Source organism: Impatiens glandulifera, chromosome 4 (genome assembly GCF_907164915.1).
Source record: "Impatiens glandulifera chromosome 4, dImpGla2.1, whole genome shotgun sequence".
Taxonomy (NCBI): Eukaryota; Viridiplantae; Streptophyta; class Magnoliopsida; order Ericales; family Balsaminaceae; genus Impatiens; species Impatiens glandulifera.
This window is the reverse complement of record NC_061865.1, coordinates 42,912,296-42,984,384: the sequence shown is the minus strand read 5'-3', so window position 1 is coordinate 42,984,384 and position 72,089 is coordinate 42,912,296. Positions and strand designations below refer to the sequence as shown.

General features: G+C 30.8%; 3 protein-coding genes and 1 pseudogene across 6 annotated transcripts; all 4 read right to left on the bottom strand.

Moving 5' to 3' along the window:
* Positions 1-3,286: 3,286 nt before the first annotated feature.
* LOC124935164 lies at positions 3,287-12,663 on the bottom strand (annotated as a pseudogene).
* Positions 12,664-27,073: 14,410 nt separating this feature from the next.
* Positions 27,074-30,007, bottom strand: LOC124936472 (aluminum-activated malate transporter 4-like). Its single transcript, XM_047476973.1, has 6 exons — positions 29,564-30,007; positions 29,339-29,476; positions 28,995-29,258; positions 28,731-28,867; positions 28,493-28,639; positions 27,074-27,926 (listed from the first exon to the last, which is right to left on the bottom strand). Exons 1-6 carry the CDS (start codon positions 29,940-29,942, stop codon positions 27,324-27,326), a joined length of 1,668 nt encoding a protein of 555 aa, XP_047332929.1. The 5' UTR covers positions 29,943-30,007; the 3' UTR covers positions 27,074-27,323.
* A 12,130-nt stretch (positions 30,008-42,137) lies between these two features.
* LOC124936628 (60S ribosomal protein L13-1-like) lies at positions 42,138-43,948 on the bottom strand. The gene is made up of 5 exons (XM_047477142.1): positions 43,812-43,948; positions 43,305-43,430; positions 43,067-43,200; positions 42,779-42,937; positions 42,138-42,575 (listed from the first exon to the last, which is right to left on the bottom strand). The coding sequence occupies exons 2-5, from the start codon at positions 43,411-43,413 to the stop codon at positions 42,354-42,356; spliced, it is 624 nt and encodes a 207-aa protein (XP_047333098.1). The 5' UTR covers positions 43,414-43,430; positions 43,812-43,948; the 3' UTR covers positions 42,138-42,353.
* Positions 43,949-60,120: 16,172 nt separating this feature from the next.
* Positions 60,121-67,031, bottom strand: LOC124933588 (methyl-CpG-binding domain-containing protein 8-like). 4 transcript variants are annotated; one of them, XM_047474011.1, is made up of 5 exons: positions 65,745-67,031; positions 61,880-62,284; positions 60,467-61,048; positions 60,355-60,381; positions 60,121-60,213 (listed from the first exon to the last, which is right to left on the bottom strand). In XM_047474011.1, exon 1 carries the CDS (start codon positions 66,981-66,983, stop codon positions 65,847-65,849), a length of 1,137 nt encoding a protein of 378 aa, XP_047329967.1. In that variant the 5' UTR covers positions 66,984-67,031; the 3' UTR covers positions 60,121-60,213; positions 60,355-60,381; positions 60,467-61,048; positions 61,880-62,284; positions 65,745-65,846. The 4 variants fall into 4 exon arrangements, with proteins under 4 accessions (XP_047329967.1, XP_047329964.1, XP_047329965.1 ...); XM_047474008.1 differs by having other exon boundaries at positions 60,467-61,041; XM_047474009.1 differs by having other exon boundaries at positions 60,467-60,991.
* Positions 67,032-72,089: the final 5,058 nt, after the last annotated feature.

The window sequence follows — 72,089 nt, the reverse complement described above, 5'->3', positions numbered from 1 at the left end:
AAAAACTTAAATATTTGTGACAATTTTGCAGATCAAATGGTAAAAGACTCTTACGTCAATAAATTTTCTTAATTACAGTTTTTTTAGATATCATTATATAAAAAACAGCATAATGCAAGTTTGCAACATCTATTTCCAAGCGAGGAAGAACATACAACAATTTACTAAACAATTTGAGTGGATGACTTTATATAAATAATATTAACATTTTTTATGAATATAATCATAAAAAAATTATAATAATTTATGAGGATGACCAACTTCTCATAAATGGTAGACTTTCGTGAAGACATATGTAGTCAATGCGAGAAAATATATACAACCATTATGCCTATTATAACATTATGCATTTCAAAAATGTTGATAGTTAATGAATTTATATTATTTTTTATTCTTAATAATCAAATCTTTTTATTACTATTATCACAAAAGTTAACACAAAAGGTAACTACTTTCACGTCGAAACTCCTAAAATAGAATTAAGGATAACAAAATACACTTTTTCCATTATTATTTTTTAAATAATTTATACACACTTTATGACTTCACGACGAATTATCCTAGAAGTAATTGTGAAGATGATTTGTCCAAACTAAAAGTTGAGTCATCTAATAAAATTTTGTCATTTTAACTTATAATTAAATTATTCTTTATTCGTTTTAAAATTTGTTTGACATTATGCACATATTTATTTTTATTATGCTAAATTATAATATCTTTTGGTCAACAAATAATGTTTTTGACATTATCTAAAATTGATTATAATACTCATTATATCCTAATAATGATTATATTATTTTTTAAATAATTTATGCATATTTTTTAAATCTTCATACACCGGTTAGTGAAGAATCCAGGCAAATATTTACACATTTTATGATTTCAGACGAATTACCCTAAAGTGTAATTGTGAAGATGAATTATCCAAATTAAACTTTAAGTCATCTAATAAAATATTGTCATTTGAACTTATGTATTAAATTATTTTTTATTCGTTTTAAATTCTTTTTTACATTATGCACTTATTTATTTTTAATATGCTAAATTATAATATCTTTTAGGTCAACAAATAATTGTTTTAACATTTTATATCTAAATAGATCATAATACTCATTATCCCCTATTAATGATCATAATACTCATTATTTCCTAATTTGTAGATATATGTTTATTTTAATTGTGAGAATATTTATTTTAATATGTTTTCTAAAATTTATGATTATTTTTAGTTAAAATTTTTGTTTATGTTTACACATCAATTCAACTTTATTAAAAGTATTAAAAGTGTTACGTGAAATATATTGGTGGTTAAATATAAATTTAATAAGTTGGTTTGAGTAAGATTACTTGACGAGAAATTGATTAAATTTATGAATAAATGTGAAATGAGATGTTTGATTAATAAAAAAAAGTTAAAATTTGGAGTATAATGTTTGATAAAATAATAGTATTAATATAGAAGGGAACTAATATTAATATTTTTAAAATTAAAAATTATTTATATTATTTTTCTTTCAAATATATTAACTTATTTTTTTTTTGTATTTTAATATTCATATTTTAAAATTATTAATTATATATATATATATATCCATAAATATAATAAATATGTAATATATATTATTAAATAATAAAATTAAAAAAATATATTTTGACATATTTTATATTTTTAATAAAATTGTTATTTTAATTTATAGTTGTCTTGTATAATTTTACTAAAGTATTATACTATAAAATTGTTTTTATTAAAATAAAATAATAATTAATGTAATTATTAATATAAAATTTATAATATTATATATATATATTAATATTATTAAACAAACAAAATTAAATAAAAAATAAAAAATCTTAAAAGAATTAAAAAAAAGCAAAAATAACTTAAGAAAATAAAAAAAAATAATAAAAATTATATATGTTTGAAAATATATTTAACTAATCATGTTAAGTTTTAAAATGATAAAGAAAATTTGAGACTTATTTAATATTCATGACAAGTTGGAGACGGTACATTTCTTCTTACAAGAGATGACATTACTGTGGTGGAGGAGGCAAGAAGGAGATATTGAATGAGGGACCTTGAGGATGGAAACATGGGAAGACTTCAAGACCGTTCAAACATCAATTCTTCCCAAAGAATGTCGAGTACGAGGCTAGGAAAAGGTTGAGTCAAAACTTGTGCACAAATGGACCATCAAAAAGTATGTGAAGGAGTTCTAGAAGTTGATGCTCGAGTTACCTAGTCTAACTCTATATTCAACATGTGTTTTTTTAGTATTTTATTTTCTAATAAGTAAATCAACACTGAGTAAATATCATATCAAAGTAGAATTTTATATAATTTAATTGGTAATATTATCCAAAACTTAATATTGAAAAAATTATATTTCAAACTTATATAAACTGAATTTTATATTTTTAGATATTTGATAAATTTAAAACATATATATTAACATTAAATTTTAAATTAAAACTAATTTTTGTAAAAATAAACCAATTTAATAATTAATTAAATTTGAATAATATTAGTTCTCTTCAAAAACATTTATATATAAATAATATTTTGTTTATATTTTATCTGTGAATTTTCAAAAACAAAAAGTTAAGTAATGAACATGAAATGAAGACAGATTTAGAAAATATAACTTTTACACTTTTATGAGAAATAAATATATGGAGATATACAACAATAACAAATATAGTAATAACATATATTTATTTATGGGAAAATAAATGAATTTCAAGCGATACATATGATTCTCTACCTAGCATAGTCTATGATACATTTTGGGCTTTAGTAACATGCCATAAAATTATAGCTTTGTACAAGCCATTCATAGATATTGATTTTGTCTCCTAAATTTACTCTTAATTATTATATAATTGGTCTTATCTCTCATAATTAAGTTTATATTTTTTTTATCTTTAATCATATTATATATATCAAAATTTTGAATATTTGGAGAATAATAATTATGTTTATATTTAAAAATATGTATTTTTATTCTTACAAAAATAATTACTTAACTAAACTAATTATGTTAGCTCAAATGTTAAAAGTCGGGTTAATACCTATATCACATTAAAAAGGTCCTTAAATTAAAAAGGTCTTAAATGGAAGTATATTATGATTTGAAAATTATGTTAATATTCTAATTATTTTTTAAAATGTGAACGATAAATTTTAAGGTATAGGTAATATTTTAAAGGTATTTTAATTGTTTTTTTTATAACTATTTATGAATAAAATAACTTTATAAAATTTATTTTTTATTTATGTCTTATTTATCTTTATTTTATAACTAAAAATGCAACATGCATGTATCTTACCTAGTTATAATAAAAACATATTAATTATTCCACGCTTCCTCATGTAAAAACATTCATCCTAATTTAATAATTTCCATTGAATTTATCAAGAAAAACTAAAAAAAAAAAATACTCTCACTAATAGTAGATCACTATTTTGACTAGAAATAATTTAAGGTTAAATTATTATTTAAAATTCAGTTTGAGTAGTTTATATCAAAATGGGCCTTAACTTTAAATTTGATATATAAAATTGATCCTAACAATTTAGCTATTTGACATTTTTTACAAATAGAAAAAGTCGGTCATGTCATTATGTTGTATCATTTTCATTTTTTTTTATTAATTTGTTACGTTTTATATAAATGGATTCTTCATAAAACTAGCACGGATAAAATATATTAAAATATTATTTATTTATAAATATTTAAAATAAAAATAATATTATTTCGTAGTATAATTAATTTAAAATTAATTTAATTTGTAAAAAATTAAGTTAATAATCTAAACTTAATGTTAAAATATATTTTATTTCCCTCGACACCACCCAGGTAACACTGCAATGACTATCATTTTGTCACTCATTTTTTTCATATATCTTTTTTTATCCCCGTGGGAAATCACTCCTAATCTTTGTCGACCTCCAATTGATGACACATCTTTATTTTAGTTAACCATCAATCTTAATTTCGACGTCACTTGACAAACCACTCACCTGACCTCTATCTCGTGACCTCACAATTTTAAATGCTCGTCAAAGCCACCACTAATTCCGACCATCCACACTCGACAAACCCACCCACCACCCGACCTCGCATCTCAAGACTTTCACACTTTCAATTCGCGCCAAACCACACCTAATTCTGACCTTCATCTCGTGACATCACATTTTCAAATGCTCGTCAAAACCAACAACTATTCTGGATCTCACACTCGACAAACCACCCATCACCCAACCTCCATCTTGTGACCTCCCACACTTTCAAATGTTCATCAAACCTTCACTAATTCCGCCCTCACAACTCACAAACCACCCACCCAACCGAACCTCCATCTCGTAACCTTACACTTATCAACTACTCGTCAAAACCAACAACTAATTCCGACCCACACTCAACAAACCACACCCCACCAGACCTCCATCTGATGACCTTATACACGTTTAAATGCTCTGTCAAACCAACAAATAATTCTGATCTCAAACTCAACAAAACCACTTACCACCCAACCTCCATCTTGTGATCTCACACTTTCAAATGCTCGTCAAAACAACTACTAATTCTAACCTCACACTCAATAAACCACGTCATCACCCGACCTTTCATCTCATAACCTCACACTCATCAAATGCTCTCCAAACCAACTACTAAATTTGAGCCTCACACTCAACAAACGCACCCACCACCACCGACTTCCAGTCTCGTGACCTCACATTTTCAAATGCTCGTCAAACCAACCACTAATTCCGACCTCAACTCGACAAACCACCCACCACTCGACCTCCATCTCTTGAACTCACAATTTTAAATGCTCGCCAAACCAACCACTAATTCTGACCTCACACTCGACAAATCACCCACAACCTGACCTGCATCTCGTGACCTCACACTTTCAAATGCTCGCCAAACCAACAACTAATTCTGACCTTACACATTCAAATGCTCGTCAAACCAACAACTAATTCCGACCTCACACTCGACAAATCACCCACCACCCGACCTCTATCTCGACAAACCACCCATCACCCGACCTCCATCTCGTGACCTCACATTTTTAAATGCTCGTCAAACCAACAACTAATTCTGATCTCACACTCAACAAATCACCCACCACTCGACCTTCACTTGTGATCTCACACTTTCAAATGCTCATCAAACCAACTACTAATTCTAACCTCACACTCAACAAACCACCCACCACGACCTCCATCTCATGACCTCACACTTTCAAATGCTCTCCAACCAACGTATTAATTTTACCTCACACTCGCAAAACCACCCCTACCCGACTTTCATCTCGTGACCTCACATTTTCAATGCTTGTCAAACCAACCACTAATTCTGACCTCAACTCGACAAACCACCCACCACTCGACCTCCATTTCATGACCTTCTCACTTTCAAATGTTTGCCAAACCAACCACTAATTCTGACCTCACAAGTCGATAAATCACCCACCCACCCGACCTACATCTTGTGACCTCACACTGTCAAATGTTCGCCAAACCAACAACTAATTATGACCTCACACTTTTCAAATGCTCGTCAAACCTACAACTAATTCCGACTCACACTCGACAAACCACCCACCACCCGACCTCCATTTAGTGACCTCACACTTTTAAATGTTCGCCAAACCAACCAATAATCTAACCTCACACGCGCCAAAGCACCAACCAACCGATTTCCTCTCGTGACATCACACTTTCAAATGATCGTCAAACCAACCACTAGTTCTGACCTCACACTTTTCAGATAACCTCGTATCTTTGTTTAAAAGTTACATCACCATATATTATAGTCATAATGCATTCTTGAAAATCTAAATTTACATGTTTTGAAATTTGAACTCTAGTCTCAAACATAAAATGTGAACACTTTAATTGTTAGACCACTTGAGATTATTGAAATAATTTTATTATTTTTGTATGTATATATATATTTTGTAATGAGTTAGTTTTTATATTAATTAAAAAATTATTTATGCTAATAAAGAAATATATATATATATATATATATATAATATATATATATATATAATATATATGAGAGATAAATGTATAATAAAAGATAAATTGTATTTATATAAAATTAATGATGAAAATTAATATAATATATATAAGGTAATTAAATTTAATATATATATATAATATATTATATAATTATTAATAAAAAGATATATATTTTATGATTAGTGAGAATATATATATATATAATTAATTATGGAGAAAATAATTACAAATAAAAATATAAGATAAATTATATTTATAATTTTTAAAATTTAAAATTTAATTATAAAAAAGAAGACAAAGAGGACGAGAGAAAATACTGCATTATTATGGGTGTTGGTTTGACTTTAAGCATCATTTTATTTATATATATATATATATAGTTTTGGAGATATTTTTTTTTTTACGATTTAATATTATTTATAGATTTACCTTATTTAAATTATCGAAAACTAAAATGATGTGTGATGTGAAAAACAAATAAAAAATTTTGAAAAAATATAAATTATTATTTATTTTTACAGAACTTCGGAACTATTAGGTTTTTTTATTTTTTTTACAGTTTATCAATTTATATATATTTACTTTTTTAAATTAAGTAATTTCGAAATATAGGCATAACAAATTATTGAATACTTTTGGATGTTTTAAATAATATACAATGATTGAAAAGAAATTAAGAAAATAAAAACTAAGGAGAATTGCTATATTTCTTATAAATGTGGTAAATTAAATTTTTGAAAAATTATGTAATTAAAAGATGGACCTACGTTTGTTTGTTAGCCCTATTTAATAAAAACAACAAAAGTTTAAGACTCAAATAAAAATTGCTGTCAATAAAATTTAATTTAATCAAATTAACTCTTAAAATAAAAAAATAATAATAATATCATTCTTACATTTGATACTATGTTTTTTTTTAGAAAGAAAGTTAAAATTTTGCAATTAATTTAGATTGGAGTTAGAAACCGAATTGGCCAAACTTGTCCAACTGAATGATAAACAATTTTAATGTTAATCAAAACTATAAATTACAGAAATAAACCATTATAAAAAGGCTGTTTTTAAATGAACAATGATACATTGATGCAGAAGCTGAATGACATTTTATTAGCAAGAAACAAAACTAAAGGTAGAGAGAAAAGGAATAAGAAAACAGAAATGTATATATGGACTACATCTACATACTATAGAGTTTGGACTGAAAATTATTGTATGAATGAATCAATTATTGTAATCAAACTCTAAATTAGACTCCTTCCAAGAAAGAAGAATGAAGATTTTGAAAAGGATCAAGAGAAAAGAAGCAATAGATAGAGTTCAATGTATAATTTATTCCTCCAACTGCCATTAAACCAATTATAATGAATCCCCTCTGATTGATCTGCATCATCTACTGTAAGCCACCCAAACTAAAGCATTTGCCTCCACAATAAAACAAAACAATGTTAAGGAAGATCAACGAATCACAAAGAGCACAATTAAGGAAATCAAGATGATAGATTTCCCTTTTTTCATGCAGATGGCTCATTAAACTTCGCCTTTTGACTTAGCTCTTCAAACGCATATCACCAAGTATTTGAAGTCTCGCCAACGAATTCTATCAACAATGATATAAAAGTCGCTAATGACAACGCGCTTGCACTTTCATACGTCCTCACTTCTCTAACATTAAGTATAGTTTCCTCCGTGAATCGTATAAACGCGAAGGCCAATGCATCTGCTTGTTCAACATATCCTCCGAAAAATCCATTTGAAGAGAAGATTGGTGGTTACTTATGCTGGCTTAGTTGTGAGGTCGATTGAAGATTGAGTGCTAATTGACTAAGGGAATGGATTACGGGCTGTTTATTTTCGTTATGGACATGGGGATCTTTGATCGTATTCTTTGGACCCTTTAGCACCTTCCCAAGTTGTAGCATTGACAAGAAGGTACGATTTTTCATCTACAATCATTTGGAAGCTCCTCCGCGGCTTTGTACTTGGTTAAGAATATCTCCAGCAGGGCTTAGTTTTTCCATCTTCTCCACTTTAACTCCCAAAGGTTCATGGCAACACTTTCGCCCCTCAATACCAACTTTCCTCCGCATCTGATTTAGAAAGATCCTCCTTAATCTTGGGTCGACTGCAAAACATTAATTTTTTTTAGTGAAATTCATGTTTATGGAGATTGTGATGAAAACTATCCCCTAAGAATGAAATCGGAATAATATCAACCGTAAGGAAGCAAAACAATATCGTAAATGTAAAAAAATAATGAAATAACGACACAAAAATGGTTCAGACCAACAATGTTCGACTTGGAATACAAAACAATAGCAATAAATGTAATAAATAACGACACAAAAATCTTACCTCTTACGTCCTATTTTCGAAGAAGAATCGAATTCAATAAGTTATACCTAGGGATTACAAACTTTAACTCTTTCTGTTTGTTCTAGAATTTAGTCTCACATTCTCTTCTCGTTTATAAATATATACATATATATATTAGAAGTTCATAATTAGGATAAAAATAATGTGATATATTTGACATCTCCACTATGATATGATCTCATGGGCAATTTAGTTGATATTTCCATAGCAATACAATTTGATTAACATATTCACCATTACGTGATTTCATGCCTTATTTTAATCCAACAAATAATCGCACATATATCATGGTCCCTTTAGTATCCTAGCATTGAAGCGCACCAAATTGAGCCTCAACCCTAGGCCCAATTCCACAAAGACAAAGCAAGAATCCTAATATAGTAGTTGTGTTCTTCATACTAGTTAGGTTGTTTGAGGAAGTGTTTTCTTAAAAAGTGGATATGAGATCATCAATATTTATTTTAGTATTGTCAATTAAGACTTTTGAATTGTTGGTGAAAATTTTATGTGGTTTTTAATTTACAAAAGAGATATTATAAACAATATGATTGTATAAGGGTATTTTAGTTGGTGAGATAAATAATTTAATTATGTTGTTGAGATAAATGATTTAACTGATGAAGATTGAGATTACTAGTTATTCCGGTTATCAAAGCCCAATCTCGCAAGTGTTTAAAGAAATATCATGCTTTCATGAGAAAATTAATCATTAAGTTAGGTTTTTGTTAGTGAAAAGAGAGGTTTCTATTTAAAAGATATAATTAGAGACAGAAACAGAAAAGTTAGGAAGAGAAGCTAAAGTTGAAGAAAAAAACTTACCAAATTAATATAATTTGGAATAATTAAGCACCAAACAGCCTCATCAACAAAATTAGTGAAGACCAAAATCAATGTCTAAAATACCTGAATTTCTGAAAGAATGCATCCATGCATAGCCATGATCATTAACGCACAATGTCTCAATGCGCCACTAACTTTTACATATGAGTCCCAAGGATAATTGAACAGTTTAATAACGCCCATGAGGAAGTTCCCACACAGCAAAGCTCAACTGAACAACCAGGCAACGATGATTAAATTTTTTTATTCATTTTAGCACCAAGAGGCTGTTTATTAGAGTGAACAGTAGAAAAACACATACCAGATCATCCTCTATAGTTGTAGATTGAACAGCAGATCTATACCCACTATACATAAGATCATCAGAAGCCTGGTAGGTAAGAATTTTCGAAGGAATTCTTGTGTACTCCATACAATCTAAATACCCATTGACACAACCTACAAGAAGATGCGACTGAATTAGGATTGGTTCGATCTTGGGTCATTGAAATAAATAATATTTTAGTATTTTGATTGATTTGAGATTAAATTGATATAAACTAGAAAGAAATAATTGTACCTTCTAATAAATATAATCAATTAATAGTTATATTGCTTTTTCTATATATGGTTGGCCTAATGGTCGTCACATCATCTTTGATTAGTCTCGTTTTCTTTTGTTGAAATTCAGTCTCCTCCACTCTCGTATGATTTTTCATATGTGATTCTTCATCAGTCTACACTTGCATCTCAAACTCCTCCACCTCCCCCTCCCGTCCATACACCCTCTTCTCTTTGACCGGTCACTCGAATCAACGAGGGTTGTTTCGGCCCAAACATATTTTTAACCTTCTTTCTGTTGGGTCTAAATATCATTTACCAATGTAGCCTAGTGTAAGAGTCGGCTTAGGAGACCAAAATGTCACGGGTTCGATTCCATCTGGAAGCACTTTCAGTTTAAGCGGGGACCATGGTTGTGGGGTGTCATTCTAGTTCTCCTTTAATTCCAAAAAAAATCTCATTTACCACGTAACCTTGTAGCTGCTCTACATGATCCAAACTCAAAGTTAGCCATGCATGAGAGTTTAATGATTTTATTGCTAATAAGACATGTGAGTTGGTTCCTCGTCCAGTGATGTTAATATATTCGTTCTTTATGGGTCTTTACTCATAAAGACCGTGCTGATGTTTCTTTTTAAAGGCAAAACTTGTCTTGTAGGTGATGGAAAAATCAACAGGTTGAGTTGATTACGGGGAGACTTGCAGTCTTGTTGTCAAACCGGTCACTATTCGGTTGGTCCTTAGTCTTGCCCTATCGAAGAAATGATCAATTCAACAACTTGATGTAATAAGATGTTCTCCATTGCATTCTTGATGATATTGTATACATGCATCAACCCATTGGGTTTAGAGATTCCTCATTTTCCTCATCATGTATGTCGTTTAAAAAAATCATTGTATAGTTTGAAACAGACTCCTCGAGTTTGGAATAAACGCTTTACAGATTTTGTGTCCACACTTGGTTTTCCCGTTTCAGATCAGTCATTGTTTGTGTTTCGATAGGGTGAGCACATGGAATATGTGTTATTGTAGGTTGATGATATAATATTGATGGAATTCTCTAACTCTCTCCGCTGATTCTTCATCTCCAGCTTTAGTACGGAATTTGCTATGAAGGATCTGGATCATTTGCATTATATTTTGGGCATTTCGGTAAGGCCTCATGCAAATGGTATTTTCTCTCTCAACAAAAGTATGCGTTTGAGATTATAAACCATGCGAGTATGTCATCTTGTAAGCCTTCGACTACGCTGGTTCATACCACACCGAAATTTGGGCTTCAGTCTCTTCTCCAATGTCAGATTCTTTTCTCCAATGTCAGATTCTTCTTTGTACCGTAGCCTGGTTGGTGTTATGTAATGTTTGAAATTTTCTCGTTTTGATATCACGTATGCGGTTCAACAGGTTTGTCTTAATGCATGATCCCCGGAATACACATGGCAACTCTAAAGAGAATTATTTGATATATTTAGGGAACTTTTGATTTTGACATTTATTTGTCTCCATCATCTGTTAGTTCTCTTTTGGCTCACTGATGTTGACTGTGGTAAGTGCCCAGACACAAGGTTTTAGCTACTTGTCTTTTTGAGAGATAATCTAATTTCTTAGTCGGCTAAGCGTCAATCCACTTTGTCCCGTTCTAGTGTCGAAGCTCAGTAATCCTTTAATAATTATATTAGATTTTCTATATATGATTGGCCTAATTAATATATTATCTTTAGATTAGTGGCTAGATTAGTGACTAGATTAATGAATCTTAATATTATAATATTATATATATAGTTTATATCTTGAAATGAATAAACAACAAATTGGATTCATTTACCTTCCAAAGAATTGGCAACACCAGTAAAGTTTTTGACGACAAGTTTGTGCAAATCCTCCCCAGACCAAATTGGGTAAATGCATATATTAACAACCAAACAAATGGCAGCCCCGATTGCAATTAACAGTAATCTGCTGATTACTTTTTCGATAAAATCTGATGTTCCAGTGACTAGTAAAAGACAATAAGTCAACAGGAAGACTCTGAATGCATATTCATATTGCTTCATGGCAGGATGCATTTCAAATAACTTGAAGAAAACCCTAACCACAAAACAAGATGAGATATTTCAAACGTGAATGAATCAATGAATGAATATGAGAATTTTCAACAAAATGCAGTTACTATACCTGCTATAAATATGCTTATGATAATGATAACTTCTTGAAAATCTCCAGCTAAAGCAGACAGTTCGGCAATGCCAATAGCAAGTGCTCCGGCAGATATTGTCCCAAGAGCACGATTATATCCTTTATGAAACGTTGCTCCTGATTAACATAATAAAACCAAGGTTGTAACCCATAATCAAAACAGATTGAAATTCAAATTTAATCATACCAACGCTGTATTCAAATACAAGGACGACAGTAAGGATTGCCCAGATTGAATTCTGGCCGATTAAATGAGATCTTCCTTGACGAATATGAAGATTGAAACGAAGGCGATAGCCAAACCCATTTTAGCACCAAAGGATGACTTTTTAGGATCGGACCGACCCATTTCATAGGATTCAATCGAAGCCACTCGAACATTGTTCCAGAAAACGTTAAGGTTTCCGCGGAGGGATCCGAAGCATCCGGTGGGAAGTGGGTCATTCTGATGGCCGGCAACTTGGGCTCCAATTCCGAGCTCTGAGAATTCCTCCTTCTTCGTAAGTAGTCTTTCTTGACTTCTCGCTAAAAAACTCTGCCTCAAAGATCCACCGATAATATTGTTTTCAGCCATGAATTTGTATCTTAATAGTCTAGAAGAACCAACCACAAGTTCCCGGGTCTGCTACCAAGAAAATGGGAAGAAAGAGTGAAAGAGAAAGAAGGAGGAAAGGGAGGACACCCGGTAGAAATAGTAAACAGAGATTCTTCATTTATAGGTAATGACCTGTTCTTGACACAACATGAAAGGGTTAATTCTGTTAAGTTGTTTCATGTTGGGATAGTTTATGAGAAAAAAAATTAAAATTCAAAATCTTGTTTGACAAAGAAAAATTATTAATTAAGATTATTTGTTATATTATTAAAATATTTTTTATTTAAATTCTATAAAAAAAAATATATTTTAATTAATAAATGGTGTGATTTATTAGCTAGTTATAATAACAAAAATCAATTCATTTAAAATTATTTAAATAACTAAGATCAAACAAGATATTTATATATACATGTCTAGACATTTTTAGTTTCCTTTATTTTGGGACATGTATTTATCCAAAAATGATGGTCGGACGTTCCCTTCAATGTGAGATCCAAAAACTGAATCAGACCGGGTCGGACGTTCCCTTCAACGTGAGATCAAAATCTGAATCAGACCGGTTGGATGTTATTTCCGGCCGGTCTAATTTGAACACAGTATATAAAAATATGTTTATAAAATAAGATAGATATTCACATAATAAAGAAAAAAAAGGAATGATAATAATAATAAGGCATATATATATATATATATATATATAATAAAAATAGTAATAATAGAAGACTTACAATCAAACTCATAAGGTTAAAAAATAATTCTTCATTTTTTTTCTCTCATCTCATGCTTTTTCATGCAACTTCGTTATACTCTCAATTTCTCTCCAATAAATATATATATATTGTGTTTGAATCGTAGGTTAATTTCTAAAACTTATGAATACTTCCATCTTAGAAGAATATATGATTACATTAATGACACTAACATTTCTAGGCTTCCCCATCTCATATAGTTCACTCGGTCCTCGTCCTCGATCTTCCCTCTTCACCTTGTAAATATTACAATAAAAATGGCCTAATACAATAAAAATGGCCAAATACTCTTAATAGAGACCACACATGACACAATACTGCGATAATTTGTTGAGTGTCATTAAGTACCGAAGCGATACGTAATTTATTCACCCGCATTTTGACGTCATTTTCTTTCTCAGTTTCTCGATGAAAAAACGGAGTGTCAACTTTATTTCAAAGTTTATCTTTCTTCTCCATCTCTAAGGAGCGCAATTTTAGACGCTAATATAGCAACTTTACTAAGATATTAAATTATTAATTTGAAACTAATTTTTGACTATTAAAAAATGTGACAATTGTAATTTCACAAATAAATTTAGGTTATCATTTAGTAGTGAACTTTTGTTTGAGCCTTGTGATATCACTATCATATATAACTTTTTTTTTGCATGATCTTTGTTGGATGTATAAACGTACAATCTGATATGTTCGACACTTGTTTGTGCAGAGCGGAAGGAGCCGGAGCTGGAGCTTATCATCGCTGAACTCGCTTGCATTGCGAGAATGGACTTCTTAACCCTTCAACAACTCACGAAATTTTCAAATATCATTTCTTCATTCCTTGAAGCAATTTAGGAAGCCGAAAATGATCCCCTCTTCTATTAGAGGATCCTTCTGACGACAGTGGGTGAAAAATCTAATTGAAATATACTCACTCACATCGGTGTACACAGTGCCGGACCCGAGTTATGGGATGCCCTAGCCCCGATAAAAAAAAGTTTATTTTTTGTTGTTTTCCTAGATTTAGTAATAAAAATTGATAAAAAAAAAAATTGTTTTTGGTGGCATTTAAACCTCCTAACTTAATTAAAATTTAAAGTTTGTACCTGAAACCACTGTGCTACAATATTATATGCTTAAAGATCATATATTTATATTTATATATATATATATATCTTATATATTTATCTATATATAAATTATATATTTTATTAAATGGCCTGCCCTAGGGGTGGACTGCCCTAGCTCGAGGGCTTATCGGGCTTACCCCAGGGTCGGCCCCCGACCCTGGTGGTACATTTAGAACTTTTGATGTGAATGAGTTAACTTCCTCTTATCTGACACCCTATAGAACGAAGTGGCAGTCACATAACTCAAATCGGGTTACTCAACATGCTCGAGAAATCCAACCTTACGAAAGTCACATAGGTGAGCATGTCTTATGTGTATATACTATTTGTGTATTATGTGCATTGCATATGGATATTCAAGAGTAGTCATTCCAAGAACGTATTCATGACATTCCATTTTAGTGTCATCTTAATTATATGTTGTATAAATAGTCTTATCAATTAATTATATCAATATATTATCAAAGAGTTCTTCATATTATTTAATCACAACTACTTAAGTGATTCATATCATAATTTTCAATTGCTCCTACTTAAGTGAGATTAAATTTTTAACATTATACATAATTTTTTTAAACATGATCATAATTGAAAAATATAAAGTGTGTACACAAATACTTTAAGTCATAGAACAAAAATGTAATATAAACTCCCAATTAAAACTAAAGATCCTCAAATACTAAAATACTTATGTGAAGAGTGTGTTCATGAAAGATATTGGATATCAAATCTTTTATAAGAGGATCTGCTAACATGGAGTTTGTTCATATATGTTATATGTTAATTGTTTATTATGTACCATTCTTTAAAAACAAGAAATTTAATGTCAATAAATTTTGACTTTATTGTACTCCAGTTGTTATTAGAATATGTACATACGGTTGATATGTTGTCATAGTACAATTTTAGTGGTATTTCAATACATACCATACTACGTAGTCTCGTGATAAAATTTATTTGCCATAAACCATGATTTGATGCCTCATAACATGCTATGAATTCAATTGTCGTGGTAGAAGAAGTTACAAATATTTGTTTAGAACTCTTTTAAGATATAGCTATTCCAACTAATAGATAAATATAGCTTAAAATCGATCTTTTACTATCTTGTCATCCCGCAAAATTAGAGTTAGAATACTCAATGATCTCAAACTAATTTAACCTTTGATATATGAGCATGTAATCAGAGTAATCATAATACTCAATGATCTCAAATTGTTTTATTTAAATATCTCATAACCATTTTGGTTGTTTCCCAATGCTCTATTCATTAGTTACAAAGATATCTACCTAAAACTTCATCAATATACTTAATATCAAGGCGCATACATACTTGGGCATACATCAAACTCACAATAATTGAAGTATAGAGAATTGATTTCATTTCTTCCATCTCAAGATTTTATTTCAGGCATTGATTGAGATTAAATTTGTCTCATTTAACGACATGAGTATCTAAAGGTTTACTATTCAAACATTCCATATATTTAAACACTATATCAATATAGCTTCATTGAGATAAACCAAAGATACATTGAGAAGTTCTCAATGTATTTGAATTCCTAATACAAAAGAAGTTTTGTCAAGATATTTCATTTGAAAATTCTTTGATAGAAATTTCTTGATTTCATACAATATATACTTTAAGAAAAGTAGTATGTCATCAACATACAAAATAAAAAAAAAAATGTTTACTCCCAATAAATTTCGGATACACACATTCATCAACGATATTTGACTCGAAACCATATGAGAAAATAACTTGATGAAATTTGTGATATCATTGACGAGAAGCCTGTTTAAGCCCATAAATGGATTTTTTCAATTTACATACAATATTTTTGAGTCTCCTGACAAAATGTTTCTAGTTGCACTACATAGATTGTTTCTTCATTGTCTCCATTGAGAAATGTCATTTTGAAATCTATATAGTGAAGCTTCATATCAAATTATGCAATGAGTTTCATCATTATTCTAAAAGAGTCTTTCGATGAAACTACATAAAATGTCTATTTCAAGTCAATTCATTCCTTCTGAGAATGACATTTTGCTACAAGACGAGCCTTATATTTATCAACATTACCCTTTGAATTCCGTTTAGTTTTAAAAATCCATTTATAACCAATATGTTTATTTCCTTCTAATAATGAGACAAGTTTTCAAATTTTATTGTCTTCTATAAGTTTATACTCTTCGTTCATTGTACAAATCCACTTTCCGAATTAGTATCTTTCATGGCATGTTGGAAGTTAATAGGGTCATCTTCCATTATGTCATCACTATTCTTATTTTATTGAAAAAAACAATATAATTATTTAATATAGCAATTCTCCTTCCTTTATTCAATTGTCTTAAAAATATTTGATCTTGAATTTGTTGAGTTTGCTCTTCATGAGTTTATTCAACAATGTCTTGTTGCTCTTAATTTTGAGCTTGATCATCAATAAGAATAAAATCCATATTAATGTCAAAAGCATTTGGGATATGAATCATGTCTTCCTCAATATGAATTGTTGAATACAAATTATCTTTAAAGAAATAGTCATTTCTCCTATCAAACTCAATACTAAAAATAATATTGTAGTTCCCGTTTCAAAAATTGATTTAACTTGGATCATAAATTTTAACCCCTAGATTGTTTAGAGTACACAATAAAGTAACTCTTCGTTGTTTTGGAATCAAATTTCTTTTCATTCAACCTATAAGGTATTACCTCATCAGGAGGACGTCCCCAAATATGAAAATGTTTTGAACTAAGTTTAAAACTAGTCCAAAATTCATAAATGTGTTTTAGCAGATATTTTAGTTGGTTCTCTATTTAAAATGTAGAATGTAGTTTTTAGTGTCTCTTCCCATAAAATTTTGGTAAAGTTGAACATTTAATCATACTCCTTACCAAGTCCTTAAAAGTGCGATTACACATTTCAACCACACCATTCATTCTAGGTGAATTAGGCATGGTGTATTGTGGGACAATCACACATTCCTCTAGGTAGCTGTCGAAAGGTCTTAGAGGTTATTCACCTAAACAATTATATTTACCCTAATATTTACCACCACGGTCAAATTTGACTTTCTTTATCATTTTATTGAGCTGGTTTTCAACTTCAATTTTAAATGATTTGAATATGTCAAATACTTGTGATATTTTATGGATTATAAATAAGTATTCATATCTTGAATAGTCATCTATAAAAAAAAAATACAAAGTATTGTTGACTATTTCAAGAAGATGTAGGAAATAGCCTACAAATGTCTGTATGTATCAACCCTATAGAAGAAAGGATATTTGTGTAGTTAATTGAGATTGGTGGTTGACTGAAGTGAGGGTGAGATTTCGGTGATAACTACATGATTGATTTTCCAAAGTGAGGGTGAGGTTTAGTAATATTGAGATAGTTGGGTGCAAAATACTCGAAGTGAGATCATGCGATTAGTAAATATGAGAAGTGAAGAAATAATTGATGAATCTTGTTGAGTATAAGTCTTTGATTTATAATTGTTAATATATTATTTGTAATTTGTTAAATGATTTATAGTAGTTAATTAACTTATATGTGTTGTTAGGAGCAGTTAATGACCTGGTAAGAATTGTTAGAAGTATTGTTAAGAGCATTTAAGTAACTGCTAAAAGTTTTTAATAACTAAAAGTATAGGGACCACTTTGTATAAGTATAAATACACTAATAAGAGAAATAAAAGATCATGAGTTATTTTTTCTCATTTCACTCTTCATCATATCTTCCAGCTATTGATTCTTACATCTATTAGTCATCTTGTAAACAAATTAGATTGAATTTGTTCATAGTATTAGAGCCTAGTTGTGTGAAGAAAGAAGATCAATCCGAAGTTATTCAAGACATAACATCCAATTTCGTAACTCCACCAGTAAGTCCTAACCCTAACTCAAGCCCTAACAAAAATCCGATGCTATTTCCGTCAATCCCTACCGTTCCAATTCCGATTCTGACAAAACCAGTCCAAATTCCTGTTGATACACCGATTCCGATCGTCAACCACATGCCAGCAAAAAGGAAATACAACAATGATCCACTTATCATTCATTCAGTTGATCATCCTGGTCTCTACATTACTACATCGCTCTCACTGGTAGGGAAACCTACTTCGGATGGAGTTTAAGTGTTATACTAGCATTACAAGCCAAATTCAAGATAGATTTCATTGATGACTCTTTTTCCACAACCAAAGAAAAATTATGAAGGTGATCAATGGGGGATTGTAGATGCACTTGTAAGAGCATGGATTATGAATACAATCGAACCAAAGATTGCAAGAAGATTCTAGTCAAAAAAACAAGTCGTGATCTATGGCTTGAAGTAAAATCCCGCTATGAAGGCAACAATGGACCGAAAAGATATGGATTACAAAAAGATATAAGCTTTGTGCAACAAACAGATCTAGATCATGAAGAATATTACTCTAAGGTAAGGCTTCTATGGGATGAGATGATGGGATCGAAACCACTTCGTAGGTGTAGATGTCAAGGAATGAAAATTGATTGTGATGGATGTTATCTTGAAGCACAAATGCTTCAAGATGATGAAGAGCTTGAACTATTACAGTTTCTAATGGGCCTAGAGGAAAGGTACGGGTATGTGAAGGATCATATTCTTCTTAAAGATCCTTGGTCGGACGTTTACATATCATTTGCAATGCTACATAATGTGGAGAAGAAATCAAAACAGAAGAGATTTTACCAAGAGTCAGTAATGATAACGAAAGAAGAAAAATTAAAGACTGTAAATCAGTTTATTGAAAAGAGTAAGAACAAAAATGAATATTGTTCTCACTATGGAGGAAAATGACATATCAAGGAAGGTTGTTTCAAGTTTTTAGGCTACCCTAAATGGTGGAAGCAGCCTAAAGAAGGAACAGTGAAGAGAAAGAACACAAGAATTGCAATAAATTCAGCTGCTGAAAAGGAAGATGTTGATGACATGTCGATGGAAGAATATCGAATGTATAAACAGTTTCTGAAAAATATGCGAGAGATTAAGAATAAAGAAAGTGGCTCAACTTCCTCTGCAGGTAAGTCATCTTATCATAATTCATTTAATTTGAATATATTTAATTATAACATTAGCATTAATGAACATATAGGCATAGAAAATAAATGGTTAATTGATTCTGGAGCATCATGCCATATATGTAACAACAAAAGTTTTTATATTGATATTAAGAATCTTGATTTGCCTAAGACAATGTATTTAGCAGATGGAACTTGTAGAAACATAACTAAAATAGGAACAGTGAAACTTTTTAAGAACTTTGAACTTAAGGATGTATTATTTGCACCTTCTTTCAAATAATGTTTAATAGCAGTATCTAAACTTACAAAAGAAAAAAAGATGAACTGTATTTTCTCATAATCCAATTTTTTTTGTAGGACCTTAATAAAGAGGTCAAAGTGAGTATTGAGAAAATGATTGGAAATCTATATTTTCTTAAAGACAGTCCATCTTTGAACAATTTTTTCTTTCATTTCAATTTTGTTAATAACGTTGTTGATTTCTCTCTTTTCCATAAGAGACTTGGACACCCAGCAGATCGTGTATTAAAATATGTATTTCCTGAATTGGTTAATAAAAAATTCATTATTCCACATGTCCTCTTGCAAAAATGCAAAGATTACCTTTCAAACAAAGTGTCTCTAAAACTAAGAAACTTTTTGAATTAATACATGTTGATATATGGGGACCATATCGAGAACCGTCCATTATAGATTCACCATATATGTTGACTATAGTTGATGATTTCTCTAGGTGTACTTGGATTTTTTTAATTTCAAACAAGATTCTTGTATTTGATAAATTACATTGTTTTATGTTAATGGTTAAAAACCAATATGATACCACTATTAAAGTTATTAGAACAGATAATGAAACTGAATTTTTGAATGAAAAATGTTCAGATTTGTTTAATTTTTTAGGAATTGTTCATCAAACCTCTTGTACATATTCACCACAACAAAATGATGTGGTTGAAAGGAAACATAAACATTTGATACAAGTTGCAAGGTCATTAATGATTGAGTCAAAATTAGAATCAAAATTTTGGCCATATTCTTTATTGACCGCAGCATATCTTATTAATAGATTTCCCACAAATGTTTTAAATGGTAAAACACCAATTGAAATATTATGTGAAAAGAAACCAGAATATAAGACACTTAAAGTTTTAGATGTATTTGTTATGCAGCAAATATTATGCATAACAAATCAAAATTTGATAGTAGAGCTAGAAAATGTATCTTTTTATGATATTTTTTAAATAAAAAGGATATACAATATACAATATCAACACTGGAGATATAAATGTCTCTAGGGATGTAGCTTTCCATGAAGAATTATATTTTTCAAAGGAAATCAACGAAAATGAAACAGAAACATTTGAATACAAATCAAGTGAATTACCTTATTATTTTGATGACAATATAGAAAAATCATATTCTGATGAGATTAATCTGGATCATCAGAATACTGAAATTATTGAAGAAAATGAAAAGCTTTTTAACTCTCCAGATTTAGAATCGGTAATCAGCCAGATGTTATACCACAAGAAGATATATCTTCTGTAGTGTATTGATGTTCCAAATAATAATTGTAGAAAATATTCTAGAAATATTAATCCACCAGTGTGGATGAAAGACTATGTTGCAAGTCAAGTTGAAATGAATGGAAAAAATAAATTAGTATATTCACCACCTTCTTTTCCATATGTTTCAACTTGTACAGTTTCAGAGTATATCGAATTTCTTGGTAATATTGATCAATTCACTGAACCAGTGAATTATAAATAAGTTGTTTCAAATCCAGAACGGGTTAAGGCAATGAATGTTGAGTTAAATGCTTTAAATCAGAACAAAACATGGACATTAACAGAATTGCCTAAAGGAAAAAAGGCAATTGGATGTCGATGGATTTATAAGACAAAATTAAATTCAAATGGAAGTATTGATAAGTACAAAGCCAGATTAGTGGCAAAGGGATATAATCAAATAGATGTAATAGGTTTTCATCAAGTTTATGCTCCTATAGCTAAAAATGTAACAATACGAGTATTGTTTGCATTGACAGCTGCAAATAAATGGTATTTACATCAAATAGATGTAAATAATGCTTTCTTACATGGTTGTCTTGAAGAAGATTTATATATGAAAATACCTAAATATTTTTTAAAAGGTACTACCAAAACAGGTATGTAAACTTAATAAAAGTTTATATGGATTGAAACAATCATCTAGACAATGAAATTTACAGATATCTAATATTTTGAATGATATTGGTTTTATTAAGTCTGAAAATGACCATTGTTTGTTTATTAAAACTGAAGGCATTCATATCATTTGTTTATTAATGTATGTAGATGATATTCTTATAGAAGGGAATTCATTACAATATATTAATAATGTTAAAGAAGCTATTAACAATAGATTTCAAATTAAAGATCTAGGAAATGCTAAATATTTTTTAGGTCTTGAAATAATGCAAACTGATACAGGAATTTACATAAATCAAAGAAAGTATATATTTGATTTGGTTTCAGATTTAGGTTTGATTGGTGGTAAACCAGCATTCACTTCTATGACTAAAGGTATTAAACTTACCAAAGAACCAATTGATGATTCTCTTTGTGATTGTGAAAAATATAGAATATTGGTTGGAAGACTATTATATTTGAACTTTACTAGGCCAGACATTGCTTATTCAGTTCAACAACTTAGCCAATATATTAATAAGCCTTTTCAATCACATTTTAATGCAGTAATTCAAGTTATCAAATATTTGAAAGGAACACCATCATTGGGTTTATTTTATTCATCTCAAAATAATCTTAAAATTGCTGCTTTTTTCGATAGTGATTGGGCATTCATGTTTTGACACTCGTAAATCTATTTCTGGATATTGTATATATGTAGGGAATGCATTAATAGCATGGAAGACTAAGAAACAACAAACTATTTCTAGATCTTCAGCTGAAGCTGAATATAGGAGTATGATAGTCACAGTTTGTGAGTTACAATGGATTAGGTTTTTGTTTGCTGATTTTAAAATGCAGGTTGAATTACCAATTGTTCTTCATTGTTACAACAAAGCGGCAATGCATATAACGCAGAATTCGGTATTGCATGAACGAACAAAGCATATTGACATTGATTTTCATGTGGTAAGAAATAAGTACAAAGAAGGTTTTATTTCTTTAACACATATTGCTTTTGGTTTACAAAATGCAGATATATTTACCAAAGCACTTGAAGTCAAACAATTTCAAGAATTGAGATTCAAGTTATTCTTACAAGATTTTCATCTTGAGGGGGAAGTGAAGAAGTAATTGATGAATATTGTTGAGTATAAGTCTTTGATTTATAATTGTTAATATATTATTTGTAATTTGTTAAATGGTTTATAGTAGTTAATTAACTGCTAAGTGTTGTTAGGAGCAGTTAGTTAACTACTAAGAATTGTTAGAGGTATTGTTAAGATCAGTTAAATAACTGCTAGAAGTTTTAAATAACTAAAAGTATAGGGACCACTTTGTATAAGTATAAATACACTAATAAGAGAAATAAAAGATCATCGAGTTATTTTTTCTCATTTCACTCTTTATCATATCTTTCAGCTATTGATTCTTACATCTATTAGTCATCTTGTAAACAAAATAGATTGATTTGTTCAAGAAGTCCATTGGGAACAAAAATATTTGTATTTAAAATATGTGAATGAAATGGTTGTGATTTAACTGAAGTGAAAGGGAGGTCACAAGATGAGATATCGATTGTATTGGTGAAAAATATGATAAGATGGTTGGTTAGCCGAAATGAGGTCTCAAAATTATTAATAAGATATACATTAGAGAACAAAGGATATTCGGTTGTTAAAAATATGTGAATAAGATTATTAATTGACCGAAGTGAGGGTAAAGAGGTCGATGATGATGATAGACAGAGTCGATCCTGAGAATTTGGGGCCAATGCAAATTTAAATTTTGAGGCCCCTAAATTAGTATTTTTGTTTTAAATTAATAATATAAAATGATATATTAATGGTTAATATATTATAATACGGAAATAAGATATTAAAAAGGAGATAAAAAAAAGATATATATATATATATATATTGTATAATATATATTTAATATTAAAGAAGAAAAAAAGGAAAAAATCAAATTAATAATATAATATTATTAAATATTAAAAAATGTGGGTCATCTAAAAGTGGGGGGCCTATTCAATTGCATAGGTTACCTGGTGATTGATTACCAAAGTGAGGGTAAAAGAGGTTGATAATGTTGAGATGGTTGGATTCAAAAAATGCTCGAAGTGAGGTTACGTGATAATAATATGAGAGGTTCATTGGAGAAAATTGATATTGATGGTTAAAATATATGAATGAGATATGTTGGTTTTGACCAAAGTGAAAGTAAGGTCACTAAATCATGCTCGAAGTGAGATCACGAGATTAGTAATATAAGAGGTCAGTTGAGAACAAAAATATTATTAGTTAAAATATGTGAATGAGATGGTTTATGTGACCAAAGTGAAAGTAAGTCACGAGATAAGAGGTCGATTAGATTGGTGAAATTTTTAATAAGATGTTTGTTTGACCGAAATGAACTAAAAAATTAGTAATAAGAGATTCATTAGAGAATAAAGGATATTAGTGGTTAAAAATATTTGAATGAGATTATTGATTGACCGGTAAGTGGTCGATGATGATTGAGATTATTAGTTTATCAAAGTGAAGAAAAAAAATATTGGTATTGTTAAGATGGAATTTATAGAATAATGATAGAAATATGTGATAAGATTAATAATATAAAAGGGAAAATATACATTAGTGGTTAAAATATGTGAAAGAAAGATTTGGTAAATGCTATTGATTGAATTGATGAATAAATGTAGGATGAGATGGTTGGTTAGTCAAAATAAGGATAAAAAAGCTAAATAGAAAATATTTAAATTATTTTGGTTGTGAAAAAATAATTAATAATAATATTTAAGAAAAATTATATTAATATTTTTAAAAACAAAAATTTAAATAATGTTTTTAACTATTATTTTTATAATATAATATTTTATAATAAAAATATTATTAACTAAAATGATATTTTAAATTAATTATTTAATAAATATTTAAATATAAAAAACTAATATATTTATTTTTTGTTTTTTAATATTAATATTTTTAATTAATTATTTAAATATATACATAAAAATAATCTATAAAATACAATAAATATGTAATATATATATATATATAATAATAATAATAATAAACTCTAAAATTATATTTAATATTATATTTCGACATATTTAAATAATTGATAGATATTTATTATTTTAATTTATAATGTTATAATATATATATATATATATATATATATTCATATTTTTTTATAAAAAGTAATATTATAATATTAAATTATTATATTAAATAAAAATAAAATTAATATTATTGCTTAATAAAAAATTAATAATTATATTATTTTTAAAAAGATATTATTAAATAAAAAAACTAAATAAAAAAGAAAAAAAAAATTAAAATTGAATTTAAGAAAAAACAAAGTAAATTTAAAGATAAATTAATAAATAAATATTTTATGAAACCATGATTTGCAGCGGCTTAGGAAGGCGTATCGTATGGTTGGTGGTAAGTGTTTCGAATTTTAAACCTTATTAGATCGTCCTAGAGTTGTGGTTATTTAAGAATGTAATATGGACAAGAGGAGATCGATCGAAGTGAATGAGAATCATTTGAAGTTGATCCGTAAATCTTTTCGATCATCAGCATGGAAGAATGAGAGACTTGGTTCTGGTCCTAATAATGGAAATTTTGGTCAGGCTATAATTCACATGGAAGGTACATTACTTTATGGTGTGAGTTCAAAACAATATTTATAATGTCGATTGAAATTTGTTTAATTTCATTGGTGGAGGATGGACTTCGTCGACTTGTTAATGGTCGATCGATCGTCTTTAAAAAATTGCAGGTTAAGAGTAACATTTTTAATGTTGTGAATATGAATAGACAAGTGTATGAAATAGAGCATGGAACTAGGATGTCTGAACCATGTTCAATTCAGAATATTATATGGATTCATTTGTTTGGAATGTCTACATTGTTATAGAACTTTAATATTCTTCGTATAGCAAGGGATGATCTTGGTGGGTTCATTGAGTGTGATGAAAGTTATAAAAGCGGGAACGATAAAGGATGAGTCCGAATTCTTGTGGCTCCTATTGAGTCAAACGTTAGATATTCAGAAGTCCTTGTGGGTTTGTTTGATGATACCTATACAGGTAGTGTCTAAATTCACTCATTAATCGATACATGTCAATCTTTAAATTTCTTTTTCGCACCATTACTCTTGAAAACCAAACTATGCTTAGAATTTAAAAGAAGAAAATAATATATTTTATTATTATATATTTTATTTTAATTAAAAATAACGTAATAATTTTAAATTATTAATAATTAAATATATATTTATTAAATTATTATTATTATTATTATTATTATATATATATATATATATATATATATATATATATATATATATATATATATATATATATATATATATATATATATATATATATATAAGGAGGAATAACATAATAATTTAAAAAACAATATTATGTGATATATATTTAATGAGATATATATATATTTATTTATTTATTATACATTAATAAAATTATTATTATATATATTTAATTAATAATAATTTAAAATTATTATATTATTTCTCCTAAAAATATATATAATAATTTAATACATATTTTTCACATTTAAATTATTAACCACATATACATAATATTAATTTGATATATATTTAATTAATAATAATTTTTATGTTAATAGTAAATAATATTAATATGATATATATTTAATTAATAATATATTTTTTTAAATTATTATGTTTTTCCTTATAAAATAATATATATATATATATAATAATAATTTAATGCATAATTTTCTTAATGGGTTAATATTATCGGTAAAAAACATATATAATATTCCTATGTCATTAACAAATAATATTAATTAATTTGATATATATTTAATTAATAATAATTTTTAAATTATTATATTATTTTTAGTAACAAAATATATATAATAATTTAGTACATATATATTTAAATAATAATGATTTAAAATTATTAGATTATTTTTACTTTAAAAAGATATATAAAATAATTTAATATATTATTTTTTTCTTAAAATTATCAACTATACTTAGTTGATAGTTGATAAGTTAGTTGCGAGAAAAATAAATTTAAAGATTGACATGTGTATTTAGATTGTCTCGGTATAAATTGAGTAGTGCATTATAGATAACATCAAATAAACTTTGCTATTGAGATTTTAATAACGACCAATATTAATTCTTGTTCTGGTCCTAACAATCATATCATTGTTAAACCTCAACAACTCATCGTATGAGTAACGACGGATATTAATTCTTATTCTGATCCTACCAATCATATCATTGTTAAACCTTTATGGATAACTCATCATATGAATCCGACGGCATTAGGAGCACGTATGGATTCGTTTGGTTAAACTCTCTAATGTTGACTGGTTAACTTGGTGTTGTGGAAGATAATAAGAGGGTATTGAATCTTATACCTTATAAATAAATAAATAAAGCAAAGAAAGAGTTCAATGTATAATTTATTCCCCCAACTGCCATTAAACCAATTATAATGAAGCCCCTCTGATTGATCCGCATCATTTACTGTCAGCCACCCAACCTGAAGCATTTGCCTCCACAATTAAACAAAACAAAGTTCTTTCAACGAATCACACAGAGCACAATTGAGGAAATCAAGATGATGGATTTCCCCCTTTTCACGCAGATGGCTCATTAAACTTCGCCTTTTGACTTAGCTCTTCAAACGCATTCACAAGATTTTGAAGTCTCGCCACAAATTCTATCAACAATGATGTAAAAGTTGCTAACGACAACGCGCTTGCACTTTCATACGTCCTCACTTCCCTCACATTAAGTATAGTTTCCCCGAGAATCGATAAACGCGAAGGCCAATGCATCTGTTTGTTTAACATATCCTCCGAAGAATCCATTTGAAGAAAAGATTGGTAAGTGCTTATGTTTGGCCTTAGTTGTGAGGTCGAACGAAGATTGAGTGCTAATTGACTAAGGGAATGGATTATGGGCTGTCTATTTTCATTAAGGGCATTGGGATCTTGATCGAATTCCTTGGAACCCTTAACACCTTCCCAAGTTGTAGCATTGACAAGAAGGTACGATTTTTCATCTACAATCATTTGGAGCTCCTCTGCGGCTTTATGTACTTCGTTAAGAAGATCTCCAGCAGGGCTTAGTTTTTCCATCTTCTCTACTTTACTCCCAAGTTCACGCAGCACTTTCGCCCCCTCAATACCAACTTTCTGCATCTGATTCAGAAAGATCCTCCTTAAATCTTGTGGGGCCTGCAAAACATTATTTTTCAGTGAAATTCATGCTCATGAAGACAAAGCAAGAATCCTATTACAATAGTCGTGTTCTTCATACTGGTCGGGTTGTTTGAAGAAGTGTTTTCTTAAAAAATGGATATGAGATCATCAATATTTTGTTTTGAGTATTGTCAAATAAGACTTTTGAATTGTTGGTGAAAAGACAAATTTAGGTGGTTTTTTAATTTACAAAAGAGATAATATAAACAATATAATTGAATAAGGGTATTTTAGTTGGTGAGATAAATGATTTAATTGATGAAGATGGGATTACAGGTTATCCGGTTATCAAAGCGCAAATCTCGAAAGGGTTTTGAGAAATATCATGTCTCATGAAAAATTTAATCATTCAGTTAGTTTTTGTTAGTGAAAGAGAGGTTTCTATTTAAAGATATAATCAGAGACATAAATTGAAAAGTTAGGTAGAAAAGTTAAAGTTGATGACAAAAAACACTTACAAAATTAATACAATTTGGACTAATTAATCACCAAACAGCCTCAACAACAAAATTAGTGAAGACCAAAATCAATGTCTAAAATACCTGAATTTCTGAAAGAATGCATCCATGCATAGCCATGATCATAAACGCGCAATGTCTCAGTGCGCCACTAACTTTGACATATGAGTCCCAAGGATAATTGAACATATTGTAGCGCCCATGAGGCGGTTCCCACACAGCAAAGCTCAACTGAACAACCAGGCAATCGATGATTAAATTTTTTATTCATTTTTAGCACCAAGAGGCTGTGTTTTAGAGTGAACATTAAAAAAAGATATACCAGAGCATCCTCTTGACTTGTAGATTGAACAGCAGATCTATATCCACTATACATAAGATCATCAGAAGCCTGGTAGGTAAGAATTTTTGAAGGAATTCTTGTGTACTCCATACAATCCAAATACCCATTGACACAACCTACAAGAAGACGCGACTGAATTAGGCCTTGTTCCATCTTGGGTCCACGAAATAGATGATATTTTAGTATTTTGATTGATTTGAGACTAAATTGATATAAACCAGGCAGCAGCAGAAAAAGTTGTACCTTCCAAGGACGTGGCAACACCGGTGAAGTTTTTGGCGACAAGTTTGTGCAAATCCTCCCCAGCCCAAATTGGGTAAATGCATATATTAATAACTAAACAAATGGCAGCCCCAATCGCAATTAACAGCAATCTGCTGATTGCGGTTCTGAAAAAATGTGATGTTCCAGAGACTAGTACAAGACAATAAGTCAACAGGAAGACCCTGAATCCATATTCATATTGCTTCATGGCAGGATACAGTTTCAAATAGCTAGAAATAAACCCTAAAACAGAACAAGACGAAAGATTTCAAACATGGATGAATGAATGTGGAGAAATTTAAAACAGAATGTAGTTACTGTACCTGCTATAAATATGCTTATGATAATGATAACTTCTTCAAATTTTCCAGCTAAAACAGACAGTTGAGCAATGCCAAGAGCAAGTGCTCCGGCAGAAAATGTCCCAAGAGCACGATTTAATCCTTTACTAAACGTTGCTCCTGATTAACATAATAAAACTAATTAAGGTTTTAACCCATAATCAAAACAGATTGAAAGAAGACATTAAAATTCAAATTTAATCATACCGATGCTGAATTCAAATACAACAACGACTGTAAGGATTGCCCAGATTGAATTCTGGCCGATGAAACTGAGACCCTCCTTGAAGAATACAAGGATTGAAACGAAGGCGAGAGCCAAACCCATTTTAGCAGCAAAGATGACTTTTCTAGGATCGGACCGACCCATTTCATAGGCTTTAATGGAAGCCTCTCGAACATTGTTCCAGAAATCGTCAAGATTCCGGCGGAGGGATCCGAAGCATCCGGTGGGAAGTGGGTCATTCTGATGACCGGCAGCTTGGGCTCCGATTCCGAGCTCTGAGAATTCCTTCCTCGTAAAAAAACTCTGCCTCAAAAAACTTTGCCTCAAAGATCCACCGATATTATTATTGTTTCCAGCCATTAATTTGTATCTCTTCTTCTGCTTAATAGTCTTGAAGAACCAATCACAAAGTTCCGGGTCTGCTACCAAGAGAGAAATAAGGGGGAAAGGGAGGACCCAGTAGAAATAGTGAAGGACACAGCTTCTTTTAACTAAGATCAAACAAGATATTTATATATACATACATACATGTCTACACATTTTTAGTCAAACCTTTATTTTGGGACCTGTATTTATCCAAAAGTATCAAATAGTAATATCAAAATTTAAATACATTAATGTTAGCACTTTATAGATTTTTTTCTAAATTTAACATCATTCAATCTTTTATTAATAATTAATGATTAAAATATCCTTAATTTAAAAAAGAAAAGTAAAATTTATTTTACTATTAAATATTAAAAATCATTTATAAAAAAACCCAAATTCTTTAAATTAAAACTAAACATTTAAAAAAAAAATCAAATATATTTTTTAATAAAACCAATAAACTCTTAAAATCCTTTCTAATATTATCAATTCTTAAAACCTCTCCCTCAACTTACTTTAAATGGATTGATTGATGGTTAGAGTTTCTCATTTTTTTTAATATTTTTTATGAGATCGATTAATGATGTTGGCCAATCACGGCCACGATTATAGACGGAAAGTGAAAGAGACGGCGGTCAAAAATGAGATTCTAAAACTGAATCAGGCCGGTTGAATGCTATTTCCGGCCGGTCTAAAAATAGATATTCACATAATAAAAGAAAAAAGGAAATGATAAAAATTCTTAGGAAGGAAGGTAATCTGGTCAAAAAAAAAATAAAAATTATATTATATATTTTTTTTCCTTCTACTCACACTTGTTTTCTTTTGTTTTTGCGTGCAACATCCTTATCTCCTTAAATTTATTTTTCTATAATTTCTCTATTTATTATTATTGGTATATTTATATATATATAATTTAAAATGTATATAATTTTTAATTTTTAGTTCAATTTAAATTATGTATGAACTAATTTATTTTTAAAATATTTTATAATATTAAATAAAATAATATTTGATATACAAATTTATTTAAATTTAAATAATTTTGAGTGAGAAATATTTGTTTATATTAAAAAATAAAAAATATACTATAAATTCATTTTAATAAAAAAAAAATAATTGAATAATTTTTTTTATTAAAGTTAAAGATTAAGATTTAATATCCCTAAATAAGTTAGGGGTTAAATGAGTATAAGTTTGAAAATTATATAATCTAAATAATTTTTCTAAATTCTATATTTAGACAAACCTCTAATACAAGTTTATACTCGACAAAATCATCTTTTTAACTATTAAAATTTATCAAATTTGTCATATATATTTAATATATTTTACCTATGATATAAAAGACAAGATATATGGTGTTATAATACTAAGATAATCTATTATGTTCAAATTTATATTTACACAAATAATCAATATAACTTAATTCAAAATTATAATTGATTTAAAACTTTTTATATATAGCCCGCAAACACGCTTCACTATTTAATCAGACACATAACTTGCTGTCTGACGGACCCGAACCTAAAAATTTAGAGTTAATATTCACCTCTTATTGCCGCTATGGTAAAAGAGGGGTTGAAACTTAAATATATATTTTTACTCTTTTCCTTATTTTTAAAATCCGAACGAGTACAATTTTTTTTTAATTAAATTTTTTTAAATTAGCATTATTATACTATTATAATCCCTATTTCAACATAAAATATTTTTAAATAAAAAAATGGAACAACGAATTAAATATGTAGCTTAACCATTTAATCATACGCAGAACTTGTCGTTGACGATCTCGAACTAAAAAATTTAGAGTTAGTATCTAACTCTTATCAGGACTCAAATAAAAATTGAACCAGAGAAATGCATGTTTTATTTTTTTTTTAATTGAGCTTATATAGGAACGATAAATAATAATTAAATATGATAGTAAACCTCTTTAATATGGTATTTTAATGTATAGAATTAATCATACTGATTTTTTAATAAATTATAATATATATATATATATTCCATTTTAACATAATTGAAGCAGTAAATCATGATGACTATGAAGTTGTTATAGTCATTGTTTTAAATATTTAAAATATAAGATATTATTTAAAACAATTTGTCAAATTCATAAACCAGTCTAAAGTTATTTGGTCATAATTTTCTTAAGACTAAATCTTGTTTTGAGATCTTGGCTTATTCTAAAAAGAAAATAAAAGAAGTCATGTTTTGTGTAAAAATAAATTACTTAGATAAAATAATAATATTTTTTTTATATTTTAAAATATTAAGAAAAATAATAGTAATAATAATATTTTAATATTAGAATTAATTATTTAAAATAATCACAAATAATTACATCAAACAAAGCCTAGCTTATGTAGATGTCGTGTCATATCTTAAGTAGTATAAACACGTTCTGTTAAGTGGTAATGCAGATGAATTATGTGATTGAGTGGGGACCATGTTCTTTGGTCAACTGTCCATATTTAAATATACAGATTTACAATTTAATAATATATTTTTGTAAAAAATAATTCATCTCATATATAATGAAAAAACACGAAAAATTATTACAAATATAAATTATTTGAGTCATGAGACTAATTTTACAAATTTAATAAATAAAACTACAAATATATAATATCAAATATAAATCAAAAGGTTTTAAATTATAAACTATAAATCAAGAGTGCGCAAAAGTTGAGATAGATAATATTTGTTCTTTTAATTCATTATATATATATATATATATATATATATATATATATATATATATATGTTTTACCACCTTCTTAGTTCTAACATTTAAATTTATTTTTTATTTTATTTATTTATTTTTATTCTAATCAAATTTACAATCTTCTTAATTTTATTAATGCTAAAAAACAATTTATTAATAATATATATAAATTATTATTATTTAAAATAAAAATTCATACTTTTCATAAAAAATAAATTTGTATTAATATAGTTAGAATTTAGAACTTGTCAAATTTTTATAATTTAAATAGTACAAATATTGAACTAATCAAATAAATAACACAAGCATTTAAATATAAAGTCATTTTGAGACCACATAAAAATGAAGAGTTACAAGCTTTGAAATAATATTTGGCCCTTTTGAAAGTGTCCTTAAAGCTGGAGTTAAAGTTATATTTGAATCTAGTTGAAAAATGGAGAAATAATGAAAAATGTTTATAATTTATATTTTGATTGATATATTAATTTATATTTAATATAGTATTTATAATTTAAAATATATTTTTATTTATTTAATTAAAAATAATAATATTTAATTATTAAAAAATAAAATTAAAAATAAATTTCATTATCGTATATAATCTAATTTTACACCCTATTTATAATTAAAATTTAGACTTATTAAATAAAAATAGTATAAATCAAATCAACTTAAAATGATAACTTAGACTCCAAAATGATTCTTGTGGAAATGAATCCCAACATTTACTCAAGCTAGTGAGTCAAACATTCAAGATAAATTACGGAAGACTTGAACACAAAATTAGGACATGATCTCTTGATCATAAGCAATGGCTCTAAGTCTCAAGACCACGATGAAAGTTTAAACTCAAGAACGATGATCATGGAAAAATAATCTCAATGTCTACTCGAGCTAAGTGAATCAAACATTCAAGGTAAATCACATAAGACAGTGAAAGATATTCTAGACAACCTAATGATAAAATTTCTTTCCATACTTAATTGATGGTACACTTGGAGATCTAAAAATGTCATGAATAAAAAATCTGAAAATGATGGACCATTCCTTAGATTTCACATCGATTCCACCTCGAATACTATAAACAAAATTAAATATATAAAATTACAAATATATTTATTTATTCATTATATTTTATAAGAGATTTAAGTTTATTTCTTTATAATAATATAAATTTTCAATATATTACAATATACATTATATTAAATTCATATAATTTTATTATTTAATAAAATATTATTTTAGAGAATATGACATAAACAGTGCCCCGCGGGGATTCTTCGAAACCGAATGGTGCAGGGATGATAGTAAAAAATTCATAAAGTAAAAACGGGACAAGGATGGTAATACATTCCCCGCTCTGAACCGTCCCATCGCCATCCTTACTTGCGTTCTTACTTTCGTAATCAAGATTAGGTCTAGGTGAACAATAAGTGATGATTTTAATGTTTCAACCACTATTATTAAAAGTTGTCTCTCTCTCTTTGTCAAAACGTTTGAGTTTTTAATCGTTCTAGATTTTGACACAAAAAAATTATAGAAGTGAACAATCCCCTTAGACATGTGGTTTTTAATCTATCCTAGATTATTATTGAATTGTTTTCCTCGGATTTTAATCTCTTTCTTAGTAATCAAAATACACGAGGACAAGAACAATCATAAATTTTTTTCCTATTTATTTTCAAAGAGTCCAGATCCTATCGACTATCGTAGTGTAAACAAGATTTTCTCTTGACCCTACTTGTTTCATATTGTTTTTGCATGTTCGAAAGAGGGATCACATTATTATATTTTTCACAATTTGAAAATAGATTATGTATAATTTGGATTGAACCTATGAATAAGATGCCTACTTATCTCATTCGGAGGAGAATTAAGTCGAACGTAGTTCATGAACTTGGAAAACACTTTTTTTTTTTGTTTTACTTTTTTAGTTTTATTTTTGTTTACAATGAATGACCCTTCAAAGTGAAAATGTCTATTCCCGTTATCGATCCCAAAGTACATCCACATCACATCCCTTTTGAGTTCAACTATGCGTATTACACTTTGAGGGTGTCTAGGTTATACGCTGCCAAAAGTTCTTCTTTATCTATGCTGGCCAGTCGAGTGGCTCCTCCCAAAATGAATCTCTTAATGATATAAGGCCTTTCCCAATAAGGTTGGAACTCACCTCAATAATCCACAATCTCTCGGGTGTTTCTAAGAACCAAATCTCATTATTTGATCCTTCTTCCTCTAGGATATGGCTTTCTAAAAGCACCCTTAGTGTTGGAAACTCTATCTCAATAGGTTAGACTACATCCACATCGTATACTAGTGAAAATGGAGTCTCTCTCGTGGATGTTCTAGTAGTTGTATTATAACCCGAAAAAGCATATGATAGTTTCTTATGCCAATCTTGATATGTGTTAGTCGTCTTTCAAATGATAGTTATGTTGATCTTTTTGGCAACTTTAACTTCCCCATTAGTCTATGGTCAGTAAGGTGACAACTTATGATGTTCGATTTTGAACTCTTCGAGGACTTTTAGAACCACTCTTTGTAAGTGTTGCTCGTTATCCGAAATCATAAAATGAGGTACCCCATATCGATCAATGATGTTATTCCATATGAATTTGGGTACATGCAATGATTTTAGAACTTTATAAGAAGTCGCATCTACCCACTTCGTAAAATAATCAATGGCCACTAGAATGAACTCATAATGGTTTGACGCATGAGGAAAGATTTTCCCACTGATGTCTATGCCCAAGTAAAAAAGGCCATGAAGATGTCATGTTGTATAAAAGCAATGCCGGAGTGTGTTGTAAGTTTTCATAGATTTGACACTAATGGTATTTCTTTAATACATCACACATTCATGTTCCATGTTTTGCCAATAATATCCGAAATGGAAAATTTTCTTGGCTAAGGAAATTTTGTTCATATAGGACCCACACGTATCGACATGTACCTCGTTCGTGATTATTGTTGAGTCGTCCTAATCCACACATAACAAATTATGACATTTGAACGCTCTCTAGTAGAGCTTCCATGCCATCATCACATAATTTGTTTGGATACTAGTGTAGTGTCTTCTTTTCCTTTTTCAAAAAATGAGCCGGATATTTTTGTATTCAATGTACTTTTGGAGAGGTTTGAACTAAGGCTTGTAGAATATTTCAGTAGCGATAACTACCCTTTTTTTTCCAAAGTCTCTCTACTATTTATTTTTTATTTTAAGCGGTTTTATTTAGAATTTGTGTCATCACGACCAACGTAGATAAAGTATTGGCAAATTGGTTTTAACTTCGAGGCGCGTGAGTGAACATCACCTTCTGGAACTTGGCTACTAACTTAATCAAATATTCATGTTATGACTTCAGTTATCACACTTCACTTGTCAATCCACACTTTCTTAAGTAATTACAAAATTGGAGTTAACGATTACCTCTAAACATTCGCCCCTTTCTCGTATGCCAACTTCCCGATAAACAAGACTTGTATGAGGCATCATCATACGTGATCGGATAATCAAGTTTGACTGATATCATATCAGGTTATACATTCCCATTGGATGAATAAGTAATACTCTGATTCCATAACATTGCTTCTTGGAAGCTCCATCAAACATAAAACTCTGAAAAAAGCTTTAGTATTCATGCACTCGTCATCCGGAAAAGACATCTACCTTAATAGGTTGATTTTCTAGAAAGTCTACCACTACATTACCCTTGATCGACTTTTGAACAATGTACGTGATGTTGTATTCTTAAATAATCATCTGCTTCATCAATATTAATGATAACAACATGCATTGAAATATGAATTTAATTGAATCCAACCTTAAGACCAACTTGATCGGATGAGCCTACATATAGTGTCATAGTCTCTTAATGACCCACGCTAAATCACAAAATACCTTTTTGACCGAGGAATATCGTAGCTCACAAACAGTCATTTGTTTGCTTACATAGTACACGACCATTTCTACTTTCTCTTTAATCTCTTGGGTTAACAAGTTTCCCATGGCATTGACCAGTCTTGGTTACATAAAAATCAGAAGTGATTTGAGGTAATCCTTTATTTTTTTAAAAGCTTGTTGATAAATATCATTCCATTTGAACTTCTAGTACTTCCAGAGAAGTTTGAATAAAGGGTCACATGTCGTGGTCAACTTGTTGATGAAACGTCTAATGTATTGGATTTTTCCTAAGAATCCCCAAACATGTCTCTCGTTTTGTGGAGCCGACATAAAAGTGATTGCCTCGATATTGCTCGGATCCACCTCGATTCCTCTTTGTGTAATCAAAAGATCCAACATTTTCCTCACGGTTACCCCCAAACGTACAGTTATTGGTATTAAGGAATAATTGATACTGTCTGATCTGATGTAAGAACTTTTCGAGATTCTAAATGTGACTTTCGTGATCTTTGGACTTAACGATCATGTCATCCACGTATACTTTGACTTCTTTATGGATCATCTTGTGGAGGATCATGGTAGATTCACTCTAATACGTAGCACCGACGTTCTTTAGATAGAAATACATAACACAATAATAGAATGTCATCACCTTCGTGATAAACGTGGTTTCCTCTTTATCTTTCGAGCCATAAATATATGATGGTAACCGAAGAATCCATCCATGAATGAGAGTAATTGATTATCGATGGCGTGATCTACCAACACATCGATATGTGGGAGTGAGAAACTGTCTTTAGGACTCTCCTTATTGAGGTCCCGATAGTCCACGCACATGCATCTTTTTCCGTCATTCTTGACCACCGGGTCCACATTCGTAACCAACTTCGGATAATTAGCGTTTCAAAAAGATGTAGTAATTATGGATATAAATATAAAAATTAATAATTAAAGATAATATATATATATATATATTTAATGAGAGAAAATATAAAAATTTATATATAAATTAATAAGCTTATATAATATAACTTTATATCATAAAAAATTTTGCATCAAATTATAAAAACTATAAATATGTTTAAAATTTGAATATAAATATGTAAGCACAAAAAATTTACCTACCCAATTTATAAATATTAAAATAATTACTTTGAATAAATAAATTCAAAATAATTAAAATTAAGGCCAAAAACATGATTAAATAATTAATTTGAATAATTATTATAGTAATTAAATTCCAATTAATTAAAATAAAGGCTAAGAGAAATAAATAAAATAATTTGAGATAAATTTAATATTCATTTTATCTCAAATTAATTTTAAAGGTGTCAAAACAAATTAAAATAAATAATTTAGGATAAATGTTGTATCCATTTTATTCAAATTTACTATTTATAATGACTAAAAAAAATATAAAAATAGGCGAAATAAATATTATGTCTATTTAAAATATTTTTAAGTTGAAAACAAGGTCAAAAGGATGAAAGAAAAATTAATTTCAAACAAGCCCTGAGACTGAAAAAGTATTGTGATATGCTATAGCCGAAATCGGGAGAATATAGTGCAGCAGACAGCACAACTGCATATATGCGTCCATGCCTCATCAAACACCTAACAGCGAGCCGCGTTGCCCGCTGTGATGGAAGAGATGTGCGTTCATGTAGCAGCGGATCAACTAACGCGTGCCTTAGCGTCATTAGCCCGAACGCTGACGGAACGTCCTGACGCGCCAAAGAGTTGACAGAACGCACATGCTTTCGCATTTTAGCACGAAACTACGAAGTTTCAAGCCTAGGTTGTCTTTTTTCTCACGACGAATAGGATTGATGATCGGCCAAAACTTTTGATTTTTTTAAAGTGGAACTCGACCGATACTCAATCAAAGGTAGTGATTCAAATGCTGAAATTATCACCCTAAAATGGTAATCATTTCACCTACAAGTATAAAGGCAACAATGCCATAATTCGATAAGAACAATCGAATATAGACAAAAGTAATTAATAGTCTTTTATCTGAAATTCGATCCACTTGATCGATTAACCGACTTAAGGAGGCTATAAATAGCTCTCCTTAGGGAAACTGAAGGTAGGGATCAGAATCATAAACCCTCAATCTGCATTATACAAAATCCGCCATTAAATTTTCATGTTATTTTTTGAAAATTTTGTATAAGGCTTTAAAGCTCGGTTATAGTTAATCACAAAACTTCTAAAATATTTCAGGAGTGTTCTCCAACTCATTGTAAGCTTTCATTCATGTTATAATTCAATTATGAATTCAAATTGATATTATCATATTTCAGTTCATTTAGTCTTGATTATTGCTTGATTGTTCAATTTCTTAATATGAAAATAATCATAAAATCATTTCTAAACTTTATGTTGAACTTTATTAAAGTGAATCAAGCTAAATTGAAAATACCCTAATTTAATTTTAAATTTGCGTTTTTATTCTTGAGCTTTAGCTCTCGAATTATAGTTTGAATTTTTTTTTTAAATCTTCTAAATGATGTTAGCAATGGTTTTGGATCAATTCCAATCTGTTTTAAGCATATTTAATTAAAATTCAAGATTTTCAAAAATTAAAAAAAAAGTTTTTGAATCGATAAAACGAACGTCAATGTTCTTGTTTTGGTTCCATTTGATCACATGAGGTATAATGAAACTATTGGCAAACTCCTTACACTCTATTAATCCCTAAAAATCGAAATCTCGATTTTGCTTGAAAATTATTCGATTTGAATAGGACATCATCCTGATCAAATGATGTATGGGATGATGCTATAAATGATCCTTGAGGATAGACGAAGCTCCCCATCCCTTCAAATTGAAGAATAGAGGCTCCAATCAAAATCACCAAACTTGTAGTTTGGTGTTCTTTGTGTCCGACCGAGGGTTTTGTCTGGGTTTAATTTTTTACTAAGAAAATCGAACTCTTCCCTGTACTCAACCGAGAAACCCCGCACCCAACCAAGGGATTTTTAGCTTGGGCTTGATTTTCGACCGAGAAAATAAACCCGACATGGTTTCTGACCGAGGAATTTTAGCCTTGACCGAGAACTCCTCTATACCCGACCAAGGATCTTCTACACTCGATCGAGGAATCCTAGTCTCGATAGAGGATCCCTCGCACCCAACCGAGGAATCTTAGCCTCGACCGAGAACTCCCCTACACCCGACTGAGGAATCCTAGCCTCGACCGGGGACTTCTCACATCCGACCCGAGAGTGTAGGGCTCGCGACCATGGGGTTTTAGCCTGCGATCGAGGGATCGACACCCTTGACCGAGAGGACCAGTCTAAGGGCATGTTTATTTGAACTTTTATTTTAAAAATTATTTTTTTAAATTAGAAGTCCCAAACAATTTTTTAAAATACATAAAAAATCAAAATATTTTTCATAATATTTTCATAAAAATTATTTTGATAAGGACCGGTTTGAATTTATTTTTTAAAATTCTAACGTCTTAAACTAATATTTTTCAGGTATTCTTCTCGATAATTATTGTCATCAACTACATGTACCAGCATTTAAATTTTATTTTACAATTTTAAATACATGAAAAAGTTGTGCATTTTAGGACTTAAAAAATTATTAGTCAAATAAAATGTAATAAAATCAAATTTTCAAAAGCCAATATTTTATAAAGTAGTGACGTGACATTTTTTTAATGAGTATGAAGGATATAATGTGAAGTCCTTTCCTGAGTATCACCAAACACCGAACTTAAAAGAATATTTAGTCATATATACGTTCATATGAGTATATAATTTTTTTTATGAATTTTAAATGGAAATCAATTTGCGACTCTTTTATCAAATAAATAATCTTTTAAATTAATTATTTTTAATTAATTTAAAAACACAGATTTCTTTTAATTAAATTGTAATTTGATTATTTAAATAAAAAATTATTTAAAATTGATCTTAAAAAATAATTATTATTGTAATTAATTTTAAAATGTCAAAATATACTTTCGTATAAATCTTTTAAAATAATATTTTATTAAAATATTTTGACACGCAAACCGATGTTGAAATCTCTCGAGCCTCGAGTTTATTCGGGACAAGGAATTTTCTGGGGTTGCAAAATTGGTATTTATTTATTTTTGTAAAACAACGTAAATTTGTATCAATTACTAATTTGGATGTATTAATATTTTAAGTTGAGTAGTTTTTTCAAGACATTGTATTTTTCAAACTATCAAATTCATTGGAATATTTTAAAGAATGTTGAGGGAAGAATAATTGAAAAATAAAAATAAAAAGATAATTGTTGTTTTTATAAATTTCTTAAATTAGTTAAGAAAATGAAAATATTAATTTAAACTAAGAAAATTGACATGTATGATTGAAAACCTCAATCAATTAAAATTATGATATTTTAAATCCCATAAAGCATAATTCAAAGTATGATATTTTAAATCCCATAAAGCACAATTCAAAGTAGTCTAATATAAAACGATTCAAGTTGTGATTCAAGTAAGCAATTGAACCTAAAAAATCATAATATTATATAAGTTAAGAACTTGTTTGATTTTTGTCATTTTATAAGTTTTGAACAAAAAAATTGTTTCTTAATTTATTTTTAAACTAGTTTTTTAATTATTTCAAAATTTGAGTCCCAATTTATAAAACCAAACGAAGTTGGACTTTAAATAAGCAATTTGACTGAAAAAGTCCTAATATTATATAAGTTAAGAACTTGTTTGAAATTAAGTCTTTTTATCTGAGTTTTGAAAAAAAAAATTGTTTTATTTAATTTATTGTTAAATTAATTTTTAAAATTCAATGATATTCTATCCACTTTTTTAGAAATGACTTATAATCATTTATGAAAAAAAAAAAAAACACATGAATTTTAAAATTAGGACAAAACCATCATTTGTCCCAATTTTGAAACAAACATGAGTTATCCAACAAATTAATACAAAACAACACAAATCAACTATCCCGCCTTATACAAACACAAGTTAGTAACTTCTTCAAATATAATGTCTCATTTTGACATAGCTCGCAAACAATTATGAGAATTTGTCTTCATGTTCATGTGTGGATAAGAGTTTGACCATCACAAACAATATTATTCCTTGCCTTTTCAAGCACCAATTCCTTAATTTGATTTCAATACAAGAGAAAATTCAGTAAACTCATAGTTCTAACAAACCATTTCCATATTTTACTCATAAAGGGCAATCAACGAACAAATGAGTTATCGATTCTTCCTCAATTGAGCATAACACAATATGTACTCGAAATTGTGTTGTACTTGCTAATTTGTTCCCTTGTTATAAGTCGATATAGGCTATAGAACAATTTGATAGACACCAAATAATCTTGGTAAACAAAACTAAGGGATCCACCCCCACCATGTCTTCCTCGTGGGTGGTGGTAATAGAATATTGAACACTTTGTTTTAACTTGATAATGTTTTTTTTAGAAACAACACCAATGATATTCAACCCTTATAATAGATAACATAAAAAAAATATGTTAAATAAGAGGTATTTTAATATTTTAAATGAATAAAATGTTATTAAATTTTAGGTAAAAATTCTAAAAACTCAAAATCAAACAAGCCCTAAATCAACAAAAACACATATAGGCAAGTACAAATGTTTAAAAAAAATAAAAAAATTATGCTCAGTCATCATCATACTTAGAAGAATGTCAAAAAGAAATCACTAATACCACAAAATATATTAAAAATCAACTATAACTATGAAGCTCAGGATGAGATGAAGTAACAAAATTCAGCCTATTTATTTCTTTTCTTCTTTTTCAGCTTCTGCTGCTCTCTTCAACCTGGCACCAATGTAACGTTTGTTAGTGTGCTCCAAACGCAGTTTATCAAAGGCCTTGAACGCCTTCATCTCCTCCGTCACCTTAACAAACTCAACCGATGGTTTAACATGAACAATAGGCATGTAAAGGCCTTGTACTTGAGTAGCTGTTGCCAACTCCTCAGGAGCTGAATCACCCGCCTGAAAAAAAACCAGATACTATCATATTATCATATAACTCAAATAATATAAGGATGCGAGGGAAAGAGTTTTATGGTTTATGCCCTATGAGGATTATATCTTCCACCACTAATTCAATTGCCCTTTAACTTGCTAAGAGTTCTTATTTTCCCTTCGTTCTCATATTCATGTTTCTATTACAATCAACCAACATTATTAATTACCTTGAATTTGCGGGTGCGTCTTGGATACACAACCAACTTGGCCTTGTATGTCTTCAACCTCTGAACATTAGCTTGAAGACCCTCAAGGGAGGAGTTCCTCCTCCGGTGATCGAAAGCAATGCCAATGGTTGGAGCGAGTTTTTTGGTAATGCCTGCTGCCTGCTCAGATATATTAAACAATCAGACTGCAGTAATGTATAGTTTCCTCAGTGCATCTAAAAATATATGGTAAAACATCTTTTACAATTCTCATCATTTTTTTACATAACTAAAAGAGAGATGCACAACCTTGAGCTCCTCAAGAGAAAATCCACGGCCTTGTCTTTGTTTCATATTGTACTTCAATGTCTGGCCATGAACTATAGGACGCAGTGACCCATTAGTGGGTCTAGGGAAAATCTTTACTGCCTTAATCTGCCTAGCTGAACATAAAGTGAAAGAAAGTTATGATAAACATGCAAATTAAAATCAAAGTAAATTATGATAAGAATCATGTTCGAATTTTAAAGGTTGAGATGATGCTAACCAGTTCTTCTTCTTGTCTTACGGGCTGGTTGGTTGAACCAGGTCCGGACATAGTTTTGCCAATGCTTCTTGAAGTGCCCATTTGGCACAACATTGTTATGTTTAACCATGACTTATCTAAAGGAGACTACACAGACAATAAAATAAGCAGATTCTATCAAATAATCTTAAAGAAGATGCTTTTTACAAGCTATAAAATAAATTATAAAACATCAAAATACCTAAGCAAGGTTGAAAATTTCCATAGTCATAAACATTTTGTTTTACAACAGAAATCAACTAAAGATCACTGAAGTAAAATTTTAGGACAATAGAATATAAAACCCTAATAATACAAACATAAGATATGGAGAATGAGTCTTTAAGGCAAAAGATATAGGCTTTCACTGTTGCAATTAGATAAAACTAAGGACAAAGAAGTTAACAAGCTGCAAACTGTATAGAATATCATGAAAACATCGATATTTGAAACAATGGAGCAGAGGAATCGAGAGAAGTGAGTACTTACTAATGAGAGAAGGTGAATCGAACCCTTTTTCTCCACTCTCCTTATGATCTAATTGAAAGAAAGATAACGGCGAGACTTGAATCACAATATATCGCCGGCAAAAGGATAGCCCTAAAGCTATTATTGGGCCATAGTCTATGAATCTGAAAATTAGGCCTATGAAACAATCGATATGTATATCAACAAGAACTATATGCATATTAAAAAGCTAATATATTATTTAAGTAACATTTTCCAGTTACATTTGATTAAGACAATATGTAATAATTTATAAAATTATAAATTTTAATAAAAAAATTTAAAATTTTAGTATAACTAGAATAGAATTTTCCTTATAATATAATGTTAATTTGTACTAATTTATTATTATTATTTATGTATGATTAACTCATATATTATTTAAATAATTATATGATTAATAATATTAAATTAAAATAAATTCTTTTTTAAAATTTATACTATAATATTTTATTTTAAATAGTATATATAACTTACCATTATTGTAATCCATCATTTGAAATTAAATTGTTTGAGAAATAATAAAATTATATTAAAAAATGTTAATAATATATTATTTTAAGAAAAACATGTCAAATTAATTAGATTATTTTAATAATCATGTCAAATATATTAATACATACAAATAAGTTATAATAAATAAATAATAATTTTAAATAAGACAATAAAAAATAAATTGTAAGAATTGGTAGTCAATTATGATCATAAGAATATTAAGATATAATTTAAAAATACATAAAATGTGCCATGTTTATTGAACTTAAATATTTTATAATAATAATGTGTATTTTGTATTAGTTATATACTATTTTTACCATAAATTTATAATTTTAAATAATTTCGGGGTAACTAATTATTTATGAAAATATTCATATATGGAAAAAAATAATTAATTAACATATAAGTAGTGTTGTATCAACTAATTTTTAAATTAATTAATTAATGAACTATTTAAATAAAGAGAACATAATAAATATAAATAATTAACAAATTAAATAAACCAAAAAATGTAGTTAGAAAATTATATATTATTATTGGTATTAATGTGGTTTATTTATTTTGTATATTTTTTTTTAAATTTAATAAAACACTTAGTAAACAAGGTTCAGGACTAGGCAAAGAGAATTGACTAGGAGACGAGAGGATCCAGAGAGATATTAGGACACGAGAAATGATACAGGCAACAAAATGACAACGAAAGTAAAGTCACGAATCTGACGTGGCTGCCATATGTGTAGGAGAAGAAAAAAATGAAAAACAATCTCTAAATCATTTATCGCACGTTTCTGACATTTCATATCTCTCTCTTTAAACTCTCTCTCCGGAAAAAAATCGTTTCTAAACTCAAAACCCTAGATCTATTCATTATGTGAACTCAAACACAACAAATTATTTCGTCGTAATTATTTTTAGATAACGCCTAACTTCTTCAGCTTTGATGTTCAGAATGCAACAGAGACAACGCCAGAGAAGATAAACATTGAACAAATCGTCCGTCAACTAAAAGGTACCAAACAAGGCCATGGTTTAAGTTAAAGAACATACAAGTACATGGCATTGTAAAAACAAGAGCAAGACCATGCTCTTGTATTTTTTTTCATATTAAGAAAATGTATTTTTTATAAAGAATTTCATGTTTGGGAAGTGAAATTAACATCCAAATACTCAATATTAGGGATGGCAATTTGAAACCGCCCCGCGAAAACCGAACCGAATTGCCCCGTTTGGGATGGTTTTTCCCCGAAACCGAATGGGAATGGGGCGGGGATGGTATTTGTGTCCCCCGCCCCGCCCCGCCCCGATTTCACCCCGAATCTACCCCGAATCTGCCCCGAACACCATAAACATAATTAAATATATTAAATTATCAATATATTTATTTATTCACTATATTTTATAAGAGTAGTAATGTTATTTCTTTATAATAATATAAATTTTAATATATTATAATATATATTATATTAAAAAACTTGTTTATATAATTTTATTATATAATTTTTATTTTATTTTAAATAAAAATAATTATTAACGGTGTCCCGCGGGATTCCCCGAAACCGAAAAAAACCGAACGGGGCGGGGATGGTATTAAAAAATTCCCCGAAATTAAAACGGTGCGGGGACGGTAAATGCATTCCCCGCCCCGAACCGCCCCATTGCCATCCCTACTCAATATGGAGTGATGTTATTGATAGTTAAATTAATATGTATTTGAAGAACATGGCCATGTTTTTACAAGGCCGTGTTCTTTTAATTTTTCAGTTTTGTATGTGTTAGCATGAGAAGATTTGTTCTTAAGAGTAGATTTATTCATTCGAATGCCCCGTCTTGAAGAGCGGTCCGTGCGATTCGAAAATGGTCGGTCACATGTCTTACATATCCTTTCGAGTGCTCCGCCCACGGAGGGGACGCAACGAATAACTTGAATGGTAAACATGACCCGTGCACTTTTTAGAATATTTTTTTTGTATGAAAGTTATGCTATAGAACCCCGTGGCTTATCTTCCTCTTGAATCTCACAAAAAGTAGATAAGAATACTATCCATATAGGATGTTATGTTATTTATTTAAGATGAGAAACCAATGTGGAGTTCTATATCATAGACCTTTCTTGATTGGCTCGTAAGGTTCTAGATTAGTACATTTAGAAGAAACGTAGTAATCTGGTTGACTTTAAGAGTCGTCACTTTAGTTTATTTCACGAAGAAATTAAAGAAAAGAAAATTAGTTTATTCATGAAATAAAGGTCTGGTGCTTGGTTACACACGAGGAAAGGGTCGTAACATCTATGTCATATGCGCCTATCCCGTGGGATAGTCTCTAATCGAATGTAGTTGGCCATTTATTTTTGAAAGTACGTTACACGTTTGTATTATATGTTTAGAATTTGTTTGTTTGTGTATATCCTAGCCTTGTATCTAATCTAGAAGGAGTATTCATTATTTTGTTTAGATTTTTATAAAGGTTGACATCAAGCTATTATAATTCTCTTGGTTTCCATTATCATGTCTTAAGTCTATTTAATAAGATGCCATATGTTTAGTTTAGAGATGACTCTGAACTTTTCTTAGTTTTTCCTAGACAAAAGAAGATATAATGGAGCCTTGATGCTCTCCATGGGCACACATGTGAACCACAATGTGAACTCATCGCTTTACATATTTGCTTGGAATTTTGTTTGTTGATCTGAACTTTGAATCCTTGTACGAAAAAGATTTCACGAGTGTATCGGGATATGAATTAAAGATCAAAGAGGGGAATTGAAGCCCCGAGGTATGCGATAACCAAAATCAAGAATTTCCCAAAGGATTGAAAAATATTGAAAGTTTTTGTGCATGTCGAATATATTCTTAGAAACACTTTGCACTCGAATTCGAAACTTTCGAAGTTACAAGACTCCTAATATGACTGTGATAAATTTGTGTTTTCCCGAAATTGTTCCGAAAATTTTAAAAAATTTCAGTGAGGTCAAAAATAATTTTGTGAACCTTCTGTAAAAATTTCATAATTTTCTGGGCCATATAGCTCAAGATATGAGCGTTTCAAAATAAATCGTTTTTCAAACGAGCCCCAAAAATTATGAAAAAATATTTTTATTGTTGAAAATAATATTTGAGAAATGATTGGGAGAGGAAATTTGAGGGAGGGAATGATATGGCGCAATTTGATTAGCCAAAAAAATAATAAAATTTCTCTCTCTTCTTTCTCTCCTCACTTTTTATCCTTTTTTCAACCAGCGATGTAGTGACACATTATTCTCTCCCCCATTCCCTCCCTCAAATTCCCTCCCCTTATCACTCCTCATAATATTTTCAACCATCATTGAATTTTTAAAAAAATTCTAAACTATTTAGAGGCTCTAATTGAAGAAACAAGGTTGTTTGATAAAAAAAAAGTAACCAAATAAGCCCTAAAAAATTTCTCAAAATATGGAAATTGAAACTTTATATCCAAAATTGGACAAATATAAAGTTTGATGGTCGAATTGGACGTGAACAATAGTTAAAGGGTCAAATTGATTCAAATTCATTGAAATTCGAATTTGGAAGTTTGGTGCTAAAATTGCACAAGGCCATAAGTTGGAGGGCCAATTTATTTCAAAATTAAAATATTAATTCGGAATTAATGTTACCTGCCGAATTTAAAATTTTGAAAGTCTGAGGACCTAAGTGAACACCCCTTAATACTTCAGAAAATTGGAAATAACGAACAAATAGTCACTCGTCTTCTTCCTCGTTGTCCGCTTCTAGCTCGTCGATTCCCGACGCCACAGTTGCTCAAGGAGATTCCTCCTGACTTTGCCTACTCGGAAATCACCTCGAAATAAGCTTCGTATTCTTCATCTAGCTGCTACCTCATTCTTGACTCTAATTCAACGTCGAAGAACATAAGAAGACTATATTCTTCTAATCTAGAAATGAACATTCCGATAGAGCTTCGTTGGCCTCGTCATCATCATGATTTTCTTGATGAGGAAGGGACCTTCCCATTGTGGTCGGAACTTGCCCCTAGGGTCTAACAATTCTCGGGTTAACTTGTGCACCATATCACCTTCTTTTAGGCTTATAGGCTTGACCTTTCTATTAAAGGTATCGACCATTCGTTTCTAGTAACCTTTAGTTTTGTATAATGCGTCCAACCTGTGGTCTTCCATCAGCGTCAACTGGTCATATCGAGATTTTACCCAATCTTCTTCAACGACGTGATATTCCAACAGGACTCTCAGTGTAAGGATTTCAATCTCAATGGGGTGTACGACGTCCATACCGTATACCAGAGAAAATGGAGTTTCATTTGTCGATGCTCGAGCAATCGTATAATATCCCCATAAGGCAAATGGTAGCTTTTCATGCCAATCTTTATACGTTCTGGTCATCTTTTTGATGATTCTAATCACATTCTTGTTTGTCGCTTCAACCGCGTCGTTAGTTTGGGGACGATAGGGTAGAGATTTGTGATGTTCAATCTTAAACTCTCTAAGTAGGGATAAAACCTTTCCTTGGAAGTGTCTTCCATTATCCGAGATAATAGCATGGGGTACTCCGTACCTAGCATGGGGTATTCCAATGAATTCTTCTATCTCCAAGGCTAGCCAAGTGGATAATTATGATGATATCCGAATATGACATAGCATATACGATACATATATCTATCAAATGAAGCGTTGTTGCAAAATTCCAACTAACCAACCTATCATTGTTGAGTAAAAAGACAAACTCAAATTCCCCGATGATGGGATTATGAGTATCACATCAAACACATGAAGATTGATGTTTGACGGAGCTACTGGAAAATAGGGTTACATAATTGGGATTCTGTTAGTTGACTTAAAATGAACATATAACCCAATATCCATAAAACTTGAATACCCTGTCACCAATAATGAGGTCGAATATGAGGCGTGCCTCATGGGTCTAAAATTGGCCTATAAAAAAGGGGTAACCAAATTAGAAGTAATTAGTGACTCTATTTTGGTCATATCCCAAGCCAACGACACGTGTCAAGTAAAGTGAGAAAATTTAAAACACTATCATGCCCATTTGACCAAACTGATGAACAAATTTTATCACGTATCATTTGCTCATGCTCCAATAATTCAAAATCACTTTTGCGGATTCCTTGGCTACTCTTATAGCCATGACTCAAATCCTTGAAGGAATCAAGGTCAAACCCTTCAAAATCTGACAAAGGCAACAACATGCTTTTGAAAAGAGAACAATAACTTCATTTGAGAGTTCTGTTAAACTCTGGTATAATATTCTTCAAAAGGACTTAGAATACAGAGAATATCCATCTCACTTCTGAGCAAAGGAATGACGGGCGTTAAGCCAATATTCCACCAATTAAGCTTGGATTAACAACAAATTTTACCGATGATCTTTTGACGGTCAAAACATGGTCTGCATAGATAATCCGAAATTCAAAATGATCTTGGAAAAAGTACATGTAGGGACATGTGGCCCACACATCCGCACTAGAATCATCGCTAGATACACGTTAGATATTAGATCATTAACTATGTTGACTAGGAGGTTCGAGAAGGTGAGGTTTAATGTAAGTAAGCCCTATCAAGAATATTAGTTATTTGTTGAACATCACGAAGGAAGCAACACAGATGTAGGGCAGAGCAAAAGACAAAAGAGTAGACGGACGACGAAATACTTGTACTAGATTTTGTTTTGTCGTTCTTTATGTAATTTTCCTTTGAGTATGAGTGAGTCTTTGTGATTGTGACGTTTATCCCACACCGAAATGAAACGCTCTTTCTTGACTAAAAAATATGAATTGGAAATTAGGCGCCTATTTCGTTTAGGACACATATGTGTATAAAGGTGACACAATTTATCCTTATTACTTGCTTTGTTGAACTCACTTGTTTCGATAACTCTACAGAACTAATGTTTTCACCACAGGCCATATCAGAGATTCCACCACTAATTATTTCATTTGAAAAATGTCTAAGAGAGAGCCAACATCGTAGTCCACGTCACTCACTATTCCACTTGGACCAAGTGACGGAGCCAATTGGCTCGAACATCGTCTCGAGATCATAAGTAGAAGATCTGAATAAGAAGATGTCAATGCTACTTGACTACATGAAGTAGTTACTCAATCCACCCATTGTTAGACGAACCCTTTGTTTAGGACCACTAGCCGACCATCAAATCCCGTGAACCCACCACTTCAGTCGTTCAACCACCATACAAAGAAGGTTTAATGGAGTCATGGTACGCCTCAGACGATAAGGAAGCTCAGCACTTAGCATGCCTTAAGGGTGGAACCTGGGACCAAGCTTGAGTGAACTCTGAAGGAAAAAAAATCTCCACCTATCTCGACACCACCGATACAACCAATAAGTAAAATGACGGGCTCACACAATTGAGGCTTCTCAGATTGAAATGAAGCTACATATAGACGCCCTAACTAGAGGGAAGTCGGCACACAAAGCGAAAAGTTAGAAGTACAGACTAGATGCAGCAAAGAGGGTCGTGGTCCTTCACGAACTGAAATTACTACACCTGACCAAGTATGATGGGATAAAGATCCGACAACCTATATGAACCTGTACTTAACGAACATCGTACCATTATACCATTGTAGCTTAGGGATCCCATCCCCAGATATCTTGAAAAAGTGGCACTCAAGTAGTTATACGCCAAAAATAGCCTAACAGTAGACTATTGAAGAGTGTCAATGTCTTTATAAGTCAGGTCAGTATATTCTTGAAGGTGGACAAATCTCAGAGAAAGCTCAGGAGTATTAATGAAGGTTCGGGTGAAACCTTTGAATCATATATTGATAGGTGGAAGGTCGTGGCCTCACTAATTAACGTACTATCGAACGAACAAACTCAAGTAGACATGATCTACGCTAATATGATCATATGTAGGTTATTTAACCCATCAAAATTGAACTCTCCACCTTGAGAGTTCTTTTGGAGAGTCATGTTACTAAAGAAGACTGACCCAGTCTCGTTATGATCAACTCATGCTCATGAAAAATAGAAGACTTAATGTTATGTGCAAGACGCAAACCAACAACGAATGTCCAAAGCGTTTAAGAAAAGGTTAAGCCATGACATCTACTCGAAGGGGACCTAGTTCTCAAGAAGACCCGAGAGCTTCAAGACCCAAGAGGAAAATTCCAGTCCTAGTAAGAAGGACCCTACATCATTAAGAAAAACTTTTCTAGAGACGTAGTTCATTTGGCCACCCTTGATGGCGACGAATTCTCTTCTCTCTTGAAACTCAACGCTATCATGAAGTAGCATGTCTTAGACAAGAAGACGAAATCAAGGCATGGACATATCTCAAGATCAATGAGTGGCATATAAAAACTTTATTAAAATTAAGGATCATTAATAGGTGTCAACATTTTTTTTCTAAAAGATTAAGTATAATACGTTTACCATGAAAACAAAAATCTGTCATCACGCTTGGAACGTCTCTCAAACGTATGCGCATAAGACCCATAGTTCATGCTATGAGAATTTTCAAAATTTCCATATCACATCCTTCAGCCCACGCGCTAATAACACTTCTCAAAACCATGCATATAACCCTTAATTTAGAGATCGCTCGCATATGATTGAGAATTCACTCTTAATAACTTTTCTGTGTTGATAAAAAGAAAGGGAAAGTAAAACCAATCTCCTCTTAAATAGTTTAGAACATTTTACGAGTCTAAAAATTTGAAAATATTTCGATCCAAAGCTAGCAATGATACAAAAAGATCAAATCTTTATGCATTTACACATCACGAAATTAAAACGCCTTAATCGTACTAAGAGCATTTTTTAGCATGCATTCAATAACCCTAGCCTTGGCTAGCGGTACATTCAAGCATCACGAAATCAAAACGTCATAATTGTACTAGGGGTATTTTTCGAGCATGCATATAACCACCCTAGCCTAGGCTAAGGGTACATTCATGCATCATGAATTCGAAACACACAAATTGTAATAGAGGTATTTCTCCAAAATGTATTCGGTTTGCCCAAATCCAAGCTAGCGGCACATTTACGACTTTCACTTAAATTGCCCTATTCTTACTAAGGAAATTTTTAAGACATGCATTTAATCGTTTAAGACTTGTAAAACTATGCATTCATTTTCCTAACTTTGGCTAGAATTCGTCATAATTCATCATGACATCTCTTTGTCTTGCATAAAGAGATCAACTTCAAGCTTTGCACATGTTAATGCCCTATTTCATACCAGGAGTATTTTTCTAAAAAATTCATGGTATATTCCCACTAGTAAAAATGGGTTTTTTACTTAAAGTATAATCTGTGGGTAAAAGTTATATATTTTTCGGTAATACCCCTTTGCCGACAAGTTCCCGAGCTGTCGGCATTTGTCGGCATTGCTCTTGTCGGTAAAGGTCTAGAGGCCTTAGCCGACAGATTATAAACTATCGGTAGAGCCTATACCAAGAGATTTATACATATCTTTCGGCATATCCTTTTTCGATAGATATGATTAGATCTATTGGCATTAATTATAAAATGACATTTTAACATAAATCGTATTCCTTCTAATTATTTTAACAACAGTTTGGATATATAAAAACCTAATATGCTATTTAATCTTTATTCAGATAAATAACGGAAGATTTATTGAAATCTTTCAGAAATGCCTTTACCGAAAGATCTATTGAAAATCTTTCAGTAAAGGCTTTACCGAAAGATTTCAATGAATCTTTCGGTATTATATTTACCGACAGATTTATCCTTTACCAACAGATTTGTGTAAAATTGTCGGAATTATGTAAATAGGCTTTTCCGACATATTTATGTAAAACTTTCGGAGTTATGTAAATAAGCTTTTTCGACAGATTTCTTGATATCTTTCGGTATTCCCTCTTTACAGATTTTTAATGTTTTGTTTGTTTTTTACATAACCTTAACCTGTTAATTATCAGCCAAACAAAATAAATACATTAATCAAAATAATTCATTACATTTTCCAAAATTATAAATCAATACGTATTACAAACACGTGTTACAAATACGTGTACAAATCCAAAAACATAATCAAACATATACTTGTTCCAAACACGATAAACTTATCCAAAAACTACATAATTCATGACCCAAAACGTACTAACTCGGCGCTGGTGGTTGATTTTGTAACCTTGCTAATATTCTGCAATATGTTGTTGCATTCTATCGTTATTAATTTGAACTAGCTCTTCGAGTTCATTGACTCGCGCCCGAAGTTGTTGATTCTCCTCCTGTAGCGACGACCCTCCACGTTGAGAATTGTCGCTCCTCCACCGATCACCGTGAAAGTGCAATGGTCGGACGCCTAACCCCATACCCATCATTGTCCCGTGTTGTTGGGGCCCAAAGACTCTCTCGGTCTCCTCGAAGTCGGAGATATCAAATTTCTTTCTCCATCTCCGTCTGCACATTTTAAAGTTTCATTATATAAACTATAGTTCTATTAAATTTTCAATTAAACTTTAACTTACGATTTTCTCTTGTGACAGTTGGTATGACATTGGGGTCGGGTTGTCTTTGGTGACTCTCCGGGTTTGAGTCGTTCTGAACCTCTCTATAATAGTCGGTGGACGTCCGAGTTTAGCCTCTTATTCAAATAAATTATTCATCAGTAAATTAATTACATTATTTATAGTAAGTTTAATCGAATAAAATAATGTACATACTAGTTTTTGTTCTACTCGTGAAAATGGTTTACTACCCGTATGGTGGGAAAACCTCACATGTCTTCGATTTCCAATATTGATGGAGCTTTTTTTCTACATTTAAAATAAAATTATAGTTAGAATTGTCGTCGGTACATATTTCTATTCTAAAATTTTACGTACCTTGAAATTCTCCGTGAAATAGTGGTTTCTATATAGGAACTCCCAATGTGCGGGATCATAGCATGGTGGGGGACGCGCAAGTACAACTGCCTCATCTCCGTTATGAATCCGTACGTAATCCCGACTTAAATCGGAGCACCACCTATCCCAGTCTATCTGTACGTGTCTAAAGGGATATATGTGCTCTCGAATGGATCCTGAAAAATAAAAAACCAACAAATATTAAACTTCAATTGAAAGTTAATTAAATGCAAGTTCAATTTCTCACTGTCATTGCACGCCATAGTAAATCCAGTTGATCGGTACTCAAGGCCTTCCACTTTAGCTGGAAATGTGAGATGAGTGCGGGATTCTGCACCATTGACCCCACATGTCTACCACATACACCTAGCATCACCATCTGACCTTACATCTATATCTCCGAATCTAAGTGGAACCCTCGATCCCTAGGGCCTTCTGGAAACTTGATATTTTTGTTACGACCTTGTCTCCGCGTGGAGGAAGAACCTGTTGTAGAAAATTAATATAATATGGTCTGAATATAAACAATAAATATTAGTGAAAATTTTACTGGTACCAGTAGTGTCCAGAGTGGACTGGTCATGTTCATCTTCATGCTGCTCCGTCTCTGAATCCTCTTAATGCTGCTCAGGCTACGCATATGTACTTTCAATTAATTCCTCAAGATCATCATCATGTGTTTTGGTGTCTTGGTGGGGGAGAAGCTATTGGGACCAGATTGAACACTCGGTTCCCTATCGGCTCCCCTGAATGCTCCCCGCGGCTCCTTGAAGACTTGGTGCTAAGGTCGCCAACCTGTGAAATGTGTCCCCTGAATGTCTTAATGAGTTTTCTTAGCGGCATAGTACCTGTTCACAAATATATTAGTACAAGCATATTGAAGTTTAAGGTAAACATGAATCTAATCTTAACTATATATTTATAAAATATGGATTTATTTTTGTCACAATCTTCCAACCGGGTCGTGATGCCATATCAGGGGCGTAGAATACTTGTTTTGCTTGACTCACCAAAATATTAAGTTCCTACTTTGGGTTTTCAAAATCCGGTTGACATTTATACTTTCGAACCCATATTTATCCACTCCATGTTCCCCAAAATGTGCATCAAACCACTTACACTTGAAGAGAAAAACCCGTTTGTGAGAATGTACTTGGATTATGTCCGTTAAAACTCCGTAGTATGACAGAGTATCCGATCCGTTGTTGCCTACAACAACTCCGTTATTTTGAGTAGTCAGGCCTTCATCATGTTTTTCTGTACATAATTTGTATCCGTTTGTTTTACACCAAACAAAACTACATGAGTACATAGTTGGACCATAGCCTAAGATCTTAAGGTTTCTTGATAAATCGCTATCGTCTGTTAATTGGGCGACCTATATACATTTAAAAAAAATTGTAAATTGTATAATCAAGTTATAAAAGTTATCAAATATTCATGATTTTGGTGTCTACTCACTCTATGTTTAAAATATGTAGGATATGTTGGGGGAATTTCTCCACAGGACTCCATGTTATTACATTCCTGCACATACTTTCTGCACATGTATATACTTGTAACTTCAATCACAATCTTACACTTGGAATATTGACTCACAATTGATATATTTAGCCCATTAAACAAAATTCATGTACTTAGAAACCAAAATACCAATTAAAAAGGGGAAATAAAATTAAGAAAGAGAGAACAAAACTGAAAGATTAACACTAAATCTTTCGGTATTAGAAGGTAAACTGAAAGATATACGTAAATCTTTCAACTTTAGCCTTCAATAACCACAAAAATCAAACTACTGGGAAGTGGGCAAAACCGAAAGATTTAGTCAAATCTTTCAATTTTACCCCTAAATACCGAAAGATATAAGGTAAATCTTTCGATATTCAACTTTTTCAAATTTAATATTTAATTAAATTGAAAGATGGTTATATTTTATCCTTAAAAACCTAAATACAATTCTACTTAAAAATTAAACACAAACCCCTACACATACAAATATAAAACATAATCACTCATATAAGTATAATCAAACAAACCTTATATATCTTTATATAATCAAACACAAACCTTATATATCTTTATATAATCAAACACAAACTTATATGTGTAACTTCAATCACAATCCTCATATTTGGAATATTGACTCATAATTGATATATTTGGACAATTAAACAAGATTCATATATTTAGAAACCAAAACATCAATTGAAAAAGGGGGAAAAACTAAGGAAAAAAGACCAAAACCGAAATATTTATACTAAATCTTTCAATATTAAAATGTAAAACCGAAAGATATACATAAATCTTTCAGCTTTGACTTTCGATAAACAAAAAAATCAAACTGCTTGAAAGTGGGTAAAACCAAAAAATTTAGCCAAATCTTTCGATTTTACCCCTGAATACAGAAAGATATGAGGAAAATCTTTCGGTATTCAACATTTTCAAATCTATTATTTTAACTACATTGAAGCATGATTATATTCTATCTTTAAAACTAAACACAATCCTACTTAGAAATTAAACCAAAACCCAAACAATACAAATATAAAACATAATCACTCATTCTAAGTATAATCAAACACAAACCTTATATACATCTTTATATAATCAAACACAAACATATAATTGTAACTTCAATCACAATCCCTATACTTGGAATATTGACTCACAATTGATATGCTTGGACAATTAAACAAGATTCATATACTTAAAACCAAAATATCAATTAAAAAAGGGAAAGAAATTAGGGAAGAGAGACCAAAACCGAAAGATTTACACTAAATCTTTCGATATTAGAAGGTAAAACCGAAAGATATATATAAATCTTTCGGCTTTGGCCACACAAAAAAACATATTGTTGGAAAGTGATAAAAACCGAAAGATTTAGCCAAATCTTTCAGTTTTACCCTTAAAGATAACCCAACACTTTGACGTTTTTTGGAATTTTTTTAGAAGTGATCAACGCCGTAAGATATAGTCTATATCTTTCAGTATATCCCTTAAAAGAATCTCAACACTTAGCCTTTTTTTGAAATTTTTTAAAAGGGATCAAAGCCAAAAAATATAGTCTATATCTTTCTGTATATACCTTAAAAAAACCCAACACTTAGTCATTTTTTGAAATTTTTTTAGAAATGATCAAAACTGAAAGATATAGTCTATATCTTTCGGTATATCCCTTAAAGAAAATCCAACACTTAGCCGTTTTTTAAAATTTCTTTTGAAAGGGATTAAAGCCAAAAGATATAGTCTATATCTTTTGAAAGGGATTCAAAGCCAAAAGATATAAACTATATCTTTCGGTATTGTCACCAAATACCAAAAGAAATGTAGAGACTGTCAGCATTTTTTCTCTTTGGCAACAATTTTCTTCTTTTCGTTACCTATACCGACAGATATATAAATTTGTCGAAAAAATCTTTCTATTAAATCCCTTTTTTACTAGTGTCCCCAACATATATACTTGGAACTCTTTCAAAAACCTTATTGTGCAAAACCTGGTCCTTGAACACTAGGTAACTCTTCAAAATCATCGCATAAAACTTAGTGTACAAACACTAGGAAGCAACTTTAAAATTCACTCTAGTGTAAACCCTACGCTTACAAATGTTAGGTTACCTCTTTTAATGTAAAACCTAGCCCGTTCATGTTAGGTAACTCTCTCCAAAAATCATCGCATAAAACCTAGTATTCAAACACTAAGAAGTATTTTTGAGATTTGCTTGGGTGTTAAACCTTATGTTTGCAAAAGTTAGGTCACCCTTCTAAGTGTAAAACCTAGCCCCCAAGTGTTAGGTCACTTCCCTTGTGTAAACCCTACACTTGTGAAAGCTAGGTCATCCTTTCTAAGTGTAAAACCTAGCTCTCGCGTTAGGTAACTCTCACATCACTTTGATGTCATACATCAAGTCTTGTCCAAATTTGAAACAAAATTTTAAAAAACAACCTCCTGAGAATCACATTCAATGAAAACTAGAAAGAAAGTAGTCACTAGTAAAAAAAGACCCTATAGCGATTGGTAAACCAATCCCTATTAACCTCCAAACCAATCGCTATAGGGCTATAGCGATTGATCATATACTAATCGCTCTCAATCGACAAAAACGTTCTCGTTGTTGTCTTAATTGGAAACGACGATTGGTATATAACCAATCGCCATAGGTCTATAGCGATTTGTTTATTAACCAATCGCCACTTTCTTTAAAAAAAAAATTAGCGATTAGTATATTAACCAATCGTCACTTCCTTTAGCCAAAAAATAAAAATAAAATAAAATATTTTTTAGCGATTAGTATATTAACCAATCGCCACTTCCTTTAGCCAAAAAATAAAAATAAAATAAAATATTTTTTTCATAAAAGTAACTGGATTCAGAAAAAACAATAGGATTATACAAATACAACATAGGTGTATTACGCCTCACAATATATACATCCACTCCTGAAACACAAGTAAACAGAGATTGAATTCTAAACTCACATGCAAGTTCATCATATTCATCTTTCCCATCTACAAATATGCTGACATCTCCAAGAACATCTCCAAGAACAGTGTAGACAACATAGACTTATCTGCATTAAAAAAATGACCTAATTGATCAATCATAAAGTTTGAAATGAGGAACCCTAAATGATCTATCATTGAAAACTCAATAAATGGCAAGGCGTCAATAAAGAACTTCCTGTGGTGCAAACTGTAAAATACGCGATTAATAAATATTCTTTAGAATAGATTATTAATCTAAATAATAAACTTAATTCAAGATAAGTTGTGTTAAAAAACACATCCTTATTTATAGAGAAGCTAATAGAGACATCTTCCTTTATGAGAACCAACCAATACAACCTTAGACAATTCAATGTTTAATGTCACTTCTCCAAATACTATAACAATGTTATCATGTGTTTTATATCACTTCTCCAAATACTATAACAATGTTATTATGTGTTTTGACAGCATAAGAGAAAAATGTAAACCTGACCATCCAAAGATCCGCTGATGAAGAATTTATCGTCCATGGGGTTAAACTGGATACACGTAACTGTAATCAAAGACAAAGTACAACCAGTCATGAAAGGATAAACAGATGTCATCCCTTGTTAGGTATTTTTGTTTCATGCGGTATACTATATATATATATATATATATATATATATATATATATATATATATATATATATATATATATATATAGAACAAATATGAAATAAGCAATAAAAGAAGCAATATTAACCACGTACCAAAATCATTATGCTCAAAGATTTTCAGGCAGGACTTGTTGAACATATCCCAAAGTTGCACAGTTTTGTCCATTGATGATGAAAGCAAATGCTGAAAACCAAACAAAAAGGTTACCAATCTAAGCTATTAAATCTATCTCCTATCTGCATATGCTTCTGTATGTCCAAATTCATATAAGAACAATCACAAAAGTACTTTGAGGGGGCAGAGACAGATCTTTGAAACCTTGAACAAGTTGGGGCCAAAGCCAATCCCAACTTACAAATTGCTTCTGCCCATGCAAACTATTTCTCAAATTAGGTCAAATTAAAATTCAGACAACAAGATTCAAAATAAACCTCTAGTACACATAAGAAATCAAAAACAGCAGCCCAATTACACAACTCACGTCTAATACAATAGCGGGTTTTGTTTTGTGCTCCTGTTCAGTTACACTGTACAATAGATGCTGCAAACAGAAAATTTTAAGACTGCCAAGTTTTAGACAAATAGAGATAAAAATGGAACAATGATTGTATCCGCAGCTGGAAGTTAAAAATATCAATAACTTTGGTTGACAAAAAGATATGAAGAATTAAAATTAAAATTGTATCCGCAGCTGGAAGTTCAAAACAATGAGGCTACATGTTCTAGCCTCAACTCTTCAATGCTATTGGGTCTAATTCGTGTTCCTCTAAACATACTCCATTCGTGCTGCTTAAATCAATCGATTCATCCTACCTTCAATGAACTCTAATTTACTCTTGACTGCTTTTACACAACCCTCACATTTCATATCCACCATATACTCTGTCTGAATATAAACAGATCAGGAAATCAGATTTACTTAATCTATAATAGGTAATATATTTATATTTAGCAAACATGCAAAGATTTTTAATCAGTAGATTGAATTCGACAAATTCGATACAATTATTCTATTACAAAGACTTACAAATAACTCCGGCAAAGCGGCATCAATCTGCGAATCGAAAAAGGAGGCATAGAAATTAACGAAATCAGTAGGATGAAATAATTATAAAGTGAGAATGAGTGTTTATACTCACCAGTAAGGATTACAACTTCCATATTCACAGATTTACAACCAGCATGCTGCGCGAATAATTCAAGATCTTTAGCCAATTGCTCTGCCTTTTCAAGAAATAACAGACACTTCTGTTAACCTCCCAGTTCAAGCAGATTTATACAACATTTTGATAAAACTGTATCTCCTGACTTTTGTACAGCAAACACAAACTCTTTCAGGACTATCATCTGTCGCAGAACTGTAATATACTTCTGAAATGGCGGAAACAGAAGTCTAAATAGAGGAATATGCTCCCTGAACAAACCAGTCGTAGCAATACAACCTAGATACAAAGACGCAAACCCTAAACCTCTCCTCATGATAACGCCTATGAAATTTCTGCATCGTAAGCATATTACAGACTTTACTATCCTTGTACGCCTTCGCTCCGTCGAATTCTCCTCCGTCAATCATCTTTAAACTGTTTAAACCGTTCAATCATCCTTCAAGTCCTCTTAGATCTCCTAGATTCGCCTCGGAGGTACTGATTTAGCATAAGGAATCTCTGCACGCCATAATCAAATGTCATTTCCCTGTATCGGAAAGAGCCTTGATCTATCATCTCCAAGAATTTGCATAAGGGTAGAGAGAAAATCATTAGAAAGGAAACGATAGAGAGAAAGGAAAAGAAGAACAAACCCATTGTTATCAAATCCTATTATCAAATCTGAAGAAGATGAAAATGCGGCCGACGGAACCCTAGTGAAATAGAGAAGGAAATATTAGGGCGGAAGAGAGAAGATGAATATTTGGGCGGAATAAGAGGAGATTGAAGGAAGGGAGGCTTTTAATGTATTTTAATTAGGGAATGGCGATTGGTGTGGGAACCAATCGCCGTTATGTTATGTTTAAGCGATTGGATTTAAACCCAATCGCCATTAAATTGATAATAGCGATTGACTTTTAAACCAATCGCTATGTTTACTCGCTAAAAGCGCTTTTTTTACTAGTGAGTGTTGATCCTTTGTTGAATCGACAAGTATCGATTTACTAAAAGCGCTATGTTTACTCGCTAAAATCACAATCATCAATAAATTAATATTTTATACCAAATGAAACCCAAAGTTACAATATAATCTGATAGATCATAATAAATCTACAAAAAAATGTAATGTTTTTTTAATAAGAACAATAATTTATAAATAATATCATAATCTAGCATGAAACAAAACATTTATAATATTAATCAGAATCATCATCTAAAATATCTAACAAAAATCAGCCATTTACAAATAATTTAAATCCTTGTTAAAAAATAATTTGGATCGTGATTTTATACCAAAATTACAAGAAATAAACAAAATTGAAATTTGTATTGCACATACAAAACAATTTAGCATAAGAAGAGTACAAATGTGGGAAAGATATGTTAATATGATGATTGAATGTTTACCTTATATGGGAAAGTACTAAAGTTGGGCTGCTTTTGAGATGAAGATGATTCTGCCAAAATTTAAGTTCTCCAGAAACCTGAAGCCCACATATCATCATCTTGTGACTGTTGCTTCCAAAACTCGTCATCAACTTCCCATGCTCATAATTATTTTCTAGCTCCTCCCACATCACAAGCTATTTCTAGCATCACATGCTTAATAATCATGATAAATTAGGCCTTAATTTTTTGCTCTCATCCACCCCAGTATCAAGATTATTATGAATTCTCATAATAGAATGTATGTTCAACTGAGAAATCACACATATAATTTGTAGTCATCTCTGCATTATCGTTGTTGCCAAAAGAAAGTATCAGCTCGCTGCAAATTAGATATTTGCCAAGTACAAGCTCTTGCAAACAACCCTGTATCAAAAACAATACCTGTTGAGCTAAATTATCTTTATTCCCTTTATTCTGGAACATATTTTGATCACATAGTAACGAGTGAACAATACTACTCCATGCTTCTTTCCTACATGCTTCTTTCCTACAGTAGTTATCTTAATTTATACAAAGTGGAAAGGAAAATCTAGTAGAAAATCACTTCAATTGAGTTCTTGAGAGATATTCATTAGAGTTGAGGAAGTTTTCTTATTTGAACTCAGGACACTTAGACCACCGAGGCACAAATAAGAAGAAATTTCCCTGCACGATTTGAACTCTAGGACTGTAAATTACAGTAAATTACAGACTGAAAGTCAGTAAATAAGAAAAATGGAATATTTAAAAGGTGAGATAGACTAACTATTAGTATTAAAGAAACAAGACTTTCCAATTACAGATTTTCAGACCAACTCAATTCTTTTCTTTTAACAGAAATGGGCTAGGGTTATGAACATTACTGACTACTAAAAGCAGATAATTTTAAGAGGTATGACAAAATTTTCTTGGCTGTTATTTTATCTATGTTATCATAAGAACAAGGCCAGAAACCTATAAATATATTAAAACTATCTCATCTACTTAAATCAATACCAAATTGGGACCCCAACTATGATAAGTTCACCCTTAACTATGAAAATTTTGTTAATTTACTTTTATAAAAAACATTAAAATTCTAAATTTTTATAGAAAACATTAAATTTCTATACTTTTAGAGAAAACATTAAATTTCTATATTTTTATGAAAACCGTTGCATTTCAATTTTACTTAAAACATTTTCTTCATAATAGATTGTCATTCCTAAACTCCCTTCAAGATTAATCTCGTTTGTTACTATTCAGATGCCAATTTAAACGTTTTTCATTTATGCTTATTTGGACATCTCTTACAAGTTGAAGGACGATAATGAATTCGCGATCTAAGAAAATAGAGACTTTTACATCGTGGATAACCAACAATAGTTATCTAAAAACTATACTTTTCTGGTCACACCTAAATAAATTAATAACTAAGTTAAGAAGGATCTATAACAAATCTATAGTAAGTGATCTCAAAAGTCATGTGTATTTAAACACTAAGATCATCATGTGGCACAAAAAGTGGTGACATTTAGCAAAGAAATCAATATGAACTATAACATCCAACAAGCTTCAATCAACATAAAATCTTGGTTGACTATATTTTGGGTTTTTAATTGGATATAATGAAAACTCATTTACGGAAACAACCAGAATTTTGCAATGGTGTTCATTAAAAAAATCTTCTCCCATCACTTTACAGGATAATGATGATGTTTGAAGATTTTGTTAAATTTGGGTTCATTCTAGTAGTTTTTTCCATAGTCTAAGATTTCATCCCTATGTTAATTTATTGTCTACAAGTTGCTTACTCCATAAATAAAATAGGTATTTGTATTAACACAAATAACAAAGAATACAAAACTCAAGAAGCTAATGTCTGGATTAAGATTGGTAGATAAAAATTGATTATCCAGAGAACTACAGGAAGATGATAATCACACTAAATATTAGTTTCCAAGACTATAATTCAACATGGTTGTTAGAGTAGATAGATGGTTTATGGAAGCGATGACTATGGGTATACAAGAAACTCAAGACGTGTATATAGGCAGGTTTAGGGTAAGAAGATGAATAAATTTTAAAACTCCATTAGGGTTTGATCATGATCGGGTACACTACACAAATTAGCATGAGTAGATAGATGGTTTATGGAAGCAATGGCTATGGGTATACGAGAAACTCAAGACGTGTATAAGGGACTGATATATTATTCAATTGAGCAGCCCTAACTCTATTAACATGTAACAATATTTCCCCCATAAGGTCCTCTTCGACCTCGAAGAAGTGCAAAGAGTCGAAGTTGTCCGCAAGAATTGAAGTAGTAATTTGAATCTTAATAATACTTGAGGGCCAATTTAGAAAACATGATATGAATTTGTCTTTCATTAGTTGAAGTTCATATCTTTCAAGTCCTCAATCACTCACTATCCACATAGCCCGCCAAGAGATTTGTTTAAACTTCAGCCCAATCTAACAGTAAAAACGGGCTTTTATTTTGATTATAGCCGCAACCTAAAATCCTATCTTCAACAGAAAAATCCGCATCCACCTCCACTCCCATGTGGTACAGCTGCCAATTGAATGTTGATGCAGCTTTTGCATTGAATGCTGCCAACTTTCTTCTTTTTCCAAGGACAGCCACCACTTAAATTTAAAGGTTTTTCTATTTAGATTTTGCTTCTTAATCTAACATTCAACTTTCGATCATTAAGATATGTTTCAAGATGATGTGTGGGCAGGGGTTTTCGAGGAACACAAACAACCTATGGGTTTTCACGCAAAAAAATCTGACGAGGTTGAGTTTGAGGGACAAAACAAAAAAACTAGAATTAAATTGGGAGAAAAATATCAATTATCTCAAAGACAATTATAGTGGTAATAGATCACAATTGCATCGGAAGGTCTTGCACTCTTTCTATAAGATTTGGTACATGTAATGTAGGCAATAATGATGATGCAATGTACATTGCTATATTTTTCTCTAATGTGAAGAGTAAAAGATGGTAGCAATTTACTCCACTATTTTACCTTTCTTTAGAAATTTTTTTATCATACAATTTCACATTATCTCATAAACACTTCAACAAAGACCAAATCAAACAAGGTAAAAAATGCATTACCACCTCATTTGACTTAACCCAATAGGTATAACCATTCTTTGATTCTTACAAAACTTAAAATTGCTGCCAGATTGGTGTGTCCCTGATATTCGATCAATCAAGAACACTAGAATACTTGAGAATATACAGTGTAACCGAGAAATAAGAACAGAACCAAGAATTATTAACAGAGCTGGTAGAGAAGAACAGGTAAAAGAAGGACCGAGAGCGAAATCACTCTAAGTTTTATTAGTAAAGAAGAAACAATGATTTCACATCAAACATCTCATAACTATCTAGGCCACTTTGCCTTGTATATATACTGTCTTGTAGAACAACTAACCCTAACTGTCCTGCTTATTAAAAGACAATTATAGAAAGTTTATTACAACTTAACTATTAGCCGCTATGCTACCTCGGCTTATTGGGTACTGATCTTTTGTAGTCATGATCAATGGGATAGGGTCAGACAGTTTCTTAGACATATTATTGACTTGCAAAGTAAGTATTTCAAATCAATTATCTAAATCTTTCACATTGGAATCCTATAAAAGTTAAGTGTTGTGATTATAATAAATAGAACGCCCTAAGCCTAAGACAAAAAGATTAAGTGACTGAATGAATGAAGGAATGCAGAAAACACATTGAGAAAAAACCAATTTTTGAAATCCATCATCCAGGTTGAGTTCGGCAATAATTTATAAAATAACTAGATATGAGAAATGTAGCAAAGAAACCATTTAAAACAATAGAAGGAAAACCTTTTGTAGCGGCGACAGAACAACCAAACACAGCCTCATTTCCTCTTGATGGCAAGAAAATGCTTCCAACCTTTAGGCAACATGTCCCCAAGTTCACTAGCTTCAGTTATCCTCTTTAACCCCCATGTTGACAGTGCTGCCGTCCCTGTTCACAACATTAGCATCAACTACAATGTCTTCTCTCGCTGTTTCATTCTTATCCAACTTCGCCTCAGCAGGTGTCTCTACCACATTGACCACCTGCGTAAACAATACCAAACGATTCTCAGTTTTTCGAGGCCTTCCTCTTCCCCTCTTTATAACATTCGGCACATTAATCACACTCGCTGCTTCTTTCTTATCCACCTCCTGCACAACCAAGTATTTTCGAGGCCTTCCTCTCCCTCGTTTCTTCCCAACATTAACCACATGCGGAACATTAATCACACTATGTGCTTCTTTCATATCCACCTGCGCAAGCGGCTCTACCATTTTACCCACCTGCGCAACCATTGCCAAACGATTCTCGTTTTTCCGAGGCCTTCCTCTTCCTCTCTTCCCATTAATCACACTCACTGTTTCTTTCTTATCCACCTTCGCTTCAACCGCTACCAAACGATTCTCGTGTTTTCGAGGCCTTCCTCTTCCTCTTTTCTCCACATTAACCACATTCTGCATAGTAATCACAATCGCTGCATCTTTCTTATCCACCTTCACCTCAGCAGACGCCACTTTAAACACCGGTCGAACCACTGCCAAACGATTCTCATTTTTTCGAGGCCTTCCTCTTCCTCTCTTTGTCACAGAATTAACCACATTCGGAACATTCTGCAATTGACCCACTGAACCATTAAATTCAACACGAACAGGAATCGAGTCCCTTCCATTGAGAAGCTCCTTGAAGAGCCCGATAACCCGAGAATCTTGTTCTCCCTCAGGATCATCACGAACTTGAGGTGTGGGAGAGGAAGCAGTTGATCCGGTGGGGACGGCGGCGATAGAGGATCCTGGGTTTTGAGGGGCGAGGCGAAGACGAGAATAAGTCTGTCTCCGGCTGGCGGCAGACTCGTTAAAGACGGAACGGTCGATCTTAGGAATGACGATGTCTTCGCAGAGGCGGAGATCCATGGCGGCCTCAGAACAGAGAGAGAGATCGTAGAGTTCTGATTGAGACAGATGCCTGAGATCGATAGTGCCGATAGACTCCATACGGAGCCCTTTGGGAGGAGGTGGCGGTGAGTCGGCGGCGCCGGAAGCCATACCTATGAATAATTTGTGGTGGATGGGTGCAGTTTAGGTTAGGTTAGGTCAATGAGGATGAAACCAGATTTTTACTGAGCCGGAGAGAAATCGGGTTAAATTATTTTACACAAAGTACATTCTAGGGTTTGTTTGATTTGTTTGTAATTCTAATTGGAGTGTTTTTTCAATTTTTAGTTTGGTATAATATTTAAATAAATTCAAATTAATGTAATTTTATTATTTTTAATTAGAATTTTAATAAATTAATTAAATTTTTTATTTTTTCTTAGCATCTAATTATAATTCTAATATATATTTTATAAGTTTAATTTAAATAAGATATCTTAATTTATAACAAGTTAACCATTTTGAACTGAAAATTTTATTTTTTTAATTTATTAGTAAATTAACATGTTAAAAAACAAAAAAATATATATATAATTATTTTTAATTTATAAAGTTAAAATATCCAATTAATATTTTATTTTTCTTAATAAAAATCCAACCCTAAATAAATAAAAATTATACATATTTAAATTGTTTTAAAAGGTTGGATTAAACCAATATTTTAATAATATAAATTATATATATATATATAATTATTTTAAAACATAATATTTGGAATGAAATTACATTTCTATTATTATTTCAGGCATACAAATTGATTGTAATTCAACCCAATTTTTATAAAATTAGAATTGAAATGTCAAATTCAATTAAGATTTTATTCATCTAAATATACATTTATATTTTTTTTACGAAAAAATTAAATAATTTTAACTTTGTCAATTTGGGTATATGTAATTACGTTTATGCGGGCCCAAGCAAACCGGATTGCCATGTCATCAAATGATGCATGTGGGCTGAGCCATTCCCACCCCAAAGTGGTGGCCCCCGATTTGGCCTGGCATGGTCGGGAAGAAATGAACATAGATACTTTGACGTTAGCTAGTGGGGGCTCAACGCCCAAAGCCAACCCTTTAGCCTAAGAACAAAAGGAAGAGAAAAAGGCAGGATTTCCAATAATCAAAGGAAGAAGAGACCCCCATAGCACTCAAAGCGGAGGGGAGTCAGATGTTTCTTCTATTCTTTTCCCTGGTGCAGCTGGGCCATCCTGGACTTGAACCAGAGACCTCGCCCGTGAAGTAAATCATCGCACCTAAGAGCGAGTCTTTTAAAATTCGGGTCAGCCCATACAAAAATATGGGTACACTTAGCGATTTGGTACCATCCGTATACTTATTCTAACAAGTATATGTTTGGTGACGGACAAGGTTTTGAAAACCGTTTTGGTTATCAACTCGGAATTTTGGACGAATTTCAGTTTCAACGTTTCAACCGGTCCAAACTTTTTTTTTATATATTTTAGTTGTATAGAGTAATTAATTATTTAGTTATGAAAAAAACCATAAAAAAAATTATCAAACATTATATATTGATTGACAAGTGACAATACATTTTCTCCCTATGCATATTTACAATTGACGGCTATAATTATTATTATCATTTTTTTTATCTTTGATATTTTTTTTATATATTTCATTTATTTTCTCTCATCATCTATACTAATATAGTCCAAGTCCATCGACCGGAACAGTAAACGATCACTCTTCAGGGAGAATGGCCGCCTATTTGGAACCATTCGAACCGACGCTGTAAAAGGTCACACCCATCGGGAAAATGGCCGACTGCTTGGAACCATTCGGATCGTCACTGCAAACGAGCATAGTGGGGGAGAATGGTCTTCTGTTTGGAATCAACCGGAGCAGTAAACGGCCATTCGTCAAGGAGAGAAAGAGAAACACATGTTTAGGAGATAACCTTTTGAACCAGAATTTTCCGGTTCGGATTTTCAATCAACCGTTCGGTCAGACCGGATTTTGACCGGTTCATAAAGTAGTCGTATTGAAGTTAGAAACCGAATCGTTCATCTAACTGGTTTGCAGTCGAACCGGTTCGACCTCGTATTTTAAAATCTTGGTAACGGATAATGTCCGAAATCTGTACACTAAATGATATTTGACAATATTTATAGTAAAACAAAATTGTGTTTTTTTTACTATGCAATTGAGCGCGTCTCACTCTCACACATGAATAGCTACTAAATTATAACTCTCTAAATTCTTAAATTTTAATTAGTCATCAGCCCAAAATCATACCTAAATCTAAATGAAAATTTTAAGTTTAAACTTATTCTCTCTCTCAAACAACCCCACCACTTTTTAAATCCTATGTTGTAGTAATTAAAATTTACTTTCACTTAGTTTCAAACTTGACCAAATAAAGTGCCTTAGGGTATCTTTGAATAAGTGGAATTGAAATTTTAATTTCAATTCCATGAGAATTGACATTGAATTACAATTCAATTTCTATGTTTGGAAAATTATAGAATTGTAATTCACTTCCAATTCTCTTGTTTGGAATAAATTATTTTATGAACATAATTTTGACAAATAATGAAAAATAATATTTTATCAATAATTTTTTTAAAAATTCTAACAAGAAAATAATTTATTCAAACAATTTTTAGCAAGACAATATTTTTTACTAAAAAATAGCATAAATCAAACAAGTTATAATAATATTTTGATAGAAGATCAAAGTAACATAGAAAAGTTTATAATTTTGTATGCACTAAGTTTCAAGTATCTCCCTACTCATATATGAGATAAAAACGGTCTTAATAACAAAGGAAACACGTTACAAGCCCACAAAATAAGAAATTGGAAATCTCATATCTTGATGATCACTTCTATATTTGTAACAAAATCCATACACTCAAGGATTGTTAGAAACACTTCATACTTTCTCTCGTTTGTTGTGAGTACATCAACAACTTGTAGAAATTGTGTCTCCTCTAAGTCTGAAATTTTTTATAGTTCATCAAAAACTTGTTGAGCACTTGTCTTGTCAATATTGTATGCCTTACCAACCATGTCAACCATCTTGGATATTGCAGTGGTCATATCATTATGACGAGTTCTCTTAGAAGTTCGTTCTACACTAGTTGATTCTTTATTTAATTTTGAACAACTCTCTATATCTTCAAACATAGCTCTTGCACCTTCATTAGTCGTTTCAACTCCACTTCCATTAGCTTTATCTTGTCCACAAATAATTGACAAATCTTCCCAATTCTCAACAATTTTACTTCTATAATGACTCACATCTGTGTGTGCCTATAAACAAGTCACACAAAAAATTATATAAAAGTGTTATCTTAAAATAAGAATTCAAGCAACATAAACTAGTATACATTGACATAGCTGTCTAAACTTCTTCACTATCCACTTTCACCACTTTTCTATCCCAATCCCATCCAAATCCACTCGTACCAAGCATAACACTTATAACAGCATAATGTTTATCCCAAGTCTTAAGTCGCGGTTATATATTTTCCCTACAAACATTAACATTACATTAATTGTGTAATGCATTGACCGTAGAAGCATATGTAGCAGATTTCCATCTGTTAGGAGGATAATTTCCCAAATTATGTTGCTCAAGCAATACATTTGTTAGCACATTATCCATCATTGATGTCAATTTGAGATACGATTTAGTCTTCATTCTCTTTATCTTTTCAAAATAGAGAGTGAAATTATAAGATTGATTGGAAAGACACCAACAAAGATTTTATATCGATGAAAGAAGATACACATTACCATAATTATACTAGCTTAACATAAACTAAAATTGTTCAAGTATATATAAAATCACTAAAAACATCTAACTAAGTTCTACCACTCCTAACTTGATATTGGTTATACATCTCCCTTTCCATATCATCCCTAAAATTTGTCTATTGACTACCACCTTGTACATTTGTTATGACATCTTCATAGTCCACATCAAATACTTCATTTGATTGTTGTGCTAAATCACAATCAACCTCATACAACAAGGGATAATCCAATTCTCTTATAATTTCACAAATGTAGTTATGAAAAACACAACAAGCATTAATAATACAACTTGTCATTCAAGTAAATTAATTATTTAGACAAATATTTGTGTATCTATTTCAAGAAAATAATATGACCAATTCTTATAATTATGTTATAAAAATTGACATGTGTATTAGTACCAAAAAATGATGGTTGACGGAGTATTGCCCATCGTTTTTTCAGCAATCCAAATGTTCTCTCTACTGAATTTTTTGTTAAAGAGTGTCGTAGGTTAAATAATTTCTTATAGTTAGAAGGACGATTTCCATGATTCGACCATTTATTTAGGTGATAACGAGTAGAATGACAAGGAGTTAAAATCCTGGAGTATTTGTATATCCAGCATCAACTAAATAATAATTTCCTAAATAAAATTCAAATTTATTAGTATCTTCTTAATGCTACTAATATAAATAAAAATTAAAAAACAATACCAGTCGGCACAAGAAATTGATCTCTTTCTCTCACTAATGCACTTCGTAAAACTTTTGAATCTGATGATGAACCTTCCCATTCAGAAAGAACATAAAGAAATTTCAAACTATTTATATCACATACTTCCAAAACATTAGTTATTATCTATTGTTTCCTATTTCGATATCTAGTTTGATCCTTAAGTGGAATAGTCATCTCAACATGTGTTCCATCCAAAGCTCCAAGGCAATCCTACAAAATTTAAAATCAAACTATATAATTTCTAAAATAATCTACAAATATATGTCAAACTTAATTTTGGTACTAACCTTGAACCACCTCTATTTATGATCATTCTCATCAACATTCTCAACTTGATTAGGTAATCTTATAAAAATTTTACTTAAACTAAGAACTAAGCGTAGTACTTCATAAAAGCGTCTACTAATTGTCTCTAATGAACGAATATAGATACCTCCAAGTACCAAAAGTTTTACTCCATGTACTAGTACAAGTAAGAACATGGCTATAGATTCTTCAAAAGTCACATTGCTAATATCGTGTAAACCCTTTTCGCACAACAATTCACAAAAAATAGTGAAACTGTGTTTTGTGAATCGTAATATATCAAAACAAGTCTTGTCTTTTTCTCCATATAATCTTCTTAACAATATTTTTCTTAATGCATTATTTTCCTCAGTGTAATATCATGGAACTCTTGGTATAGGTTGTTCTTGTAACCAATCCACAATTGCAATAGTGG

What these genes read in the sequence shown, in the direction of transcription:
- LOC124936472 (XM_047476973.1), bottom strand. Translation starts at nt 29,942, where the DNA reads ATGGCTGGAAACAATAATAATATCGGTGGATCTTTGAGGCAAAGTTTT. An exon ending in CATAAGCATATTTATAGCAG is followed by an intron (nt 29,259 to 29,338) that starts GTACAGTAACTA and finishes GTTCTGTTTTAG; the next exon opens with GGTTTATTTCTAGCTATTTG. An exon ending in CAAGTCAAGAGGATGCTCTG is followed by an intron (nt 28,640 to 28,730) that starts GTATATCTTTTT and finishes CTGGTTGTTCAG; the next exon opens with TTGAGCTTTGCTGTGTGGGA.
- LOC124936628 (XM_047477142.1), bottom strand. Translation starts at nt 43,413, where the DNA reads ATGGTTAAACATAACAATGTTGTGCCAAATGGGCACTTCAAGAAGCAT. An exon ending in TTTCTCTTGAGGAGCTCAAG is followed by an intron (nt 42,938 to 43,066) that starts GTTGTGCATCTC and finishes ATATCTGAGCAG; the next exon opens with GCAGCAGGCATTACCAAAAA. An exon ending in GACGCACCCGCAAATTCAAG is followed by an intron (nt 42,576 to 42,778) that starts GTAATTAATAAT and finishes GTTTTTTTTCAG; the next exon opens with GCGGGTGATTCAGCTCCTGA.
- LOC124933588 (XM_047474011.1), bottom strand. Translation starts at nt 66,983, where the DNA reads ATGGCTTCCGGCGCCGCCGACTCACCGCCACCTCCTCCCAAAGGGCTC.